The sequence below is a fragment of the Panthera uncia genome, chromosome B1 (genome assembly GCF_023721935.1).
Source record: "Panthera uncia isolate 11264 chromosome B1, Puncia_PCG_1.0, whole genome shotgun sequence".
Classification (NCBI taxonomy): domain Eukaryota; kingdom Metazoa; phylum Chordata; class Mammalia; order Carnivora; family Felidae; genus Panthera; species Panthera uncia.
Window position 1 is genome coordinate 138,721,696 of NC_064811.1, and position 72,089 is coordinate 138,793,784.

Here is a 72,089-nt window from a genome sequence, read left to right on the forward strand (position 1 = left end):
TAATCCTGCGATTCCCTCCCTCTCTGCCCCTTGCTCACTTGCACCCTCTAAATACATACATACATACATACATATATAGATGTATGTTTGGAAATTAAGACCCAAAGAAACAGATAAACCTGAGTACTCTTAGGCAAGGTTTGATAAAGAGTGGATAGTCGTGTAGATATGTGATAAGTTGAAGTGTGAGCTAAGTGTAGTAAACTGGGGCAGATTTTAGGAACGGCTGTTTGTTCAGATCTTTCTTATGGTCCCTTTGACAGGAGATAAGGATGCTCCTTTCCTCCAGATATGGGAAGGGCGCCTCTCACATAAAGTTTTTATCACCTGTTTCATGGGATGTGGGAAGAAAGAAATGCAGAATGACCTTCCTGCTTCTACTATTTTCTCAACTTCTTCAGCTTAAAATATTTGATGTGCCATATGTTGGCATATAATGTACTAAACCCTATCACTATCCATGTGAAAATCTGAGGAAGAGAACTCCAAGAAGAGGGAAGAGCAGGTGCCAAGACTCTGTAGGAGGAAAATGTGTGGGTTTTTTAGGCAATGAAACATAGGGAGGGAACGGGAAGAGAAGAAGGTAAGGATAGATGGATAGGCCACACTACAAAAGCCTTGGAAGGAATTGGTGCCATATTTGGTTTTCTTCTGTGTTGGAAATCTATCCAAAATGCCTCTCACCATTTATGACTGCTAAAACTCAATGTAATCTTTGCTCAAGAAGAGCATCTTTTCTTTTTTAAATTTTTTTTTAAAGTAATCTCTACACCCCACATAGGGCTCAAATTCACAACTTCGAAATCAAGAGTTGCACACTCCACCGACCGAGCCAGCCAGGCACCCCGAGAAGAGCATCTTTTTTATAACCATATTCCAGGCCATTCCTTTGGTCACACTGATGCCTAACAAGCCCCATAAACCGGTTGTAGTTTTAGTCTTTGTTTCAAGTTGTTTTTATTATCTAAAATTATTTCTAAACTATCTATTATGGAAACTTCAGACATAAACAAAAGAAGAAAGAATAGATTAACAGACCTTAAGTTTCAACAATGATCAACAAATTATTTTAACTGCACAAGCAATACATGTTGTCTGTAAATAATACAAAACAACTCAAAGAAGGAAGAGCACTTACAATTCTACGATGTAGAAATAACCACTGATAACTACAGTACGTTACATCTCCTTCCAATTTTGTTTTCTTTTTTCTTTTTGGCATGTATCTATGTAGGATGGCGTTTTGTTTCTTTCTTGTTTTTGTTGTCAAGATGGGGTGGTGCTATGCATGCTATTTTGGAGGCTTAGGCAGCCTTTAAGCCATTTCTTCTACTCTCCCCTCACCCTTTCCATGGAATTCCACAATTTACCTGAGCTCATGATGCATTTATTTTATTTCCTATTTTTAAAGATTTTATTTTTTTAAATTGAGCTCCATACCCAACGTGGGGCTCAAACTTACAACCCTGAGATCAAGAGTCACACACTCAACCAACTGAGCCAGCCAGGTGTCCCCAGGTAGGCTTTCTTAGTTATATAGTTAGAAGACGGTGACTTACCACAGGTGTTGCATACAGCTTGAGGGGAAGTTAAGCCGACATCCTTGATATTTATCATTTGGCAGAAAATTTCAGTTCACTGATAACAAATGTTTTATTTATTTTTCCCAATTTTTTAATGTTTATTTATTTTTGAAAGAGAGAGAGAGCGTGAGCAGGGGGAGGGGCAGAGAGAGGGAGACACAGAATCCAAAGCAGGCTCCAGGCTCTGAGCTGTCAGCACAGAGCCCGATGAGGGGCGCGAACTCACTAAGTGCGAGATCATGACCTGAGCTGAAGTTGGAAGGTTAACCGACTGAGCTGCCCAGGCGCCCCTCTGTTTTTCGTTTTGTTTTGCTTTTTGTTTTTTGTTTTTTTTAAGTAAGCTCTACACCCAGCTTGGGGCTTGAACTTACCACCTGAAGATGAAGAGTCGTGTGCTCTACTGATGTACTGAGTCAGCCAGCCACCTCTCTTTCTCCATTTTACTAGCAGTGAAATTGAGCCACAGAATGGTTAATGACTTAACTGTCTCCTGAGAGCTAAGAGGCAGAGGCCGACTTAGAATTCAGACCTCACACTCTTAACCACTATCTTTTTTTTTTTTTTTTTAATTTTTTTTTTTTTTCAACGTTTATTTATTTTTGGGACAGAGAGAGACAGAGCATGAACGGGGGAGGGACAGAGAGAGAGGGAGACACAGAATCGGAAACAGGCTCCAGGCTCTGAGCCATCAGCCCAGAGCCTGACGCGGGGCTCGAACTCACGGACCGTGAGATCGTGACCTGGCTGAAGTCGGACGCTTAACCGACTGCGCCACCCAGGCGCCCCTTAACCACTATCTTAATGCAGTTTCCAACAATGTAGACTGGTTCACCAATACGAAAATTACTCTCAGCATAACACAGTTCAGCTATGCTGGACATGTGCAAAGACTGTATAAACATTAGACATGTTAACATAAATGCAACATGGGGTGCCTGGCTGGCTCAGACTGTAGAGTGCGACTCTTGATCTCAGGATTGTAAATCTGAGCCCCATGTTGAGTATAGAGATTACTTAAAAATAAAAATCTTTAGAAAGCATATTTGCTGTTAAGTCATTAGCTGAAGTTAGACCATAAAGTCATGTTGGCGCTCTTATTTATGAATTAATGTATCCTATCTCATATGCTATTTGAATAACACTATTTAGTAATGCTGTATTTATATTGAAAACATTAGGCTTCTGTCTGTGTTTTAAAGAGGCTGACTAGCATCTGATCAACTCTCAGTGTGAGAGGAAGGAAAAACCATTGGTGTGGGAATAAAAAAAACGTATTACCTTTCACTGATCAACCATAATGGGACTATGAGAGCAGGGCGAATTTTGCTAACACAGATCTTCATGACAATTTGAGGGATAGTTTATACAACTACACCTAGCAATTATCTGTGCTTCCTTTGTTTTTTCTTTTAAGTTTTTATTTATTTTGAGAGAGAGAGAGAGTGCATGCACAGGAGAGGGCAGAGAGAAGGAGAGAGAGAGAGAGAGAGAGAGAGAGAGAGAGAGAGAATCCCAAGAGGGCACTACAATGTCAGCACAGAGCCTGATGCAAGGCTTAAATTCACGAACCATGAGATCATGACCTGAGATGAAACCAAGAGTTGCTCAACTGACTGAGCCAACCAGGTGCCCCTCTGTGCTTCATCTTTAATGTGTAGGTAGCATTGGGGGCACCCAGGTGGCTCAGTCAGTTGAGCATCCGACTTTGTCTCAGGTCTCATCTCACCGTTCATGGGTTTGAGCCCTGCATCGGGCTCTGTACATACAGCTCAGAGCCTGGAGCCTGCTTCAGATTCTGTGTCTCCTTCTCTCTCTGTCCCTCCCCCATGTGCTCTCTCTCTCTCTCAAAAATAAATAAACATTAAAAGAAAAATTATTAAAAGTTAATGGTCTCCAAAAGGGTAGAGGAGAAAGCCACCTCTTTAGTAATTCCGCCTTGAGATTTTCCTTCCCCCTTATTTTGTCAAAATGAAATGAAATGAAAAAAAAAAGAGAGAGAGAGAGACTAAAAAAGAATCAGAGAAACAGAGCATGGACTCAGCAGAAAACAAAGAGAAGAGGTTGATCACCTTTGTCGATTTTATTTTTAAGGTGACATTTTAAAGAAAATAACACCCCATTGTCCTCTGCTGCAATTGGGAGGAAACATTGATATGTTAACTATCCTCTTGGCCTTTTTTGTTGAGGTGTGATCGGATGATGAGCAAAGTATTTTCAAACATGAGATTGTAATTTCAGCCCTACGGCTTCCTTAAATCCATTTAACTTGCTATATGGCTTCTGTGTTACATTTTACCAAGAGCAATCATGTTATATGATAAATGTGCAAAACAGATTTTTCGAGAAGTAAACAAATACAGACTCCCTCGAAGTTCCTTCAAACTCTCTTTTCAGCTCTTTGTCCTGCTGCCTGCACTCTTTCTCTCTTTACATCTTCCATTTTCCTTTTTACTTTGCACTTTATTCTTTTCCTTTTCAAATTACTAGATTGCAATAAACATTTTTCCTTCACACACACACACACACACACACACACACACACACACAAACACACGTGCACCTCTCTCCCAACTGCATCTGCTACTGATTGCCTTCTTCCAAAAAGGACAAAGGGTCAGTTAGAGGAGCCATTCCTCAGTTTGCTTGTAGAGATTTGGCAGACCGGCTGAAATCAGCAGAAGTGACTGTCATTACAATGTTGCAGACAATTAAGTGATTGGATCCTTCTGTGCTGGCTTACAAGTTTTGAAAAAGAAATTAACCTCACAGTGGAATTCTGATTTCAGTAAGAAAGGGTGCCGAAGTAAAAGGACACACCTATAATTATTCATCTAGTTTACCTCTTGCCAAGTTAGTATACCAGTCTTTTATAGAGAATTTGTACTCATGCTATAACCGATTTTTGTGCTTGTATTATAAGGAAACTGGATCTTTTCAAGTATTCACAAGAAAGTAGTAGCCTAACCTAAATAATTAGATTTCTTTATCATTATTTTTTAATGTTTATTTTTGAGAGAGAGAGAGAGTGCGTGAGCGGGAGGTAGGCAGATAGAGAGGGAGACAGAGGATCCAAAGCAGGCTCCATGCTGAGAGTGGAGAGCCTGATGCAGGACTTGAACTCATGAGCCATGAGATCATGACCTGAGCCAAAATCAGATGCTTAACCCACTGAGTCACCCAGGCACCCCTAAATTTCTTTAAGTACATGCATGCATACCTACATAGTCCATAACTCTGTAACTGTTATATTTCTGAAAAATAACATTTGACCAGAAGTTCAGCAGAGTCAGAAATCCGATATGATTCCTTCATTTGAAGACCAGAACATGAATGAAACTTAGAATTCAAATAAAGCTTTATTAAAAACACAAAATTGTTTTTGCTTAAATACTAAGGGAAACGGGGCGCTGGGTGGTTCAGTCAGTTAAGTGTCCAACTTCAGCTCGGGTCATGATCTCGCGGTTCATGAGTTTGAGTCTCGGGTCGGCTCTGTGTTGACAGCTCAGAGCCTGGAGCCTGCTTTGGATTCTGTGTCTCCCCCTCACTCTCTGCTCCTCCTGGGCTTGTGCTCTGTCTCTCTCTGTGTCTCAAGAAAATAAATAAATGTTAAAACAATTTTTTTAAATACTAAGGGAAACTTCACAAAGGTTAACGTATGATCAGGATTGTTTTACTCCTGCATCTGTGGAGAGGTAGCTAGCAACTCAGAACAGAAACTCTGGGGTCACTGAATGTTTTCAAGCCATAGGTGTGTTTACCAGCTTGTAACCTTGAAAAACCGTCTCATTTCTCTCTACCTAAGTTGCTCAATTTATAAAACAAGCAGAAGACGGTTGTTGTGAAGATTGAATTAGTTAATTCAAGTGAAGAGACTACAATGCTTGGCATATAGCAGGTGATACAGAAAGGATCTTTCACATTAAATTTGCTTCTAGAGGCACCTGGGTGGCTTAGGCAGTTGAGTGTCTGACTTTGGCTCAAGTCGTGATCTCACAGTTTGTGAGTTCAAGTCCTGGATGGGGTTCACTGCTGTCAGCACGGAGCCCTCTTCAGATCCTCTGTCCCTCCTTTCTCTCTGTCCCTCCCCATCTCGTGCTTTCTCTCTCTCAAACAAACAAACAAACAAACAAACAAACTTGCTTCTAACAAGAACCATAACTGGTGCATATTTGTTCTACCATTAACTTGCTTTGGCTTTCAGCAAGCCATTGAATGCCAGTTTTCTCGTTTATATAAAGAAAGCAGATTGGACTTCATTTCTTTCTTTTCTTCTTCTTCTTCTTCTTCTTCTTCTTCTTCTTCTTCTTTTTGGACTTCATCTCCAACATTCCTCCTAGATACAGTTCTAGGACCTTTGTCAGACTTCAAAAGCACATAAACTGGTTTAAATATTGTTGTGTGTGATATTGACTCAACAAATCTAGAAAAGTCGCAGTAATTGAGTAATTGATTACAAACATTTCTAGTTCAGGGGAACTACTTTAGGGAATGCAGAAGTAACAACATAATAATACATAATAAAATGCCCGTACCATTCCTGCCGGGTCGAGAGGCATAACAGAGAACTGTACCCCACATCGTTATCAAAGAACCCCTGTGGGCACTCACTGTAGAAAGAAGAGAGTTGGAAACTATTCTTGACTAGTTATCAGGAAGACAGCCACGCAAAGAAAGTGTGGCAGTGTTAGACAACTGGGCTGAGCATCCTGGGATGACATTCATTAGACTGGATTCTCTGCGAAGGAGAAATGATGTTTTAACAGAATGCTACTAGGGAGTGAAATAAGAGTCAGGGTTGAAAGGACAAAATACTTGGAAATTGATCAACATTTTCTGCACTTTGTCAACCACACATCAGTTAGTATGATACCACCCTACTGTTCTATCTGAGTCATGGATGCTTTGGGCTGACATTTTTATTTCTCACAAATTGGAACAAAATCTCTACATATATTAAGTGTTCATTTCATATTTATTAATAAATTAATGAGCCCTCTTAAATTTTCAGCCAAAGGGAATTAAAATAGAGCCAAAAGCTGGGATTTCAGAGAACTTAAGATTCTATAAATTTAAAGTTAAAATACCTCACATTTTATTTTTAAAAAATTTTTTAATGTTTTTATTTATTTTTGAGCACAGAGAGAGAAAGGGAGAGAGAGAGCATGAGCTGGGGAGGGGCAGAGGAAGAGGGAGACACAGAATCAGAAGCAGGCCTCAGGCTACGAGCTGTCAGCACAGCAGTGCTCAAACACACGAACTTGGAAATCATGACCTGAGCTGAAGTTGGCTCAACCAACTGAGCCACCCAGGCGCCCCACCCCATGTTTTAAATGAAGACTCTGACAAAATAATGTGGCCCGAACCATATGACTTACTGATAGGAACTGGGACTAAAGCTTCAAGTTGCCTGACTCCCACGGTCATGCTATTTCCATTACACCAAACTACCTTCACTCGTGGTGATGAACAAAATGATCACAAACCAAGTTTCTAATCTGTCAGCTTAATGTTGAACTCTAGACTGTTCAAGCTTTATGGTTCAAAAAAAATTTCAAAGTTCCATAATCTCCAAGTCTTAAATACACCTTAAAGAACTCCAGCACAAGGTTTACTAGGTTTTACCTCATATATAATACATCCAATAAACAGTAATTGTTGCTTACGAGTCACCTGGATTTATTATGAAAATTCCTGAGACATTTCTGATAAAAATAATCATGTAAGTAAGGTTAAAAGTAGGAGTAGAGAATATATAAACCGAAAATGTCTCACTTCTTATTATTTAAAAAATTTTTTTTCAATGTTTATTTTTGAGAGACAGAGAGTGAGCGGTGGAGGGGCAGAGAGAGGGGGAGACACAGAATCCGAAGCAGGCTCCAGGCTCCGAGCTGTGAGCACAGAGCCCGCGGGGCTCAGATCCACGAACTGTGAGATCATGCCCTGAACCGAAGTCAGATGCTTAACCTACTGAGCCACCCAAGCGTCCCATTATTTATCTTTTTTTTAAAGAGAGAAATATTACTAAGTGGAATCTCTTCTATGTCAATTAAACAATTTTTACCTGATTTAGTTTTTGTTAGAAAAATATGTAAAGATCACCAATATCCCTTTTAATGGTACCACAGTAACAAACGTCATCTTGATGTTATTTGGTCAATCACTTTAACCCAGTAAATAAGAATCACCATAATGTAGGGGGGCCATCTGGATATTCCAGATATGTCGCCACCTTTATTACTTTTGTACATGATATAATTAAGAGCCTACTCCATCTGCGACCATGTTATTTTTTCTTCAGGTTTGCCAGGCTCATGAGGGTTAGGAAGATATCTGCACTCTCAAAAGTGTGTGTGGTTTTTTGGCCTTTTTTTTTTTTTTTTTTTTGGACTTATGGTTTCTTGTGAAAATATATATTTTGGCTCAGATATTAGCTCGATGCAGCATTTATGATCAGTAATGTTTTTTCAACCAGCACATATGCCCAAGAAGACCCTGGGAAAATGTTTGAGGGAGCATTGTACTGAATACATGTTTTACCACACTCAATATTCTAATTTTATACATTTGATATTTTCAACATATCTAATTCACCATTTCCTCTAAACAGGGAGAATGCTTGGGGCGCCTGGGTGGCTTGGTCGGTTAAGCGTCTGACTTCGGCTCAGGTCATGATCTCACGGTCCGTGAGTCTGAGCCCCATGTCGGGCTCTGTGCTGACAGCTCAGAGCCTGGAGCCTGTTTCAGATTCTGTGTCTCCCTCTCTGTCTGCTCCTACCCTGTTCATGCTCTGTCTCTCTCTGTCTCAAAAATAAATAAATGTTAAAAAAAAAAATTTTTTTTAAATAAACAGGGAGAATGCCAATTTTGGTCACTCAACTTTTCAAAATGAATAATTTTTTATTTATTATGATTTTGTTTTTCTATAATTTTGGTTGTTAACTCCTCTTCGGTGTTAATTTGGGGCCCAACAATGACAGTAAATAATTAAGAGATGCCCAGGAGAGCTTGTGTAGGAAATGAAAACAAAAAGCCTGGGATTGGGGGGCCTGGGTGGCTCAGTTGGTTGAGCATCTAACTCTTGTTCGGCTCAGGTTGTGATTTTGTATTTGGTGAGACTGAGCCCCGAGTTGGGCTCTAGGCTGTGTGGAGCCTGCTTAGGATTCTCTCTTTCCATCTCTCTCTCTCTCTCTCTCTCTCTGCTCCTCCCCCACTCATGCTCATGTTTGCGCCACTCTCTCTCAAAATAAGTAAATAAACTTAAAAAAAAAAGGGTGAAAGAACAAGTCTCTCCATTCAAGGAGTTTTTATTTCTACAGAAGTTCATATGTCCTCAAGAAACTGTCAGATCAGGATGAATGTACTATGGCCCACAAGGGAGACATTAACTGCTACAGTGGTGAAAAGGCTATGATAACAAAGGAAACTTTCCATATCCCCAGAAGAGAACTGAAATCACTTTCAGTTGGCAAGAATCAGAAAATGCTTATAGAGGAGACCTAATGTATTTATTTTTAAAATTAAATTAAATTAGATAAAATTTAATAAACATTAAATTCCAGAGTGGGAACTATGTCTAAGTCCTCATTTTACCCCCAATATCTAGAACCAGAGCCCAGAACATGGTAGTCATTTAATTACTCAACACATATTCGTTGAGCTGACCCTGAATAATTGAATTAAACCCGAAACAACTAGTAGGACTTCAATTAAATAAAATTGGGACACAGAGCAGTTCTTTCCAAAGAAAAGAAACATACAGCATGAGCAAAATAAGAAAAGAGGAAAATGGTAGCAGGGAGTAATCCATCCTAATTTGGATGAATTGAAGTTTTCACAGAAGAGGTTATTTGAAAGTTTAATGATTTTATGTGAGACACATAAGTTTTAGTATCACGGTTAAAGTTGGAGTCCAAAATCAGGGAGGTGTACCCAAGAAGGTGGTGAGGGAGTGCAGCAATCAGGGTGGACTCTTTGTTTCAGACTTCTGGCTTAATGGAGGCTGAATGAAACTGGGCAAAGACAGAATTTTTAGATTAGAGAGAGCACATTTGTAGGGAGAGAGAAGGAAAGATTCAGATACAAGTGGGAAAGAAGAAAAGTTAGATGGGGCGGGAACTCCTAGGACAAATGAGGGCACAGGATCAAAACTGAAGAAGAGGTCCAGGGCTGGATAGACATAAGCCTCATCTTGGCTTTGCTATTAGCCATTTAATTTAACTTGAGGCAAGTCACTTAATCCTCTGAGTTTGTTCTCTCACCTGTAAAATAGAGATGAACCTTAAATCATCAGCATATGGTATGTAAATAAAACAACTTTTGTTAAATACCTGACATACATAGTATGCCATTATAAGAATAAGTGTTCTTTGTGGAATCATAGACGACGTATCTACTCATAGAGTATATGAACATATATAAGTGTTTTGGTTTCCTGGGACTTCTATAACAAAGTACCACAAACTGGATGGCTTAAAACAACAGAAATTTATTATCTCAACATTCAGGAGGCCTTGGCATTCCTTGGCTTAGAGCAGCATAAATCCCATCTCTGCCTCTGTTGCAACATGGCCTTCTCCCTGTATGTCCTTGTGTGTTCTTGTGTCTCTTCTCCTTTTTCTTATAAGAACACCAGTCATATTGGATTTCGAGCCCACCCTATTCCAGTATGATCTCAGCCTTAACTAATTACATGTGCAAAGACCCTATTTTCAAACAAGGTCACGTTCTGAGGTTCCAGGTTGACATGAATTTTGAGGTGACGCTATTCAATCCAGTACAAGAAGTATATTCCTAACTTACCCTTACTTTCATAATGGTTTCAACAGACTATTATTATAAGTAGGATCTGGGCCTTAGAGGGGAGGAAAGCAAAATGGCTGAAGGCTCAGTTCATGAAATTTGAATTCCATCCCTTCCTCTTCCAGGTTATACAGCTTTGGAAGCCACACCCTCTTTAGTTGCTAGTTTTCTCATCTGGTAAACCTGAACTAATACTTCTGAGTGTTTGGGGAGGATTATGTGAAGTAAAATAGGCAATGCCTTTAGCCTGGTACCTGGCCCAGAGGGACAGTGCTTGGCTCACTCAAAAGAGCCCGACTTGTGCTCTAGGGTGAAGTGGAGGTTTTTGTTCACATAAACAAAGAGGATCCATCTTTTTTCATCTAGTTGCCGACTAAAAGCACTGCTTGCAGAGCCACTTGCATTGTTGTGATTAATCATTTTGCTACTGAGATTTCCCCATGTCTTGTTGTTCAAGACCAACGTGAATGATTTACCACCATTGGTCACTTGCATTCCATAGAAATGCTGGACCATATGTCATCGTCCTTCAGTGTCTAGTATTTCAGTTTGCCTATCAACCTTTTTAAAATTTTTTAAAAAAATGTTTATTTATTATGTTTGGGAGAGAGAGACAGACAGAGCATGAGTGGAGGAGGGGCAGAGAGAGAGGGAGACATAGAATCCAAAGCAGGCTCCAGACTCTGAGCTGTCAGTACAGAGTCTGATGTGGGGCTCAAACTCACGAACCAGGAGATCATGACCTGAGCCAAAGTCAGACGCTTAACCGGCTGAGCCACCCAGGCGTCCCTGCCCATTGGCTTTATAATATTTTATTGCTGTCCTCCAAATAACAGCTGCTTAATATAACCACCACCATCATCTTCTACTTCCTTAAGTTGTTTTGGAAAGAATACTATTTAAGTATATAAACAAATAGCGTCTTAAGTTTTGTAAATGTAATATATTCTCTTGTTAAACTTTTATAACTCTTACAGGTAGAAAAGCTGATCTTTTATATCATTTTTTTTTAAATGAGAAAATTGAGGGCCCCTGGGTAGCTCAGTAGGTTAGACAGCTGACTCTTGATTTTGGCTCAGGTCATGATCTCGTGGTTTGTGGGATCAGCCCTGCTTGGGGTTCTTTCTCTCTCCCCCTCTCTCTACCCCAGCTCTCTCTCAAAATAAAGAAACTTTAAAACAATTTAAAAAATAAATGAAATGAGAAAATTGATGTTGAAAGTAGTTACATGATAAATACAACACTTTGTTGTATCCTGATTGATGAAGATGTCACATAACTATATCCTCCACAGGTATATATCTTGGCTTATATTGGCCATATTCTAGGAGTTGGTTGTTTATCATCTGATAATGACATACAAAAAATTTTAGTCAATATATTCAGTCTGTGGTAGTCACTATTTTATCCTAAAGAAAAGTCACTATTATACCTTTGAATATACTTAAAACATGGCATGAAGTTATATTGTCAAAATCTATATTGGTTTCCTGTTGGTTTGCTTGATTTAACACTCAATTTTGTTAGTTTGCTGTCTTCCAATATACTATACTGAGAAGCTTGAAGAACTAACGATTTGAACAAGCCCTTTGCTACTCATGACGCACTTTTATTTTTTACTTTTTTAAACATTTATTTTTTTTAATTTTTAAAAATATTTATTTTGGGGGGGGGGGGGGAGAACAAGTGGGGGAGGGGCAGAGAGAGAGGGAAACAGAATCCCAAGCAGGCTCTGCACTGCAAAGTTAGACAACATGGGTCTCGAATTCACAAACTGTGAATGATCTGAGCTGAAGTCAGACACTCAACCCACTGAACCACCTAGGCACCCTTGAGTTTATTTATTTTCAGGTAATCTCTACACCCAGCAAGGGGCTTGAACTTACAACCCTAAGATCAAGAATCACATACTCTTCTGATTGAGCCAGTTAGGGACCCCGATGCACTTTTTTTCTTTTAAGTTTATTTATTTTGAGAAAGAGAGAGTGCAAGCAAGGAAGGGGCAGAGAGAGGCAGAGACAGAATCCCAAGCAGGCACCTCATTGTCAGCGCAGAGCCTGATGTAGGGCTGGAACTCATGAACTGTAAGATCATGACCTGAGCCGAGATCAAGAGTCAGACGCTTAACTGACTGAGCCACCCAGGCACCCCTAAAGATTTATTTTTCTTTCTTTAATGTTTATTTATTTTTGAGAGAGAGAGAGAGAGCATGCAAGTGTGGGAGGGGCAGAGAGAGAGAGACAGAGGATCCAAGTGGCCCAATGTGGGGCTCCAATCAGGAACTCTGAGATCATGACCTGAGGACGAAGTCAGGCTCAACTAACTGAGCCACCCAGGCATCACTTGATACATTTTTATATCATGAATCCAAACTCCTTAATTTCACTGATTTTGTGGAGCAACGTACAAATACAGCCCAGTAATGTAGTACTATGTTTCCAATCACCAAATGGGCAAATAATCTTTGGTCTGAAGAACTACTGTATACTATTGCCTGTTATAAAGTGCATGCATAATTAGGCAGGCAGGGAATTTTCCAGACTGACTTGTAAAACTAAGACAAATTATGCATTAATATCAAATCTCGGAGAGCCCAAGGTTGTGTACCAACTGCCTAAACCCAGAGAAGTAAAATGCAGCAGAATGCCCCGTAGTTCGTTTGTAACAAGTTGTATATGCTCTAGATTTGGTATTTTGGCTCTACTTGTATTCCAGAGTGTATCTATACTTTCCTTTTGGTTCACTTCACAGACAGTACAGTGATTTCCATTTATAAGAGCTACATATGACAAGGAAGTGCTTAACAAGGTCTCAGTGCACATGTGCAAGAGACAACACTAAACTGTTTCTGTCTTCTGAATTCAGTGGGAGATTTAGTGAGAACTTTTTTCTCCGTGTTTCATTTCTGTGTCTGTGCTATGTTAGCCTGGTATTCCACCACATATAATTTTTTTTTTTTTTTTTAACAGAGCACAGATTTCATGAGTTTGTGGCTTTTAAAAAAAAAATCCTGGATGGTATCGCAGATGAAAGTGATCCCCATTTCTTTTTAAATATCACTTTGCAAAATAAAAATGCAAACATTTTTATTTTGAAACATTCTAAAACCCCAGGAATGTTTGGTGATAGAAACCTATATGGATTAAGCAATTTAGAGATTTGGAGTAAATAGGCACCACTCGGCGGTGGGTTTGGTAAAGAGAAGGCATTTCAGCACATGTTCTGCCACAAAGTATTTGGGAGTCTTAAGTCCGAGCTTCAGAATTCCTTCTGAAAAGGACAAAAGAGAGACTTCCTGTCATTTTGATTGGTTTCTGCATGTGGGACCAATATGGGCAATGCAAAGTTTAAACAGATGCAAATGGTGAGGGGTGGCGGCAAAGCCTTGCCTTGTTTTACATATTTCTCCACATCCAGATCCAAGTCAGTCTCTCCTAGGAACTTCCACGGCAGACTTCCACTAAATTACAGCACGCTTGAATGGTTTATTTCACCAATATTTGCTTATGGAAATAAAGGGGAGTGACGGGGGAGGGGGAAGGAGAGGAGTGGAGGAGGGGTTTGAGACCGAGGGAGGCTCGACCACAGCACCAGTAACCTTGTCTGATGTGATCATTAACCTTTCTGGAAAATGCAGCTGGCAGTTCTCTGAGGCTCGTCATTAGAATGTGAGGAAAGCCACACAGATATTGCCCAGACTATTCAAAGATTGTTTGGTTTACACTGAGAGCTATTGCTCCGCTTCCGTGCGGCAGAAAAATGAGGTTGCAACAATTCTTTTGTGTATTTTTTATTTTTGTGATGAGTCTTCTTCTTATCAACGGGCAGAGACCAGGTAGGACTTTGGTACATTTGTACCGAGTAACTTGTTTATGCTTCTTTGGGTTCGTGGGTCTGAGCATGATTACGTCCCGTTGAAAATCACTTAGGTGTGCTTAGAGGTATTGGGGGTAAATGGGTTGGTTGGCTTTCGGAAGTATGTCATCTATCCTTTTAGATCTATTATTTGTATATTTTTAAAAGTTGATGGATTTTAAAATGATGATAAATATTTTGCCACTGTTTTTCTAAATTCAGGGAAAATTGATTCCTAAGTTATTTTAGATATGTTGTCCTTACAAGTAAAAAGAAATAGAACCGTTTGTTCTATTGATGACAGAGGTTAACAAACTTACAGATTTTTGGGTAAAATACAAACTCCAAAGCAGTTTATTGGAAGAACATATTGCTGACTAGAGTGGGGCATTGTTAACAACTTGATTTAACAACATGAACACCATGTGACAAAATACAGATAAAATCTTATAACAGGTTATTATAGCTTTTATTTTTGGTTATATAATTCGTTGTCTCGCTTAAAAAATAAAAGTTTTAGTATTGTGCTTATAAAGCCAAAAAAGTGAAAAATATTTATGGTCAAGGTAATATTAATTTACTTGACACATTTTTCAAAGATAGTATCTGTTGTGGTTTTAACCAACAGGAATTTAGTAAGTAGAGTTATTCTAATGTGCTTTTACTTCAAAACCAAATATCTAAGATTTCAAAGCACTGACATGTGTAAAAAAAAAAAAAAGTTTTCTTATTCAGGAAAGAGCAAACCCAAATTTAAATAGAAAGGTGGTAATATCCATTCCAAATATGTTAGATTGTTTGGGTGGCAATGTACTTCTCCATTTAGAGCAGACAATGGTGCATAACTGGTTAAAAATTCAGTCTCTGCCTTTTAGTTAAACAGAAGTTTGATCACTGAGGTTATTTCGGATGACGTCCCCTGGTTTGCCCTTTTACATAAATAAGAGAAAATTTCCAAATCAGCAATTCAGAAAGCAGTTGACCCATTCTTCCAATTTATAGCAATTGCTAATCAAACTGTTCTGAACCACAGAATACCTTGGACAATGTTCTTGTAAAATACCTGTGATTAACTCACTACATAAGATGAAAGATCCAAAAGCATTTAGGAAGAAGTCCTGTAGAAGGAGGAGGTTATGACTGCTACATCCTGCTATTAACATGAACTGTTAGGAAAATGCTTTTGGTTTTTGCATCACGTTAATTTGTACGTCACAATCACATCGGAACAAGTAGCAAATACTCACAATTTAGTTTGGATCCAAAATATTCCCTTACATTCTCCAGATTAAATAACAGTTCATTTTCTGAAAAATGCTCCTATTTCCTTTTTTTTTTTTCCCCCTCAGCTAATTTGGCGTTGAGAAGAAAATTGCACAGACACAACTGCCTTCAGAGGAGATGTATGCCACTCCATTCACGGGTGCCCTTCCCCTGAGGTATTTCTGATAGGAAAGTGTTTTACTGAATTTAGGCAATGTTCCAGATGAGATATATCAAAGAAAGTTTATTTATATTTTGTAATATGTGATAATACTTTTAAGGTGATATCAGTTCGAGGGATGCATACTAACAAATGAAACAGTGAATAATATTGTAGGAAAATCTTGATAATTTTTGATTCTGAGAGATAGTTGTATGGGTATTAATACTACTGTTTGTGTTTAACACTTTCATAATTAAAAAATCACATACCAGGAGAACATAATTTTGAGAGTATCTTTAAACATGTGTTTTGAAAAACACTGAATAGCTCTGTATGTTCTCCAGAACAAGCACATTTCCCACCAAGACCACTGAATCCTTGAAAGCATTTGGACATATTTGTCCAACGACACCATGCAAATGACATCCTATCCTTGATACTCTAATAATGTATTAAAATAGTTTATTTTTCTTGACAATATATCTTTTAATGCATAAAATCAATTTAATATTAATAGCATGGCAGTTTTCCAGCCTTACTCATAGAATTGGTCTTGATAGTTGTTGCATCTTTAAGGATAAATTTTGAATAGAATTTTGCTCCTCTCCCCTCTTTTTTTTTTCCACATTCACTGAAAGGCCAGTGATATTCTACCACCACCACCATTAACACTGCTTGAATCAATTAACTTCAAACACTGCCCAAGTTTGTATTTCTTCATACTAGAAAATAAATGACTTGGCGTTGTAATTATTTTAAGCTCTTTAATTCTTGTAAAACATCTCATCCTTGAAAAAAATGCCGTAGAAATATCCCTCAGCTGGTTAACATACACAGGCAATTGTTAAATTAGCTTATTCAGTTGGTCTGTAGACTGTAGTGTTTATGGCACTATTCATTCATTCAGAGGAAAGAATGGTTGCCATGCCTATTGTTTAATACATGCTTTTCAGACCTGGTGAACGTCCTGTAGTAACACAGTAAATGAAGGAAGAGCAATTCAGTAATCACTTGTCAAGCAGACTAAGACAAAAAGCCAAATTCTCTACACCTGTATCTGTAACAAATGAACCTTTGCTATCAAAATATGAAAAATAGCTTTGGTGGAGAAATCCAGAAAGATACAGTAAGAAATTCCCGAGAAGCCAATTAATAGGGACTAAAACATGCTTTAAAAGGATTTTCTATGCTAACAATCCTTTGGCGTGTGTCACTAATGCATTTCAGTCTCATATACAAATAGTGGTAAAATCTGTGCTTAGGAGTGGAGAAGTTCAAGACTTTCCCAGCACTCCCCCACAAATAACAAAGAGGAGAGGAGGAGGTTCACAGTAGCAAGAGAATTCCTGCATATATAGGGAAAGATACCTTGCATAACGCAAATAAAAGCCCTCAGTTAGCCACAGGTTGTATCAGCTTTCTCCACAAACCACCTGCCATAAAAGCTAGGGTTGCAAGTAAACAAGATAGAGTAATGAAATTTGAATTCTCAAAGTTAAGGAAAATTTTGATCTATAAACCAAATTTATAAACCAAAGGGAAATTTAAATACAAGCCACGTAAACCATTTACTAACAGCAATCCTTTACAAAATTTGGCTGATAGCTGTAAAGAACTGCTTAGGTTACGGCATCCATTTTGTCCGTGTTTAGACTAGTCCTACATTCCAGTTACATGTTCTTTGAAGAATGTATAAAACTCCCATTTTTTAATCCAGAGATAGCGTAAAAGCCAATGCAGGATAAATATTAAGATAATTTTTCAAGATCTTGCTTAATGAGTACTATAATAATGGGGTGCCTGGGCGGCTCAGTCGGTTGAGCGTCCGAATTCGGCTCAGGTCATGATCTCACGGTTTGTGGGTTCGAGCCCTGCGTTGGGCTCTGTGCTGACAGATCGGAGCATGGAGCCTGCTTCGGATTCTGTGTCTCATTCTCTCTCTGCCCCTCCCCAACTTGTGCCCTGTCTCTCTGTCTCTTAAAAATAAACAAAAATGTAAAAAAAAACAAAACAAACAAAAAAAGCAAAACTTTAAAAAATGAGTGCTATTATAACAAAGGCTACCTTCAAATATGAAAGCATTGTTCTCATTGTCCTAAAGTTTGCATATTTTTTAGTATGTCCTGCAACACAACTTGAGAACCAAGTAAATCACTGTAGACTTAAGTAGCAGAACTTTAAGGCAGAACCTCCCTTTTATTTATCCCCCTCTGTTTTCTGCATGTGTTGTTTGTTTATTATTTCTTTATTTACTTACTATTTTTTATATTTTGTGTAAGCTCTATGCCCAACGTGGGGCTTGAATTCACGACCCCGAGATCAAGAGTTGCCTGCTCTACTGACTGAGCCAGCCAGGCGTCCCTGTTTTCTGTATGTTTTAGATAAAAATCACACATTTGATTTGATTCAGTTAGGGACATATAAGACTGTAAAAGGATAGGTAAAGTAAGCAGTTAACTTTGGAAATTTTCCAGATTAACCTTTTAAAGTAGTTTAGACTTTTAGCTCCTATAATCGGAATGCACTATTATTATCTTTACTTTGTCAATTTCACCAGCTCCTGGAGTCCTCTCAGTGATCCTCAGTGACATTTCATAACTTGCACAATTGAGTAATTAAATTTTTTTAATGTTTTATTATTTAATTTTTTTTTTAAGTTTATTTATTTTTGGGACAGAGAGAGACAGAGCATGAATGGGGGAGGGTCAGAGAGAGAAGGAGATACAGAATCTGAAACAGGCTCCAGGCTCCGAGCTGTCAGCACAGAGCCCGACACGGGGTTTGAACTCACGGACCGCAAGATCATGACCTGAGCCGAAGTCGGCTGCTCAACCCACTGAGCCACCCAGGCGCCCCTATTATTTAATTTTTGAGAGAGAGAGACAAACAGACCATGAGCAGGGGAGGGACAGAGAGAGACACACACACACAGAATCCGAAGCAGGTTCCAGGCTCTGAGCTGTCAGCACAGGGCCCGATGCGGGGGTCGAACCCACAAACTGAGATCATGACCTGAGCCAAAGTCAGATGCTTAACCGACTGAGCCACCTAGGCACCCCCAATTGAGTTAATTAAATAGAAAAATCTGTGCTGGGGGCGCCTGGGTGGCGCAGTCGGTTAAGCGTCCGACTTCAGCCAGGTCACGATCTCGTGGTCTGTGAGTTCGAGCCCCGCGTCAGGCTCAGAGCCTGGAGCCTGTTTCCGATTCTGTGTCTCCCTCTCTCTGCCCCTCCCCCGTTCATGCTCTGTCTCTCTCTGTCCCAAAAATAAATAAAAAACGTTGGAAAAAAAAAATTAAAAAAAAAAAAAAAAGAAAAATCTGTGCTGTGTAAAATTCATTCTCTTGAGAATTATTTTTTCTTGCTGAAGTATGTTGGCATCACATTCAGTCCTAAGTGAATCAGAGTTGAGGAAAACAAGAGAAAGGGTGTCAGGAAATCAGCTTTGCAGGTTAATGTGAGAGCTTTAGAGTGGAAAATGAGGTAGGTAAGACCTTTAGATTCTAATGATTTTCCTCTTCCAAGCATAAAATCTACATACATACATACTCTAGCTTTTTTTTTTTAAGTAATCCCTGGGAGCCTGGTTGGCTCAGTCAGTTAAGCAACTTGGTTTCAGCTCAGGTTGTGATCTCATGGTTCCTGAGTTCGAGCCCCACATCCGCCTATGTTCTGGCAGCATGGAACCTGTTTGGGTTTCTCTCTTTCTCTCTCTCTCTCTCTGTTCCTCCCCCACTCAGTATGTCTCTCTTTCTGTCTCTCTCTCTCAAAATAAATAAATAAACTTTTAAAAAAATAATAATAATCTCTAGCCCAACATGGGGCTCAAACTCACAACCCCAAGATCAAGAGTTAGATGCTCCACTGAGCCAGCGAAGTGCTCCTATCTAGCTTCTTAGTAATAATTGTGACATGTGTTCATGGTGTAAAATCTTTTCCTAACAGTATGAAAAAATGTAAAGTCAGAGGTGAGTCTCCCAGTCATTTCTCAGAGGCAATGGCTATGAAAAGGTTTTGGTAAAGGTACATTTTAAAAATATTTATTTATTTATTTTGAGAGAGAGAGAAAACGCAAGCAGGGGAGGGACAAAGAGAGAGAGGGAGAGAGAGAATCCCAAACAGAGAGGGAGAAAGAGAATCTGCGCTGACAGCACAGAGCCTGACGGGGGTCTTGATCTCATGAACTGTGAGATCATGACCTGAGCCGAGATCAACAGTCAGACACTTAACCGACTGAGCCACCCAGGCACCCTGGTAAAGGTACATTCTAATACATTATTTTAAGTTGAGACAAGCTAATACTCTCGTATCACTCTTGGTGACCATTCAAAATGTTAAGTACTTCTAGTTCTCTATTTTCTGCCTTATTCTTACCCCCTCAAAGTTACGGGCTTCTGACTCCTTTGACCAAATCTCTAGCCGTGCCTGCCAACTCTTTCTGCAATTGTCCTGTTTATTGTCTTGGCCCTCCTCACTCCATGCTGCCTCTTGGGCTGAACTGAAAGCCAACTCTCTTCAGCACAGAATCTCTACTTTTGTGGAGCACTTTATCTACAATGTTAGCAAGACTTGCTGGGAAAAGCTTCCTTTTTTTAAGTTTTCAACTTTATTTTCTTAGTAATGCATACACCCAACTTGGGGCTTAAACTCACGACCCCAAGATCAGGAGTCACTCTTCCAACTGAGCCAGCCAGGCGCCCCTGGGAAAAACTCTTCAGCTTACTCTTAGGTACCTCTGACTCCCGTTCAGCTCTATTTAAACCTCTAGTTTCCTTGAACTTCTTAACCTTTTCCAACTAACAACAAGAGATTTCTCTTCCCAGAGAAAATCAGACTCTGCCCTCAAGCTACAAACATTTACATCTGCTATACTTCTATCTTCCCTTTGGAGTCTTTTATTAAGAGGTTCCTCTCCTGGGTATGCTTAATCTCTCTACATCTCAAGAAACTGATCTAACCGTTACTCGCTTTCTACAGATTGTTCAATATATCAAAGCTGATCTATTTCACCTTTTAAAATGAGGAAAACAGGTGCACCACTGACTCCATGGTGGTCTTTAGTGACTAGCCCATGTTCTTCTCTACATAGCCAAATTTCTTAAAAAGGTGGCTATTTCCTTTCCTCCCATCTACTTCAATACAGTGCTCCCACTACATTCAGGGAAAGATCCCCAGTGACTTTCTTTTCAATCCAGTGAACACATTTTGGTTCTGGTCTCAGCTATCTTGCTATAGGTCAAATAGTGAATGGATTTTCCCTGGTTTCAATGCTCCTTTTTGATTATTAATCTCTGAAACAAATCACTATTCCTTTCAGGACGTGTATGGGGTGTCCAGTTGCCTACTTGGAATCACCTTAGCTGTTCTAAGTCACTTCAAGTTCATGTCTGCAGTGCATTTGCAAATCTCTAGCATGGCTTCTGCACAGCTTATCACTGTAACTCAGTTCTCTGTTCCAATATCGTGGTTGTCATCAAGAAGAACTTCCCTGATCCTTTATTTTAAAGAGCAATACCAAAGTAAACTCTTATTATAAAAAAGCAGTACCTCATTCTACCCAAGATAACTTCTATTTCCCTTTTCCTGGTTTGTTTCACTCCGTAACACCTAGTGCCATCTGACATAACATATATTTACCTTGTTATTGTTTAGTTAGTATCTGCCTCTCTTCATTAGAATGTAATTTCCATAAAAAACAGGGACTTTGTTTTGATCACAGCTATATGCCCAGTGATTCTAATAAGCACCACAGAAATATCTGATGAATGAATGCATACTTAAAAGTAAACTCTTCAATTCTTCCCACTCAGGTATTTCTCCTGTGTACTGAGAATTTGGAGAATTGTAGAGCTATCATATATTAGATGTTTGTTATGTATCAAGCACTGTGCTATGAAATACACAATTTACTGTCTCACTGTAGATTTTTGAGCTGGTGCCCTATATTCAGTTCTATTTGGTTTCCCAGGTCAGTCATTTCTACCTTGAAATATTTTTAAAAATCTGCTCCCTCCTTTTCATCTCTGTTACCATTATCTTAGTACCTGTTACGTCTATCCAGCATGACTTCAACTCCTTAACTAATCACTGCTCCAGTTCTGATTCTGGAACATCCATTTTTTCTTTTATCACCTGATCTTTCTAAAGTGTAAATCCCATCATGTCACATCTTGATTAAAATTCTTAACTATCCCTGTAGCCTTCAGGATGGTGAGAACTCCCATAGTTTAACAAACAACACTTTACAAAATATACCTCTCCAGCATCATCTGTCATCTCCTCTCTCCTTCCCTCTTCTAAAGGGGATAAGAAAGAATCAAGACTGGCTTGCATGGATTCAAGCTCTGGCCACAAGCTCGTTCAGTGGTCATTGGTAAGTCACTTGTCCCCTCTAAGCCTCCCTCCACTTCCAGACATTTAAGATGGAGCTAGTAATGGTATTAACTTTGCCCTACCATACCTCGCACATGGTAACTGCTAAATCGACAGTAGCTAGAGTTACTATTATTATTATTTTAATGTTTATTTATTTTTGAGAAAGAGAGAGCGCGCAAGGGAGGGAGGGGCAGAGAGACAGGGAGACAGAAGATCCGAAGCAGGCTCTGTGCTAACAGAGAGCCTGATGCAAATCTCCAGCTCACAAACCAAACTGAGAGATCATGACCTGAACTGTTCAGATGCATAATTGACTGAGCCACCCAGGTGCCCCTAGAATTATTATTATTAATGTTACTTTAAAATTAGTCTATTCTTGGGGCACCTGGGTGGCTCAGTCGGTTGAGCCTCCGACTTCAGCTCAGGTCACGATCTCACGGTCCGTGAGTTCGAGCCCTGCGTCGGGCTCTGGGCTGATGGCTCAGAGCCTGGAGCCTGCTTCTGATTCTGTGTCTCCCTCTCTCTCTGCCCCTCCCCCGTTCATGCTCTGTCTCTCTCTGTCTCAAAAATAAATAAACAAAAAAAATTTTTTTTAAATAAAAAAAAAATAAAATTAGTCTATTCTTCACCTCTTGGTGAACTCTCAAGGTATACGTTTGCCTGCAATGGCCTTTCTTTACTCTTTTACTCGCTAATTTTTTTTTAAGATTTATTTATTTAAATAATCTCTACCCTCAATGTGGGGCTCAAACTCACAGCCCTGAGATCAAGATTTGCATGCTCTACTAAGCCAGCCAGGCACCCCTTTTCTTCACTATTCATCCTTCAAGAAACCTTTCCTGAGTGTAATACAAATTGTATTAGATGTCTACATTTTGCTCTCAACCTATTTGAGTAATTCTGTCCAAGTACTTGACTCACTGCACCTCGTTAACTGGCAGACCCCTCCCTTCCTTCCTCCACATGGTGTAAATTCCCTGAAGGCAGAATGTGGGTGTTCTGATGTTGTTAAATTAACATTTGTTAAAGTGGAGCACCTAGTACAGAACAATGAGCCAGGTAAGCCTTAGTTCAAAAGCTGACCTAAGATAAATTGAAATAGAGATGTTTATCACTCCTGGGTCCTGGAGGAAGTACACAGCCTGCCAGAGGGGCCACATGGAGCGGGGCGGGGCGGGGCGGGGGTCAAGGGAGAATGCAGACCTAGAGCACATGCCTTATTATGGACTGTGGGTGGAGTGCTTTTGGGTTCCTGGGCTGGGGTCTCATTGATCAATTCAAACCAAAAAAGCAGGGGGGGTTGGATGGGGGATGGAGGTGGAGGGTGGCCCCACGAGGTTCTTATCTAAGGGGTACTTAAGATAATACAGGCCCTGGGAGGCAAGGGAGATTTGATCACAAGGGCTGTTGGGGAAGTGATATCAGAAGCTTGTATTTGCTTGTGACTCTGTGGCTGCTATCCATATGAGCCTGCAGGAGGGGCTTAAGTGTCCCTGCAAGGCCCCTTCAGGCCACTTGGCCACACAAAATGGATGCCAAGAAGCAGTACCAGGGAGTGGCTCGGTTAACCTCTCAACAGTGGGTTGTATTGATCTTTGTAACATTAGCTGATGAAAAAAGTGTCCCGAATACAGCAGGCACTCCATAAATGTTGCTAAGAGAAATGAAATGAAACTTTTAGTTATTATCTTAGCATTTAAGACTTACCTATAATGAGACCCCAACACACATTTTCAGGAAATAACTGAACAGTAACTGCCAGACTGAATTCTGATTTTCTGTCTCTGTGCTGGAAGTGTTTCTACTCCTAGGAATTGTTTCCCTCATCTCATTAAGTTCAAAACCTTCCCCCTCCCAAAGGAATCTCTTCCAAATTCCATTTTCTTTTTTTTTTCTTTTAATTTTTTTTTAACGTTTGTTTATTTTTTTGAGACAGAGAGAGACAGAGCATGAACAGGGGAGGGTCAGAGAGATAGGGAGACACAGAATCCAGAACAGTCTCCAGGCTCTGAGCTGTCGGCACAGAGCCTGATGTGGGGCTGGAACTCACAGACCGCCAGATCACGACCTGAGCCGGGGTTGAACGCTCAACCAACTGAGCCACCCAGAGGCCCCACAAATTCCATTTTCTTTAAAATGAGGCCCACACCCTCATCCACTTAGCTTAAAATTACCTTCCACTCTCTCAACAATTACAGCATTTTTATAAGTATTATTTTTAAAGCTATCATATTCCTCTGTATTTTGCCAGATTTTTATCAGTATTGGAATGTCAGCTCCTTGAAAGGCAAGATCTGGCCCCTAAACCTTAGAGTATAAACCTTTATAATGTGTGAATGGCCCTAAATGTAGGGGATTTCTGCATGGATGATGACATATGTAGGATCTCTTACTTGAAACTAAATGAAAATCTTAAAAAAAAATTTTTTTAAACCTAATGAAATATAGAAAATTACTGTTTTCTCAGTTAATTATAGTCCATTGTCCAGAAACCATGCTCCGAGAAAATCCCTAATGTTGCTTAGTGATAAAATAAAACTTTTCTGTAAAAATCATGCCTTAATGATAATATATTAAAAAAATATAATACATATTGAACATATAAATCTAGAAACTGTAGTTATGTTATAGATGATGTATTATAATAAATATTCCCCTACCAAAATGTGTATATGATAGACTAAAGCCTAATTTCAGAGTTTTTTTTTCCACTTTGGGAACCGATTTATTGTTACAAAGTGTATAATAGTTATTTCTGCAGATATGTACTTAAAGTACTCTATCATGTTCAGACATCTAAAATATCTTTGTAACACATCTTTTGCCTTAATTTGTTCTCAGAGATGTATTCAATTAGTGATCTACTGATACCTGGTGAACTTTATTATTACATACCAGTAACATTTGAAAAATATTATTCTTGGATAACAGCAAGTGAGTATTTGTTGCTATTTGGGTGACGAGAAGAATAAAATCACTTACTGTTAACTGTTAACTATTGCAATACATTTCATCCTTGGATGTATTTTTTTTTTACTTTTTTTTTTTTTTTTTTATAGTGGTGCATTGAGGCGCCTGGATGGCTCAGTTGGTTAAGTGTCCGACTCTTGATTTTGGCTCAGGTCATGATCTCATGGTTTGTGAGTTCAAGCCATTTGAGCCCAGTTGCTACAGAGGTTATGGTTTGACTTCCTGCTTTGGTTGCTGTAGAGTTTGTGGTTCAGAGTTCTATTTTAACATATGGCCATTGTCCATTTGTGTGTTCAGTCTCTCGGTTCCAAACTTATTTCATCTCCAGTTCACACCACCCAAGTGTATTACTGTCTGCCTTGCACCAGCCTCCTCATATCTACTTTTGCTTCTCTTTTATCCATTCTTCATATTATCGCTTCATATCACTCAAGATCCTTTAGCAATTTTTTTAAATAGTATTTTTTAATATTTATTTGAGAGAGAGAGAGAGAGAGAGAGAGCAAGTAGGGGTGGGGCAAAGACAGAGGGAGAAAGAATCTTAAGCAGGCTCCATGCTCACCACCCCATAAAAATGGACTCATACATCTTAGCAAGTACTCCCCGTTTCTCCCCAGCTTTCTAATCCCACACAGCTACTAACCTGTTTTTTCTTCTTTTTTTAAAAAAATTTTTTAACGTTTATTTAGTTTTGAGAGACAGAGATAGAGCGTGGGGGATGCAGGGAGAGAGGGATACACAGAATCTGAAGCAGGCTCCAGGCTCTGAGCTGTCAGCACAGAGCCCAACACAGAGCCTGACACGGGGCTTGAACTCACGAACTGTGAGATCATGACCTGAGCCAAAGTTGGATGCTTAACCGACTGAGCCACCCAGGCACCCCTAACCTACTTTCATCTTACAGATTTGCTTAGTCTGGACATTTTATATACTTTTATATATATAATTTTTTCTTTTGTGATTGGCTTATTTCATTTAGCCTAATGTTTTCAAGACCCATCCATATAGTATCAGGTATCAGTACTCCATTCTTTTTTAATGATTAAATAAAATTCCATTCTATAGAAAAATCACATTTTGTTTATTTTCACTATGTGGTTATTAGGAATAATTCTGTTCTGAACATTTGTTTATAATTTTTTTTTAAGTTTGTTTATTTAGTTTGAGACAGAGCACAAGCAGGGGAGAAGCAGAGAGAGGGACGGGGAGAGAGAATCTCAAACAGGCTCTCTACTGTTAGTACAGAGCCTGCTTCAGATCCTCTGTCTCTTTCTCTCCCCCTCCCCTGCTCATGCTTTCTCTCTCTCAAAAATTAATAAACATTAAAATTGTTGTTGTTGTTTGAGAGGCACCTGGGTGGCTCAGTCAGTTAAGCATCCAACTCTTGATTTTGACTCAGGTCATGATCTCATGGTTCATGAGTCTGAGCCCCATGTTTGAGCCCCATGTTGGGCTCTGCACTTTTAATGCAGATTGGGATTCTCTGTCTCCCTCTTTCTCTGCCCCTCCGCTGTTCAAAACTATATAAAACAAGGGTGCCTGGGTGGCTCAGTGGATTAAGCGTCCAGCTCTTGGTTTCAAATCAGGTCATGATCTCATGGATGGGGAGTTCAAGCCCCATACGGGGCTCTGTGCTGACAGCACAGAACCTGCTTGGGATTCTGTCTCCCTCTCTCTCTCTTCCCCTTCCCTGCTCGCTCTCTATCTCATTCTTCCAAAAATAAATAAATAAGCATTTAAAAATAAATAAAACATTAAAAAAATTTTGTTTGAACATATGCTTTCGATTCTCTAGAGTATATACTTAAGAGTGAAATTGCTGGTTATATGGTTATTCTATGTTTAACTTATTGAAGAACTGCCAAACTGTTTTCCATAGCGGCTGCAGCATTTTGCATTTTACATTCCTACCAGGAGTATATAAGTGTTCCAATTTCTCTGCATCCTCACCAACACTTTTTATTATAACCTTCCTAGAGGTTGGTACGGTAGTCCCCCCTCGTCCACGATTTTGTTGCCCGTGGTTTCAGTTACTTGTAGTCAGCTGTGTTTCAGAAGCAGATGATCCTCCTTCTGACCTATCCTCAGGTCAACAGTTGCGTAACACGATATCCTAATGCCTACATCATTCACCACACTTCATCTCATCACGTAGACATTTTATCATCCCACGTTGCCACAAGAAAGGGTGAGTATAGTATAATTAGATATTTTGAGAGAAAGACCACATTCACATAACTTTTATTACAGCTTATTATTATAATTGTTCTCTTTTGTTACTAGTTCTTGTTAATCTCTTACTGTGCCTAATTTATAAACTAAATTTTATCACAGATATGTGTGAATAGGAAAAAACATCGTATATATAGGATTTGGTACTCACTGGGGGGTCTTGGAATGTATTCTTTGGGATAAGAGGAGAGTACTGTATCTATCTCATGGTGATTTTGGTTTGCATTTCCCTAATGACTAATGATGTTGAGAATCTTTTCATGTGCTTACTGGCCACTTGTCTATCTTTGGAGAAATGTCTCTTTAAATCCATCACCCGTTTTTCAATTGGCTTGTATTTTTTATTGTTGAGTTGTAGGAATTCTTTATATTTTGAATACAAGGCCCATATTAGAGATGTGATTTGCAATTATTTTCTTCCGTTCTATGGGTTGTCTTTTCACTTTCTGGGTGTTCTCCTTGAACACAAAAATTGTTAGTTTTGTTACAATCCAGTTTGTCTATTTTTCCTTTGGTTGCTTGTACTTCAGGCATCAAATTGGCTAATCCAAGTTTACAAATATAATTTACACATATATTTTCTGTAAAAGTTATCTAGTTTTACACTTACATTTATGGCTCTGATCCCTTTATTTTTTTTTAAATTCTTATTTTTATTTATTTAAGTAAACTCTACCCCAACGTGGGGCTCAAACTCACTGTTCCAAGATCAAGAGTTGCATGCTTTATGGACTGGCCCAGCCATGTGTCTCTTATGGTGCATTTTGAGTTAAATTTTATTCATAGTGTGAGGACAGGAGTTCCAGCCTCCTTTTTGTGTAGCTATCCAAATCTAGCACCATTTGTTGAAAACACTGTTCTTTTCCCCTATTTAATTATGTGGACACTGTTGTTGAAAATTAATTGTCCATAAATGCCAAGGTTTATTTTTGGACTCTGAGTTCTATTTCATTGATCTAAATGCCATTTCTTGTGCTAATACTGTACTGTCCTGATTATTGTAGTATTATGGCAAGTTTTTAAAAGGCATGTGTGAGCCCTCCAAATTTGTAGTTCTTTAAGATTTTTGGTCATGCTGATTCCCTTGAATTTCTATATGAATTTTAAGATCTGCTTGTCAATTTCTGCAAAGAGCTAGCTGGAATTTGGAATTTGCATAGGGACTGTGTTGAATCTGTTAATCAATATGAGAAATATTGCCATTTGACAATGAAGTTTTCCAATGCAAGAACATGGGGCGTATTTCCATTTAGTCAGGTTTTTTTCAGCAATGTTTTGTAGTTTTTAGAATATAGTTTTACACTTACTTAGTTTAATTTATTCCTAAGTATTTTATTCTTTTGATGCTATTGTGAATGGAATTTTAATTTTATTTTTGAATTGTTCATTGCTAATGTATAGAAATACAATTTAATTTTTGTGTATTGATCCTATCTCTTGTAAACTTAGTGAAATTATTAATTCTCATAGGTTTTTTTTTTCATTCATTCTCATAGTTTTTAGTAGATCTGCTATGTATAAGCTCATGTCATCAGCAAATAGATACTTTTACTTCTTTCTTTCTTTTTCATTTTTTTTTCTTAAGGTTTTATTTTTTTTTCATTTTTATTTTTTAACGCTTTATTTATTTTTGAGACAGAGAGAGACAGAGCATGAACGGGGGAGGGTCAGAGAGAAGGAGACACAGAATCCGAAACAGGCTCCAGGCTCTGAGCTGTCAGCACAGAGCCCGATGCGGGGCTCGAACTCACAGACCATGAGATCATGACCTGAGCCGAAGTCGGCTGCCCAACGGACTGAGCCACCCAGGCGCCCCTTAAGGTTTTATTTTTAAGTAATCTCTACACCCAACATGGGGCTTGAACTCACAACTCCGAGATCAAGAGTCACAGGCTCTACCGACTGAAGCCATCCAGGCCATCCAGGCGCCCCTACTTCTTCTTTGCTAATCTGGATGTCTTTTATTTCTTTTCCTTGCCTAATTGCCCTAATTAGAATCTCTAGTACAATGTTGTATAGAAGTGGTGAGAACAGACATCTTTGTCTTAATCCTGATTGTAGATGGAAAGCATTCATTCTTTTACCATTAAGTATGTTAACTGTGGGTCTTTGTATATGTCCTTTATTAGGTTGAAGAAGTTCCCTTTTATTCTTAGTTTGCTGAGAGTTTTTATGGTGAAGGAGGACTGTATTTGTTGAGATTATTGTGCATTTTTGTCCTTTATTCTATTGAAATCATGTGTCATATTAAATATTAAATGTTTGGAAGAAAACATATTAAATGTTTGGTAAAATTCACCAGCAAAGCCATCTGGCCTAGGGCTTTTCTTTGTGGGAAATTTTTAAAACATTGCTGATGTAATTTTTATTTGTTATAAGCCTATTCAGGTCTTTTATTTCTGGGGTGCCTGGCTGGCTCAGTCAGTAGAGCCTGTGACTCTTGATTTTGGGGTTGTAAGCTCGAGCCCCATGTTGGGTATAGAGCTTACTTAAAAATTTTTTTTTTAATTTCTTCTTGAGCAATTTTGGTAGTTTGTATCTTTCTAGGAATTTGTCCGTTTCATCTAAGATATCTAATTTTTTGGCACACAGTCGTTCAGAATATTTCCTTATAATCTTTTAAAACATTTTCTGTAATGTCAATCAATAGTAATGCTTTCTATTTCATTTCTGAGTTTAGGATTTTCAGTCTTTATTCTTGGTTAGTCTAGGTAAGGTGTATCAATTTTGTTGATCTTTTCAAGGGACAAACTTTGGGTATGTTCTTTTTCTTTATAGTTTTTCATTTATTTCTGCTCTCATCCTTACTTTTTTCTTTATTCTGCTTGCTTTACATTTCATTTGCTCTTTTTTCTAGTGTGTTAAGGTGATGAGATTTTTTTTTTTTTTTTTGACAGAAAGGGAGGGCACAAGTGAGTGAGGGGCAGAAAGAGAGGGAGGGGGAGAGAGAGAGAGAAGTAGAGCTCACCCGAAGCAGGGCTTGTGTTCGCCTGAAGTGGGGCTTGAACTCACCCAAAGCGGGGCTCGTGTTCACCCAATGCGGGACGCGGAACTGTGAGATCATGACCTGAGCCAAAGTCAGATGCTTAACTAACTGAGCCACCCAAGTGCTCTGTCTTCTCTTTTCATACAGATGTTTAGTTATAAATTTCCCTCTAAGCATTACTTTAGCTACATCCCATGTTTTCACGTTCATCTCAAAGTATTTTCTTATTTCCTTTGTGATTTCTACTTTAATGGTTGTTTAGCAATGTGTTGTTTATTTCCACATATTTGTGAATTTTTCGTATTTATTTGCTATTGATTTCTAACTTCATCCTGTTGCTGAATCATCTATTTCTCCTAATTGTGTCAGTTTTTGCTTCATGTATTTTGGGGGCTCTGTTTTTTGGTGCATGTATCTTCATAATTCTTGTCTTCCTCAATTGACCCTTTTATCATTATAAAATGTCTTTGTCTCTAACAACATTTTTTGTCTTACGGTTTATTTTGTCTGACATTAGATATCTACTGCAGCTGTCTTATGGTTGCTGTTTGCCTATCTTTTTCTATCCTTTCACTTTCAACCTATTTGTGACTTTGAATCTGTGTGTCTCTGACACAGAGCATAGAGTTGGATCATGTTTGTTTGTTTTAAATTCAAGTTAGTTAACATATAATGTAGTATTGGTTTCAGGAATAGAGTTTAGTCATTCATCACTTTACATATAACACCCAGGGCTCACCCAACAAACACCCTCCTTAATGCCCATCACCCCTCCAGCAACCCTCAGTTTGCCTCCCTCTTTGTTTTTATCTTATTTTTGCTTCCCTTCCCCTATGTTTATCTGTTTTGTTTCTGTTTGTTTGCTTGTTTTTTTATTCAGGCTGACAAGATCTGCCTTTTAGATGGCTTGTTTAGTAGATCCACATTTTTTTTAAGTGGGCTTCAATGCCCAACATGGGACTTGAACTCAGGACCCTGAGGTCAAGAGTTGCATGCTTTACCGCCTAAGCCAGCCAGTTGCCCCAGATTCACATTTAATGTTATTGACATGATTGGATGTACAGTTGACACTTGAACAACATAGAGGTTAGTAGCACTGACCCCATGGGCAGTCAAAAATTCATGTATAACTTTTGACTCCCCCAAAACTTAACTAATAGCCTACTGTTGATGGGAAGCCTTACTGATAACATAAACAGATGATTAATGTATATTTTTCATGTTATATGTATCATCTAATGTATTTTTTTACAGTAAAATGAGGTAGAGGGAAAGATGTTACAAAGAAAATCATAAGGAAGACAAAATACATTTATAGCACCATATCAAAAAAGAATCTGTGTATAAGTGGACCTGTGCAATTAAAATCTGTGTTGTTCAAGGATCAACTATATATCTATTTTACTTTCTTAGTGGTTGCCCTAGGACTTAAATAATATATATCTGAATTTATCAGAATCTACTTCAGATTATACTATTTTAAGTCCAGTGAGATATAGAAATACCTAGATAGCTATATTCTCTCTTTCCTCTTTTAATTTCAGCATAGTTATACATATTACATCTACATACATTACACATACAACTTTGTTAAAATTATTACTTTCTACAATTTTAGGTCTTTTAAGCCTGAGAGAAGAAAGGAGAGAAAATATCTATTTATAGAGTTGCTGTTATATTAGCCTTCTTATTTACCATTTCCAGTTCTTGTCATTAGTAGATTTTTCTGGGGTCTTCGTCTGTTCAGGCTGCTATAACAAAATACCATAGACTAGGGGCTTGTAAACAACAGAAATTTATTACTCACAGTCGTGGAGGCTGGTTCATAGATGCCCATCTTCTCACATAATGTAAGGGGCTAAGGAGCCATCTGGGTTCTACTTTATAAGGGCGCCCACTAATCCCAATCATGAAGGCTCTACCCTTGTGGCTTACCTCCCAAAGGCTCTACCTCCATTACATTGGCAGTTAGGTTTCAACATATGAATTTTGGGGGCACACAAACATTCCCTTTAGAGCAGTTGAATTAGTATTGGCCCATTTGCTCTATTCCCTCAGACAATTTCTAGAGACTTTAAATTTCCAGGGACTTCTCTTTTTTTTTTTAAATTAAAAAAAACGTTTTTTAAATGTTTATTTATTTTTGAGAGAGAGACAGAGAGCAAGCAGGTAAGGGCAGAGAGAGAGACACACACACACAGAGTCTGAAGCAGGCTCCAGGCCCTGAGCTGTCAGCACAGAGCCTGACTCGGGGCTCGAACTCACAAACCGTGAGATCACGACCCGAGCCAAAGTCAGACACTCAACCTACTGAGCCACCCAGGTGCCCCTAGAGACTTTTCGTTTTAAAGAAAATTTTCACCAGCTAAGGTTGGTTCACTGGGAAGAAGAGCTCCTTATATTATTGTTTAAGAACCCTCAAGGTTATGCATTTCTTTTCTTTTAACTAAGCTCTACATCCAGCGTGAGGCTTGGATTCACCACCCCCGAAATCAGTAGTTGCTGGATTTACTGACTGAGCCAGCCAAGCACTTCTGATCTATGCATATTTTAAACATGGACACCTAGTGGTTAATTGCTCTCTAGAAAAGCTACACCACTGGGGCACCTGGGTGGCTCAGTTGGTTCAGCTCAGGTCATGATCTCAGTTGGTGGGTTCAAGCCCCACATCGGGCTCTGTGCTGACAGCTCAGAGCCTGGAGCCTGTTTTGGATTCTGTCTCTCTCTCTCTCTCTCTCTTTCTCTCACTCTCACTCTCTCTCTCAAAAATAAATAAACATTTAAAAAAATGGAGGGGGGCACGGGGGTGGCTCAGTTGGTTAAGCATCTCACTTTGGCTCAGGCCATGATCTCGTGGTGTGAGTTCGAGCCCTGCACTGGGGTCTGTGCTGACAGCTCGGAGCCTGGAGCCTGCTTCGGAATCTGTTGTCTCCCTCTCTCTCTGCCCCTCTCCTGCTTGCACTCTGTCTCTGTATCTGTCTCTCTGTCTCTCTCTCGCAAAAATAAATAAGCATTAAAAAGAATTTTAAAAAAAGAAAAAGAAAAGCTACACCACCTTACATTTTCAACAGCAGGTTGTGAGAATGCTTATTCCCCACACTTTTGCCAACACTGGGTGTTATTAATGTTTTTAATCTTTGCTAATCTGATAAGCAAAATACCCATTTTATTTTTATGTTCAAAATTTAGGCAGTCTGCGGTGATTTCTAGAAGAAGCACACCTGCCTCTTTTCACTGCTGAATTATTTTTGCCATCCCATCATGACTGTCAGGAAAGGGAAATGTTAAGTAGATGGAAGCTTCGGGGCGCCTGGGTGGCTCAGTCGGTTAAGCATCCGACTTCGGCTCATGTCACGATCTCAGGGTCCGTGAGTTCGAGCCCCGCGTCAGGCTCTGGGCTGATGGCTCAGAGCCTGGAGCCTGTTTCCGATTCTGTGTCTCCCTCTCTCTCTCTGCCCCTCCCCCGTTCATGTTCTGTCTCTCTCTGTCTCAAAAATAAATAAACGTTAAAAAAAAAAAAAGTAAAAAAAAAAAAAAAGTAGATGGAAGCTTCCAAAAATGAAGCAAAGGGCTGCCTTCATGTCTTCGGGAGGGAGACAAAACAAATTGCTTAGGAAACCTTGATACCAGTGATTTGTCTTGTAAAAGATCCATTTTCTCTTAAAAAAAAAAAAGTTAATATGTTGCTCTACCATATAGTTAAAACTTATTGCTAAGTACTAATTATTAAATAGTTTCACAACATTAAAGGATTCCTAGGGACCATTTTATTTGTTAAAATACCTCAAATTAAGATATTGGTTCTGGGGGCGCCTGGCTGGTTCAGTTGGTGGAGCGTGTGACTCTTGGTCTTGGGGTTGTGAGTTCAAGCCCCAGGTGGGGCGTGGAGCCTACTTGATAAAAGATATTGGCTCTGGTATGTTTTTGTTGACCTCCAAATTAAACTATCTTAGCTGGTATAAATCTCAGGAATCAAAATCCAAAATATTAAGGAAAATAAACTATCTTAGCTGGTACAAATATCAGGAATCAAAATCCAAAATTATTAAGAAAATTGAGCAAATAGGTGAAAAATAATTTAGTGAAAAAAATCTCTTTAATAACATGAATTCAGGCCTTTGAAGAAATATGGGTGCTATTTTCATATTGAAAGGTAAGAAAATACAAAGTTGCTTTCAGCACTGAAAAACCTTGGTAAGTTTTTAAAACTCATTATCTATTAAAAAAATTAAGCATGGGTAAATTAGTCTGCTGGATAGCATTTCTTTTTTTTTTTTTTTTAATTTTTTTTTCAACGTTGTTTATTTTTGGGACAGAGAGAGACAGAGCATGAACGGGGGAGGGGCAGAGAGAGAGGGAGACACAGAATCGGAAACAGGCTCCAGGCTCCGAGCCATCAGCCCAGAGCCCGACGCGGGGCTCGAACTCACAGACCGCGAGATCGTGACCTGGCTGAAGTCGGACGCTTAACCGACTGCGCCACCCAGGCGCCCCTGGATAGCATTTCTTTTTATAATGTGTTTCTTTCTTGTTTGTCTCCCCGATATAGATCTTAAGCTAACTTCACCTGGTCTGCCAGAAGAGGAGTGAATAAAAGATACCCACCCACACCATAGTGTGATTGCTTAGAAGTTCCTGTACAAAAAAGAATCATTTGAAAGCACCTGCGATGGTTTCTTAGTTTTACAGGATTCTCTTTTTCCTGGTTTCTCTTTAGAGGGGAAAATAACATAAATTCAAAAACAATTCCAATCCGAAGCACAGTTATTTGCTTATATAACAAAATCTCTCATCTTTTTCTGTATATTACTATTCTTAGATGAGTTAAAAAGAAATATACTTTTTAATGTCTTAGAACTCTGTAATAATAAAAAGTACAAGAATTAAAATTTTTCTTTCATAGTCCTATAATTCTCCAAAATTAAAATAAGTGTTTATATGTTTGAGTGATTTTTTCCAAAAATGCTAAATCTGAAATAAAATGCATTGGTCATTTGGCTTTACAGAATAGGGATAAATTAATTGCTTCATCGATTCTTTATAGAGAGAGACTAAGAAAGAAGCTACCGACTGCTACCAATTTTAAATTATAGGCTTTAATGTTTATGAAAGTATTTTTTTATTTTAAATAATATTCATAAAGTCGTAAAGAAAGTTTTAAAAACTAACTGAAATGATCATTTCTGAATCTATTTCTTATTATGTAATTATAAGAAGCCAATGTTTGATTTCCTTTGAAGTTCTGTTAGATCTTTCCAAGTTGTTAGATACACTCTTAATTTGTATTCATTGAAAAGATCACTCAATGCCATAAGGTTTTTATTTTATTGTAAGTTAATTCCAGGTATGAAATTTACAAATTCTTTTCTTGATTAGAAATTTTGCTTTGTAAACATTATAGAGTAGGAGAAGCCATAAGCCATTAACCCTTATTTTGCTAAAATAAATTTGGGATTGGTATACTCTAAAGAATTTGAGACAGAAATTCTGAAATCACAGAGTTTGTCTCCCTTTCACAGTTTATTAATGGCATCTTTTGGGATGAAAAGTGTTTATAGAAAGAACTGTAATTAACTTTAAACACTAAAGATGTTTTATGAAATGTGTTACCTCATTTAAATTGGATATTTTGGGGAAATTCTTTTTTTAAAAAAATTTCTTTTGGGGGAGCCTGGGTGGCTCAGTCAGTTAAGGGTCCAACTTCAGCTCAGGTCATAATCTTGCTGTCTGTGAGTTCCAGCCCTGCGTGAGACTTTGTACTGACAGCTCAGAGCCTAGAGCCTGCTTCAGATTCTGTGTCTCCCTCTCTTTTTGTTCCTCCCTTGCTCACACTCTGTTTCTCTCTCTCTCAAAAATAAACATTAAAAAAAATTTTTTTAATAAATACAAAATTTTTAAAAATTCTTTTCAATTAATTAATCTCTACCCCCAACGTGGGGCTGGAACTCACAACCCAAAGATCAAGAGTCACATGTGCCACCAACTTAGCCAGCCAAGCGCCCCTAATTTTGGGGAAATTATAAATGCTTTTCTGGATAAATCGTAATTCCTTTACACAAGTGCATTTTGATAGAACATAAGCTATTATCAGTTATATTTATTTTTAAAACATATACTTGTTCATATACTTTGTGCAAATAAAGAAAAGCAATACTTTATACAGTTAAAATACGTCTCATTGAATACAAGCCAATACTATTTCAAGTACAGACTGACATTCACAAAGTTAAAAACCAACCATACCATTGTAATGTAATTAAATGGTTGTAGATAACTGCTCATACAACTGCAGTGAGTTTTCAATAAAACAATCGAGTGTCTACTTGTCCTTATTCTGTATAAGAAATGTTCAAAGTGTTGAGCACAGCATGGTAGAAATCGTTCTGATACTTTTCTTTATTTCCATTGTTTGTTCCTTGATATATACCTTGCCACTACAGTTTTTTACTTAATTCAGGATTATCAAAGTAAGGGCAGAGATTCTCAATGTCTACAAAAGCCCAGCAATAAAATCTGAAAAAAATCAGGTATGCTGAAAGTGGCATACAAGAACGAATCCATGACAATGGAACCAAATTTATTCACCGGTGAGATGGAAGGGGAAACAGGAATGTCAAAGATGTATACCGGTTTTTTTGTTGTTTCTAGAGAAAGTGAGAGGTAGTGTGCACGTGGTTATGAGTGGGGGAGGGGCAGAGGGAGCACGAATCTTAAGCAGTCTCCACGCCCAGCACAGAGCCTGATGGGGGAAGTTGGGGGGAGGGGAATCTCAATCTTGATCTCAAAACTGGAAACACGACCTGAGCCAAAGTTAAGAGCCGCTTAACCAACTGAGCCACCCAGGTGCCCCAAAGATGTAGGCTTTAACTTTCCCTATGATTTCGTGTTTTATTATTTTTCCATTAAAAGTTTTTTTGTAATTTCTAATCTTTTCAGAACCTGAAGGAAAACGGATTTTACATAGTTTAATCAAGATGGTTAAGGGTTGGGGTGTTTGGGTGGCTCAGGCAGTTAAGTGGCCAACTTCAGCTCAGGTCATTATCTCACAGTTGACCAGTTCAAGCCCTACATTGGACTCTGCTTCGGATCCTCAGTCTCCTTCCTCTGCCCCTCCCCCACTCGCTCCATCATGCTCTCTCAAAAATAAATAAACGTTAAAAAAAAAAACAAAGATAGTTAAGGGGATCAGAAGTAATGGTGCCAGCCCAATTTGGAGCCATGAAGTAAGTCAATGAAGGGAGCAGATGGAGAGTGATGAACCAAATAAGAATTGGAAATGCTGATCCCTCTCTCTCGGTTCAGTTCCTTCCAAACTCTGAAGTCAGTGCAGTCTTTGGTCTCATTTCTGCACTATTTTTACTCCTTCAAAGGGCCAGGACTAGAGTATGTGGACACAAAATTTAAGGGTGTGCTCAAAACCTCACTGATCAAGATAAGTAACATTTTAGCACCATTTTTGAAAAAAAAGAACAAAATTAACACCACCAAAAATGCATAATGAACAAAATATCAAACTTTTAGATGAAGACAGAACTGACTGAGCCCTGTTAGAGCCTGAGGCAAAGGGAAAAAATTAGTAAATTTAATCTGGTAACAAGAACCTTGTTTTAGCACATTGGAGCCTGAGTTCCAGGCTTTGTTTCTTCTCCTCATTCTCCCTTCCCAAAATGACTTCACTCGCTAAACTCTAGATCTGTATCCCATTTTCTGTTCTTGGCTTCCACTGTGCCAGAATGTTCATGGAAAGAACACTGGATTCTAGCCCTGGTTTCTTTTCACATTTAAGCTCTCATTCTTCTATAAAATCATAATTGGATTCCAAGGAGTCTTGGTAAGTGGTAGTGAGGTTGCTGATTTCAGGCTCCAGTCCCCGTCAACTGCTTTGCAGAAGAATTCTCAACCTCATCTGGAAGTTTGCTATTTAATTGTACACTACTAATCCATAAGAACTATCTATGTGGGGGCGCCTGGGTGGTTCAGCTGGTTAAGTATCTTACTTCGGCTCAGGTCATGATCTCATGGTCCGTGAGTTCAAGCCCCACGTTGGGCTCTGTGCTGACAGCTCAGAGCCTGGAGCCTGCTTTGGATTCTGTGTCTCCCTCTCTCTCTGCCCCTCCCCTACTCATGCTCTGTCTCTGTCTCTCAAAAAATGAATAAATGTTAAAAAAAAAAAACAAAAAAAACTACCTATTCCATCTCCCGACTACATATTAAGAAGTATTACAAACTCAATTTTTGGAAGTTTTCAAAATATCTAGTATCAACTGTTTTGTGTCACTTGCTATGGAGTAGTAAGTAACTATAGAAAATTCTCTAAAGTTTTTTAACTTGGTAATGGATAAAAGTAAAAAATATTTTGGTATGTATACATTTCTCAATTTTTCTATTCTTTTTTAAAGATTTGTATTTCTTAAGTAATCACTATACTTAATTGAGGGTGAGGCTTGAACCCACAACCCCAAGATCATGAAACCCATGCTCCACCAACTGAGCCAGCTAGGTGCCCCACACTTTTTCTATTTTTAATGTAACGTCTCCTGGGAGAATGTGTTAATATGTCAGTTTCCACACTGTTTTCTCTTCCAGTGAGGTGTTAACAAAATTTTTGTGTTTCATAACTCAAATAGTTATGCTTAACTAAATATGACTTGTATACACTGAGCTGTAAGTATCATGAAAATTTCAAATACTGTAAGTAAGCCAAAACCAAAATGCTTCTAATTCTTTAACTTTTGGTAAGAGACAGAGTGCAAGCAGAGAAGAGGGACAGATGGAGACAGAGAAAATCTTAAGGAGGCTCTGCCGTGTTTTCATGGAGCCTGACACAGGGCTCAGTCTCACAATCCTGGAATCATGACCTGAGCTGAAATCAAGAGTCAGATGCTCAATGGCTGCTTAACCGACTGAGCCACCCAGGCACCCTCCCCCTTTCTTGTAAGATCTTTTAATAATATTAGCTTTGAAAAATAAAAAAGTTCCAAACTTGCAATTTGACAAAACACCAACATGTTTTCTGTTAAGATACTCTTTCCTGTAATGAGATTGTGGGTGATGGTTATTGTCCATACTGTAATTTTTGGAGTTCTTTCTGTTTTTTGAGTGTCTGAGCCTCTTTAAAAATCATTATTGGGGCACCTGGGTGGCTCAGTCGGTTAAGATTCCAACTCGGTTTTGGCTCCAATCACGATCTCACGGTTTGCGGGTTTGAGCCCCACTTTGGGCTCTGTGCTGATGGTGCAAATCCTGCTTGGGATTCTCTCTCTTTGCCCTCTCCCCCGAGTCTCTCTCTCTCTCAAAAATAAATGAACATTTTTAAAAATTATTCTTTAGGTTCTGTGTTTGTTTAATTTAAAAAGTGCACTTGTTATAAAGGAAGGGAGAGGAGGGAGGGAGGAAAGGGGCTCAGCCTTTTGCAAAGTAGTTTCCCCATAATCCTGTTGGATTAAGCATTAGTTTGCCCATTTTTAGATGAGGAAACTGAAACTCTGAACATAAGAATAAACTAAAATCACACAGCTAGTAAACTGACACAGTTGGAATATAAATCCAAGTGCTTTCCAAAAGGTACTAGGATATAAGAGGAATTTTAAATTATTACAGACACATCTTTTATAATAAAATATGGCATAAAGAATCATTTCCTGACCTGTAGCTGAAAAATGGATCAAATTTTCTGGTGTGTAGATTTATGTCTCCTCTTGGAGGCAGACCGCTGGAGTGATCACCACTCCTGCACCTTGGCCAGAGACTTCTGTATCTTTGTTGAATTAAGTATGTGTGCCTCATACTGAATTCAACAAAGTTTGGATTCATTCCCTCTCAACTTTCCTTCTCTACTTTCAAGGAAACTTGGAAATTATTCTGCTTGCTTTAACTATTTTTTAAAGAGAAAAACAGCATAAAGTAAAAATAAAATTCTTCCTTTTATGTTTAAGCAGAATATTTGAAACTATTCTAAACATAGTTGTATAAAGGGGCTTGGCTTTTCTCTTTAAAAAATTATTTTCAAATGAAGAAAAACTTACAGATTTTATTTTTTTTAACAAGCTTTACAAGAGATACAAAACAAAATGGAACACTTATACCTGTTACTTCTAAATCTCACTTCTGCTCTCAGGGAAACAGAAATAGGCATTATCAAGTGAATTTATAGATAGTGCGTATGTGCTTTGACACCACGTTTTCCATGCCAGGCACTAGAGCTTTCACTCCTAAAAACTCAATACTCTAAGAGGTTAAGTTGTACTATGTCATGAGCATACTGCGAAGGCACACACACGTTATTTCTTTCCACAGTGTCAGCATTATTCAGTCATAAAGCAAAGTTAACATAATTATAAAGCAGGTTCAGGATTTCAAACTCAGTGACATTTCACTACATGATTAGCTTGGCTTCTTACAGGGCACACAAAGAAGAACATAAGGCAAACCACACAACAAACGAGATAACACAGAGGGAAGAAAGTTAATGAACCAGACGGGAAGTCAGTCTGTAGGCACGCAGTATGTGGGTCTGGTCCGGGTCAGCTCTCAGCACTTACTGCTTATTATGTTCAAGCAGTGAAGGAGCTCAGTTCTGTTCAGAAATCAGTGGGGCACAGCCTTTGGCGACAGCTGCCTTTTTTCGAGTGGTCAGACATAGAGGGGTCACTGTCTGAAGAGTCTGACAGTTTGTTGCAAAAATCCTCCCTCTTTAAGGGGATTTAATCAGTCTTGAGCCCTTGCAGACCTCCTCTGCGTCTGCTTATCAGTTCTGGGGTGTCGTCAGCTGGTGCTAGTCTTAGCAATATCTGGTAGCTGCAGTACCCTTAACTGCTTGCGTCATTGCTTGACACACAGGCCCCTACTTGCCATGAGTGACTCCATCTTGCTCTCCACATACTGTTACTTCCCCATCCCCATTTTTTGTTTACTGGATGAGAAACGGGTACAAAAGGATAACCCGCCAATTGCTTCCTGGCCTTTTGGCTAAGATCAAGTGTAAAGATCACCTGCCAAAGGTTACCCAAAGTAGCACTTGGATTTGAATTCCTGGGAGCCCGGTCCCAAAACCAGACCTTAACTGTCACTCTTTTCCCTCTATGCGTGCAGAAGCACATAAGTACATGTGTGTGCACCTACACACATAACCATACATATGTGTTTCCTCCTACATATTAAAAGCTTGTCATGTGCCCTCGAGGCCTTTACCTATGTGCATGAAGGATAGGGAGAGGAGGAGCAATTTAGCATCTTGCTAAAACAAGATGGAGGAGCCAGAGGACTACACAGCATCTCAGAGAGTAACAGGCATGAAAAATATTCCTTGGCTGAGAAACTAGATCCCTGATAAGCTAGGAAGAGCTTCAGTTCTTACACAGGGGGACTAAAGGTGAAGGCCAGATTGCCTCTGAACTAGTCTTATAGGATGTGAAATGATAATAATTCTTAAAAGCAATGAGTTCAAAAGAATCCAAAGCCTAACAATCGACCCCTTAGTTAGCATATAGCAGGTTGGCTGGCCCCATCTGGTTGGATTATGCTGTTCCCTACGAAGCATGGCCAGCCTTTCAGGATTCAGTGTATACAGATGGGGTTTCCTGTCATAAATGGTTTTTATGTCATGAACTGTGATAGGAAAGGACTCAAATTTTGTATCTCACAGCATTTAAATTAAAACCATACACTCACTCCACAGTAAAAGAACAAAGAAAAAGAGGGGAAGCAGCTGCTACCAGCAAAGGTTTAGGAACCACGTAACAGTATGTGGTGAGGATTCTCTAAATCACACCTGTATTTTATTCCCACCACTTGCCACTTCTTGGATCTCTTAAAGCCACTGAATTGCAGCCAATCATCCTTCCAAAATTCAAATTTTATTATATCATGTTAAGGCTTTAAAATGCTTTACCGGCAGGGGCAGCTGGCTGGCTCAGTGGGTAGACCATGTGCCCCCTGATCTCTGGGTCCTGAGTTCAGGCCTCACATTGTATGTAGGGATTACATTAAAAAAAAAAAAGCTTCACTGGCGTTTCTTTGCACTTGATAAAGATCAAAATCCTCAATTTTGCCTGAAAAGTATTGCAGCAGCAACTCTGGCCCATCTTACCAGCTTCACAAAGTCCACTTCCCATCTTTTCTATTTCATACACCTCCCTGCTTCCCCTTGAGGTGCCAGCCAAGGGCACATGATCCTTCATTTACCAAGTTCTTTAGAGTTACGAGCCTCCTCACTTGGCTCTTCCTTCACCGGTGAAGACTTCTACGGTGAGGACTTATTTAGAAGACTTATCCACAATGAACTCAAATTCATTCCTCAAATTTTACCTTACATATCACTGCCTCAGGAGAGACCTCGGGTAAGCCTGAGTTGAGGTGGGAAATAATTCTACAGGGTGGGACTGACCCACCCACTCCCCCACTGAGATGCAAATTGATCCATTAAGGTGACTGTTTCTCTTTCCTTTCAAGGCTTACTACCTCCTGACCTAGGATTCTAGACTACGTGAACCAGGTCCACAGCAGAGCTCTCATTCCCTTAGTGTCAGAGACGACAAGTGGGGGTGGTGGTGAAGCTTTTAAAACCAACCTGCAGCCTTACTTTGATCCTCAAATTGCTCATAAAAATACAAATAGCAAGAATATGTAAAAGGTTGCCACTGGGAATCAAAAGAACACTTAATGACAATAATGGCTTGATTACTGAAGGAGACGCCCTTATCTGTGTTCAAGGTCTCTTCCCCCCTCTCCCAAGCCACCCTGGGTCATTGAACATGCGCAGGCCCTCACCAACCCACTTCCGGAGGTACCGCCAATCACTGCAGGGGCTAAGGGTGCGCCTCTGGCGAGGAGCCAGACCTTGCAAGCTCTTTGGGGTTTCGGGCCTACGCTGCACCAGGCTCTGGGGCCACAGCGATCTCCGGCCAGGGAAGGGCTGAGCGGTGCCAGGTAAGCTGGGTGGGCTGTCGTGAGGCTCAGCTGAGCAGGGGCTCCCTCAGCATCTAGTGGGCGCCAGACCTTGGGGCCGCACGTGTACAAGACTGGGTCTCCTCAGACCGTGGCGACGATCTCGTGAAAACTGCAGCTGCCTGGTCTCAGACCTGTAGCATCAGAATAGGAGTGGTGGGCCTGCTTTCATTAAGTTTTAAGAGATTTTGATGTGAATGAGAATTGAGGAGTTGCTGGGTTATCTCCAAAGAGCTGCTGTCTGCGTTTGGTGGAAGAGAGGACGGAGGAGAGGTGGCAAGTTAAGTGAATGGAGCGGTAGCCATCGTTTGAGAATCCACTACTTTCCATTGCCCACACCTTCTGGTCAATTGAAACATCCATTAACCTTCACAAAGATCTTACAGTTAAGAACTATCATTACAACTTTACAGATGAGCCAGCTTAGGCTGAGGCATGTCAAGAATCATTCAGTGTGAGGGCACCAGGTGGCTCAATCCGTTGAGCATCTGACTGGCTCCGGTCATGATCTCGGGGTTGGGGAATTTGAGCCCCACATTTGGCTCACTGCTGGAAGCCTGTCAGCACAGAGCCTGCCTCAGATCCTCTTTCTCCCTCTGTCTGCCCCTCCCCCATTTGTGCTTTCCCAATAAATAAATATTAAAAAAAAAAGAATCATTCAGTATGACAGCAGTTGAAACTGAGAGCTAGGCGTCTACCACAGGTTCCATTTATTCATTACTTTTTGAGCACCCATTATATGCCCAAGGACTTGAATAAGCTGGAGATACATTCCCACCAAGAAGCTTACAGTCTGGCAGAGGAGTTGGACCCTCACTTAAGGAATTACAAAAATAACTGTAAAATCAAATCACAACTATGAGGTATAATTCGATGGGGAGCTAGGTGAAGAGGCTAGGACCGGATCTTGATGGGTCTTTGAAGCTTTAAATTTTCCTTAAAGCAGTGGTTCACAAACTATGGTCCCTAGACCAGCAATATCATCTGGGAACTTAGAAATACAACACACCCACTGAATCACCAACTGTGAATTTGGCCCAGTATTTTTACCAAGATGTATAGGTGTTCATGGTGCGTTCTAAGGTTTGAGAGCTACTTTCTTCTTCTTCTTTTTTTTTTTTTTTTAATGTTTTATTTATTTTTGAGACAGAGAGAGACAGAGCGTGAGCAGGGGAGGGTCAGAGAGAGAGTGAGACACAGAATCCAAAGCAGGCTCCAGGCTCTGAGTGGTCAGCACAGAGCCCGAAGTGGGGCTGGAGCCTACAGACCGTGAGATCGTGACTTGAGCAGAAGTCGCTGGGACGCCTAACCGACTGAGCCACCCAGGCGCCCCAGAGCTACTTTCTTAAAGTAATAAAGGACTAATGGAATGGTAAGTGGTAAATAAAAGGATTATATTTGTGTTTGAAAAGATCAATGTAGCTACAGAATTAAAGGAATTGATAGGAGGCACCGTTATGTTTTGGAGTAGAAAAGGGGTTCATACTATAATGGGGGGAGAGAAATGGGTAGTTGACCTAGAGTGGTAGCAGTGCCTACAAAGCTGCTTCCGTTAACTTTACAGTCTGTTAGTGGCTTTATTCTGAAAAGTAGGGAAGACTGATCTGTGTGTGCACTTGGAAAAGTGGGGCACAATGATACTTGGAGTGAATACCTATTATGTTCCTTGCACTGTACTGAGTTTTTTTTTTTTTTTTTAATGCTTATTTATTTTTTAAAGAGAGAGAGAGAGAAACAGAGCGTGAGTGGGGGGTGGGGGTCAGAGAGAGGAGACACGAATTGGAAGCAGGCTTTAGGCTTTGAGGTGTCAGCACAGAGCCTGACGCGGGGCTCGAACCCACAAACCATGAGATCATGACCTGAGCCGAAGTCGGATGCTTAACCAACTGAGCCACCCAGGCGTCCCCTGAGTCCTTTTCTTGTACATACTTTCTTAAAAGTATTCTATTTTTTTTTCTTGATTTTAGTTTGTCCATTATGCTTTGCAATTTACTGTTACATTGGGCAAGATTCTTAAAACTTTCTTTAGGCCCTCAGTTTTCTAATCTGTGATCATTCTGTGCAGTCTTACCCCCAAAGCTATGCTCTCATCTTTCTTGGCTTACTCAGAAGTACCATTTTGAAAGTATTAAGTGACCATTGGAAGTCACTAAAGCCTTAGTAGCTATAATAACACCTAGAGTCAGCAGGTAGGCAGAGTGGCTTGGAAGAGACTGTATGTTTTATTTTATGTAGTTCTGTGTTGTTGGAATTTATTACAAATTCACTGTATTTTAACAAAATTAAAGATGTATTTGAAAATTCTGAAACTCCTTCCCTGCACCTTCAAAATTAATGTAAGAAAATGTCCTACATCACGTTATTACTGTGAGCCTGGTAGAAGTTAATGCCTTTACCAGTCACAGGGGACTTAGCAACCATACAAGACATAGCAACTTTTAGGTTAAATATCAGTACTTTTTATATGTAAGTGCATACACACACAAAACACACACACACACACATACATAGCTCAGCGATACTGTGGGATTGGTTCCAGACCACTGCAGTAAAGTAAGTCAAATGAATTTTGTTTCTCAGTGCATACAAAAAGTTATGTTTGCACTCTACTGTGGTCTATTAAGTGTGCAATAGCCTTTGTCTAAAAAGAAAAAATCAATGTACATACTTTAATTAAAAAATAATTTAATGCTAAAGATGCTAAGCATCATCTGAGTTTTCACTGAGTTGTTATCTTTTTTGCTGATGGAGGATCTTGCTTCTATTGATGGCTGCTGACCGATCAGGGTGGTGGTTGCCGAAGGTTGGGGTGGCTGTGGCAGTTTCTTAAAATGAGATGATGAAGATAGCCACTTCAATTGATTCTTCCTTTCGTGAATAATTTCTCTATTGCAGACGATGCCGTTTGATAGCATTTTAGCCACAGTAGAACCTCTTTCAAAATTGGGAGTCTATTCTCTCAAATCTTGCTGTTCCTTTATCATGTAATATTCTCAATCCTTGTTATGTAATATTCTCAATCCTTGTTATCATGTCAACAAACGTCACAACACCCTTTAAAAAAATTTTTTTTTTGGTAATGTTTATTTATTTTTGAGAGAGAGAGACAGCAGGAGCAGGGAAGGGGCAGAGAGAGGGAGACACAGAATCCGAAGCAGACTCCTGGCTCTGAGCTGTCCACACAGAGCCCAACACCAGGTTCCACTCACAAACTTTGAGGTCATGACCTGAGCCTCTTAACCAACTGAGCAACCCAGGTGCCCCTAAACATCACAACATCTTTACCAGGAGGACATTCCATCTCAAGAAGCCACTCTTGTCCTCATCCATAAGCAGCAGTGAACTCTTCATCTGTTCAAGTTTGATTATGAGATTCCAGCATTTCCATCCCATCCTCAGGATCCACTTCTGACTCTAGTTCTTTTGCTATTCTCACCACACCTGCAGTTATTTCCGTCACTGAAGCCTTAAACCTACATGTGTTAAATGGCAGGCACTGTGATATGTGCCTTAATTTTGTTTTCTTTAATAATTGTGATATGAGATAGTATTATCCTCACTTTATGAAAAGAAAACTGAAGCTCAGAAAAATTAACTTGACCAAGGACAGGTAACTAGTTAAGTGGCAGTGTTGGATGAAAACCCAGTTCTGTCAGGTGTTGCTACCTCTCAATTTGTGTTATATGTTTTTCTGTTACAGTGCTGGAATCAATAAACTCCTCTTTTCCCCTTAAAAAATTTTGGAATAGGGGCGCCCGAGTGGCTCAGTCGGTTAAGCGTCTGACTGCGGCTCAGGTCATGATCTCACGGTTCATGGGTTTGAGCCCACATCGGGCTCTGTGCTGACAGCTCAGAGCCTGGAGTCTGCTTCAGATTCTGTGTCTCCCTCTCTGTCCCTCCCCCTGCTCACACTCTGTCTTTCTCTCAAAAATAAATAAATGTTAAAAAAATTTTTTTTCAAGAATTTGGAATACGTTATCAAATTTGGAAAAAATGCGACTATATCAAATATGAAAAATATAAGGTGTAGAGGGATGCGTAGGATGCCACGGGAGTATGAAGAAGGGACAATACAGCTTAGTCATTGAGTCTCATGCCAATTAATGCAATGTTGTATGAGTGTACTCAATTACTATAGACTCATCTTTTACAGCTCTAATTCAGGATAATAGCTCCTGATTTATAGAGTTGCTTGGAGAGCTTAATTGCACCAGTGACTACATGAAAGATCCTTAGCTTAGTGCCTGACACATAATAAATTATCCTAGAGAACATTTATCTTGGCCTGAGTCTCCCAGAGGAGCAGAACTTAGTCCCGAGGAAAGAAAGGAAAAGGTGATCTAAGCAGTGAGTAGGTTGTGCAGGAAGGAGGACATAACATCTGTGTTTTAAAAAAATAAAGGCCAACTGCTTTAAGGGACCACAGCCAGGTGAAGATCAAGATAATGTATCAAGGGTTCAGAATGGTAAGCTAAGGGTGGAGTACTTTCTCCTGACTTCTGGAGAGTTACTGACAGGTTTAACTGAGAGGAACAACTTGAATCGGTTTAAAAAGTGAAGGTATGAGAGATAAGTTAAATTATATCAAGAAGCAGTAGGGGCACCTAGGTGGCTCAGTTGGTTAAGCATCCAACTTTGGCCCAGGTTATGATCTCGCAGTTAGTTAGGGCCCCGCATTGGGCTCTGTGCTAACAACTCAGCTTGGAGCCTGCTTCAAATTCTGTGTCTCCCTCTCCCTCTGCCCCTCCCCTACTCATTCTCTCTCTCTCATAAGTAAATAAACTTTAAAAAAAATAATAAAAGCAGTAGGCAAAATGTAGAACTTGGGATAGTCCACAGGACTAAAGGTAGAGACAGAAGACAGTATTCTAGATTGAGCGATATTTAAGAGTACTAATAAGCAAGTGTAATGTGTGGTCAGTGTTTGGATCCAGATTAAAATCTAAAATAGAAAGCTGGGGCACCTGGCTAGCTCAGTTGGTGGAGCATGCAACTCTTAATCTCCAGGTTGTAGGTTTGACCTCCACATTGGGTGTGGAGATTACTTAAAAAAATAAAATCTTTAAAAAAAAAAAAGAAATAGAAAGCTTATTTGCCAAGAACAATAGGCATGGTGGCTGCCATTTATGTGATATTCTTATTTAAAAAAAGGTTGAGGGGCGCCTGGGTGGCTCAGTCGGGTAAGCGTCGGAGTTCAGCTCAGGTCATGATCTCGAGGTTCCAGAGTTCAAACCCTGTGTCAGGCTCTGTGCTGACAGCTCAGAGCCTGGAGCCTGCTTCAGATCCTGTTTCTTCCTCTCTCTCTCTGCCCCTTTCCCACTTGCGCTCTGTCTCTCTCTCAAAAATAAATAAAAATATTTAAAAAAAATAAAAATAAAAAAAGTTGTAATCCTCATCTTTCAGGTCAAAGAAAGGGATTCTTCAAAAAAGTTGCATGGGTTTTCCTAAAGTTACACACTAAGTAGCTGAACCAGGATTCAAACCGAATGGCCTTTTAATGTTAGTCCTTACATTATGAAACATTCCCTCCCATAGCATGTGGCTGTGATGGCTTTTGCTTGTGCAGGCCCAAGACGCTGTGTCAATCCTTGACATTGGGAATAATTTAGAAATGGAGGCTCTCTAGAATTACTGCATTTTTCCTATTTTGCTTATAGGAAGAGTAAGTCTGTGTAGTAAACGAAGTTGCTAGGTGACCATGACAAAGCTAATTTCAAATGTCAAAACCCTGCCCATAATTACTGTTCTTACTGTCTTTGGGTCATGAGGGAGAGAGGAAGAGCAAAAGTTGAGAAAGTGTTTGTTAGTGGGAGAAAGAGAGAATATTGTATTGATGGTAAAATGGCTTACAAACTTGGAGGAGTTTTATTAGTTTAAAATTGGGTGTGGTGGGTACCTTAAAAACCAGCCCAGAAATTTTCTCCCTAACTTTTTCATTTTGATGATTTCAAACCTATAGAAAACTTGAAAGGATGTGCAATATACATAGGTAAACCTTTTGCCTGGATGCACTAGTTTTTAACCTTTTGCTACACATTTAAAATTATTGAACCTTCTGGGGCGCCTGGGTGGCTCAGTCGGTTAAGCGTCCGACTTCGGCTCAGGTCACGATCTAGTGGTATGTGAGTTCGAGCCCCGCGTCGGGCTCTGTGCTGACAGCTCAGAGCCTGGAGCCTGTTTCAGATTCTGTGTCTCCCTCTCTCTCTGACCTTCCCCCCTTCATGCTCTGTCTCTCTCTGTCTCATAAATAAATAAATGTTTAAATAAATAAATAAATAAATAAATAAATAAATAAAAATAAAATTATTGAACCTTCTGAAAGTGCGTCGCAGCCATCAAGATGGCCTCCCCCACCATGTGTCAATATATATTGCCTAAGGACAAGGACATTTGGCTTCTCACCTATGATAAATTAATATGATAAGCACAATACTGATAGAATATGATACGTAGTCCATATTGAAAGTTTCCCATTTGTCCCAAAAGGGTTCTTTTGCTTGTTTATCTTTTATTTATTTTTTTGAGTTTATTTATTTATTTTGAGAGATGGGGAGAGAGAATTCCAAGCAAGCCACACACTGTCAGCATGGAGCACAACGTGGGTCTCTAACCCAGGAACCCTGAGATCATGACCCAAGCCAAAGTCAAGAGTTGGATGCTTAACAGACTGAGCTACCCAGGCGCCCCTAGTTGTTTTATCTTTAATTTTGCGATCCCAGATTCAGTCAGGAATTGCATGTTGTAGTTGGCTGTCGTATTTGTTTAGTCTTAAATCTGAAACTTCTTTTGTGTTTGTTTTTCATGGCATTTACATTTTGAATAACACATACCGATTGTCTTGTAGAATGTTCCGCGATTTAAGTTAGAGTACTTGTTTTTCATGATTGGATTGAGATGGAGTATTTTTTGGAAGGATATTTTTTATAGGTTTTATTGTTGTTTTTGAAATGTAGGAGATAAATGAATCTATAACTACGGATTCCTGTTTTTTCCCAAACCTCCACCTAGTAATTCCAGTCAGAGCTGGAATTACTAACAGATGTTAAAATTTTAGCATTTATTAATGAGTCTTAGGTGAATGTTTTCATACATTGGTGATTGTGGTTTCATATTTTTAACTTAATGTCTTTTCTCACCCATAGGAAAGATTCCTAGGCTTGGACCTAAAGCTGCTTTCTTGAACAGGAAAGTCATTAAGCCTGTCTTTACATCATTGAGTGGGAAGAACAGCAGCCCATCTAATACATTCTAGTATGCAATAGACTGCAGCCTGTTGGGTACTCTTGGCAATAGACTCTAAAGCTAAAGGGAGGGGGATAAACACATTTATACAGGAGATCATCAACATGCCAATCCAGTGAAACTGAAAGCTGGTTAGTTTTCAAGGTCTGTGGGAGGATATCCACTGCTCACTGGGTCCTGAGTGCTTTACTAAAGGACTTATAACCTTACCCACCACCTTTGTTCACAGCTCAATGGAGTTTGTGACAGCCCTAGAAGACCTCCAAACAGGGGCTAGCTGCCCCATCTGTCTGGACTACTTGAAAGACCCAGTGACCATCAACTGTGGGCATAACTTCTGTCTCTCTTGCATCAGTATCTCCTGGAAGGATCTAAATGATACTTTCCCCTGTCCCTTTTGCCGTCATTGCTTTCCAGAAAGGAAGTTCACAAGCAATCCCCAGCTGGGCAATTTGATTGAAATTGCTAAGCTACTACAGGTAAGAAGAAGCAAGAGGAAGAGGAAAGAAGAGAAGCTTATATGTGAAAAGCATAATCAGGTTTTGACCTTTTTCTGTCAGAAGGACCTAGAAGTTTTATGTCCACAGTGTAGTTTCTCCACTGATCACCGGAATCACTACATTTGGCCCATAGAGAAGGCTGCTCCTCATCATAGGAAAAGATTAGAGAATTGCATTGAACCATGGAAGGAGAGAATTGAACAAGTGGAAAAGGTGATAATGATGCAAACCAGAAAATCATTGGAACTGAAGAAGAAGGTGGAATATAGGAGGGAAGAAATAAAGTCTGAATTTGAGCAACTTTTGTTGTTTCTCAAAAATGAGCAAGAGACTGTTCTTCGGCAATTACAAGATGACGAAGTGGACATTTTAACAAAACTAAATGAAAACCTGACAACATTTTCAAATCATCTTTCCACATTAAAATATCTACTAAAGGAGATTGAGGGCAAATACATGAAGTCAGGGCTGGAATTTCTAACAGATGTTAAAAGTATCTACCATAGATATAAAACCTTAAAGTCCCCTGAACCTTTTTCATTCCAATTAAAGGAATATGGTTACCATCTTCCTCCACAATATTCTGGCCTAAACAAAATTATCAAGCGATTTCAAGTAGATCTAATTCTAGATCCTGAAACAGCACATCGTAGGCTTATTATCTCGGAAGATAGAAAAACTGTGCAATATGGAAATAAGATGCATAGCTTACCTCATAACCCAAGGAGGTTTTATCTCTGCCCGGCTGTTCTGGGTTCTGGGGGCTACAATTCTGGCAGGCAGTATTGGGAGGTGGATGTGAAAGATAAGCCTGAATGGATTGTTGGTGTCTGCAGAGACTCTCTTCCCAGAAGGAGAAAGAATCAGAATCAACCAATTTTAGTGCAGGATGGATTATGGGGTATTGGGCGATGTAGTCAGAGTAATTATATTGCGTTGGGTCCTAAAAAAATTAATCTGCTGCCAAAAGTAATACCCAGAAAGATTGGCATTTTTTTAGACTGTGAATTGTGTGAGATTTCTTTTTACAACTTGAGTGATAGATCTCTTCTCTATATTTTTAACTATTATTTTACAGAAACACTCTGGCCTTATTTCTACACTGGAACAGACTCAAAACCTCTTAAAATCTGTACAGTAACAGATTCTGAATGATGAACTATTGTAAAATTCTTAATTGTTTTTTTTTCTATTGAGGCAGTGCACAGAACTAAGCCAATTAATCTAGTCTCAACAATTCTGTTGTTTTTTGTTGTTGGTTTTTTGTTTGCTTTGTTTTGTTGCAGTTTTAGTTTTTCCTTTAAACAACCAGAATGGTTTTTATCTCTGTTTCAGCAGCTTCTAGAAAATATAGTTATAGGGGCACCTGGCTGGCTCAGTGTGTAGAACATGGCAACTCTTGATCCCAGGATCAAGTCTGAGCCCCACGTTAGGGGTAGAGTTTACTTTTTTTAAATATGGTTATGGGACACCTGGGTGGCTCATTCAATTGGGCATCTGACTCTTGATTTTGGCTCAGGTCATGATTTCGCAGTTTGTGGAATCGAACCCCACATTGGGCTCTGAGCCGACAGCATGGAGCCTGCTTGGCTGCTTGGGATTCTCTCTCTCTCTCTCTCTCTCTCTCTCTCTCTGTCTCGATAAATAAACAAACAAACAAACAAACAGGGAAAAGTCTGGTTATGCCTACTTTACAGATAAATTGTGGGATCAAATTGGAGAATGGTTTGGAAATTCTAATAAAATACCTATAAAATATGTTACTTTAGAAGTCTAGTAATTGTCATTAAAAGTCCAATAAATTTTTTTGTGTTGCCTACATGTTTTGCCATAAAAAAATACATAAGCCTTTATGAAAAGCATCCGTTACCATGCCAGGACCATGTGCTCTATAAAGGTAGCCACTTTGAACTTTCATCTGTTTACCTCAGTATTTCTTTGTAACATGTTTTGTTGTGTGTGTGTGTGTGTGTTAGTCTTGACTTAGTACTATGGAAAATGAGGTGATGCCCCCACCATATACATATCTCATATACCTCATATACTTATTAAATTACATATACACACAATAAATCATTTCCCTCTTTCCATTTGGACAATGTACCCTGTAGCTCTGTTCAACTACCATCCTTTACTTCATTTTGGAAACTGACCTCTTTTCTCAGAATCCCTTTTATTTAGTTCTATGTTTTCTTTCTTAGGCTTTTTCTAGTCTGGAGATTACACCTTTAAGTAGATAATATATGTAAAATTTGGAGCTTGTATCAACAACAACAAAAAATACTGCTGAGCCTTTGGATTTGTGTTGAATCTAGATCAAGTTGGATAAAATTCACATCTTCACAATATTGAGGCTTCTAATCCATGAACTAATTTATTTGGCTCTTTTACTTCTCTCTGCAACGTTTGTAGTTTTAAGCATATATGACTTAAAAAAAATTGTTTTTTTTTACATTTATTAATTGTTGAGAGATGGAGAAAGACAGAGCACTAGTCAGGGAGGGATAGAGAGAGGGAGACACAGAATCCCAAAGCAGGGTCCAGACTCTGAATGGTCAGCACAGAGCCTGATGCGGGGCTCAAACTCAAACCGTGAGATCCTGACCAGAGCTGAAGTCAGACGCTTAACCGACTGAGCCACCCAGGCACCCCATACCGTATATGACTTTTAACATCTTTTTGTCAGATTTATCCCTAAATAGAGTCCATTGGGTTTTCTACAAAGATGATTTTGTCATATTCAAAGAAACATTTTTATTTCTTCCTTGACAGTCTAGGTCCTTTTCCTTTTTCTTGCCTGATTGCACTGAGTAAGACCTCAAGCAGAATGGTAATTCTTAATATTTCGTGATTGGTATTACCCATCATTTTACTGCTCATATTTCCTCACTTGATTTTTATACTTTTTTTAAAACCTAACTTTGATACTTCCTAGTATTTACATAAAATAATTTCAATTCAGTATTAAATAGTAAAAATACTGTCAATTCAGTATTATCTAATCATTTACCCACTGGTAGATGTTTACTTAGGTCATATCTTTTGAAATAATTTAGTTTATGTAGATACTTTTAACAAAATAGAGGATACACCATAATGGAAACTAAAACACTCATGTATCCATGACCCAATTTAATACAACATTAGCATCACCTATGAGGTTCCCCCTGTGCCCCTTCTCAACCCCAGCCTCTTCACTTCCTGGTCCTATCTAGTTCCCTCCACTATTCTTAGTTTGATATTCCATTGTTTTCTGGACTTTTCCTGTGTATGTATCTCTAAACAAAATGTTTAGTTCCACATGTTTTTTCAATTAACATAGTTAATTATAACAGTTAACATACAGTGTTAGGTTTCAGATGATTCAGTAATTCCATACATTACTCAGTGCTCATCATGATAGGTGTATTCTTTAGTCTTTAGTTCCAAATGTTTTTGAATTTTTCATAAAGTTGATGCATCATGTTGAATTTCTTAAAAAAATTTTTTTTTTTTTAACGTTTAGTACTCAGAGACAGAGCATGAGCACGGGAGGGGCAGAGAGAGAGGGAGACACAGAATCCAAAGCAAGCCCCAGGCTCTGAGCTGTCAGCACAGAGCCTGACGCGGGGCTCGAACACATAAACCGTGAGATCATGAGCTGAGCTGAAATTGGACGCTTAACTGACTGAGCCACCCAGGCCCCCTGATCATGTTGAATTTTTTTCATTCAACATTATGTTCTTGAGATTCACATTTTTTGCTTAAAGTTGAACTTCATTCTACTTCTGACGGACATTCAGTTTGAAACTTTCACAAACAGCTGCTATGGAAAATAATTTGACATTATCCAATAAAGATGAAGGTTTAGCAAGTCCCTCCCCGGAGAAACCAGATGCATAATTTCCAAAGTGCTGTGCCGATTTATACTCACACTACAGTGTATAAATGTTTTCATTGCTCTGCTTCAACAGTACTACATTTATTTATTTATTTTCACTAATTGTAAATGTTAAATATCTCCAGTTTTAATTCCCATGATCTCTAATAATAGACCATATTTTTATAGCTTAATAATCGCTTCTGTTTATCCTATAAAATACCTGGTGTTACCCCTCCACTCCCATTTTTCTATTAGTCTGTCTCATTGATTTATAAGAGTTCTTTATATTTTCTGTGTTTTAGTCCTGTAGCATTTATGTTCACTGTATGTTCTTCAAAGTTTATCTCACTCTTACTGTGGTGTCTTGAACAGAAGGTAAGTTTGATATATTTGATTTTATCATTCTTTCCTTTTGAGGTTTGGATTCTTTAAGAAATCCCCTATTCCAGGAGGCAAACCAGAAGAGGCTCTTAAGTACAAACTTGCTGGAAGGGTTGGGGGGATGGACTAAATGAGTGATGGGCATTAAGGAGGGTCCTTGGTGGGATGAGCACTGGGTGTCCTATGTAAGAGAGGAATCACTGGGTTCTACTCCTGAAGCCAACACTACACTGTATCTTAACTAACTTGAATATAAATAAATTTAAAAAATGTTTCTACTCCAGAAACATTAAAATATTCTATGTGTGCTTTTAATCATCTACTTAGAAGCTGATTCTGTGTTTGGGAATAGGATGGGGCTTGCCTATATATTTAGTTGTACATACTGTATGAATGACCAATACATTCATTCATAATGTATGAATGACCAATGGACACACACCATTTATTGAGAGGTCTGTCATTTACCCAGCCGATTTGCAATGCCACCTGTATCTGACATCTAATATGATCTACTGGTCTATTGGTCTGTCCTTGGATCAATACCATACGTCTTACAGCTCTCTCATTCTTGATATCTGGTGACAATTTTCATCATCTGTTCAGGCTTACCTTGACAACTCGTGGCCTCTTTCATATAAATTTTAGAGTCAGCTTGCCAAATTAAACATTGTAACTTGGAGATTTTATTTGAAATTGCATTGACACTAAACATCAAGTTGGAGAGAATTGACACCTATATTGAGTTGCCCAATCCATGTATGCCTTTACATCAATTTAACTCTTCTTTAAAAGCCATACAATACCCACCAGTGGGGTGCCTTAGGTAAAACTGAACATTCTAACTCACATGACTTCCATAGGGCACACTTGACATCAAGATTACTCAGAAGAATAATGAATATTAATAAGCAGGTTTGCAGCAAGTAGCTTCATTTATTTCCATGGGAGCCCTCACTGTAGTCAACATAGCTGCCTCAGGGCACTTTTGGGTTCTCTGTGACATCGTTCAGGTGGGAGTAAAGACATTGGGAAAATGAGGGGCCTGCACTGGTTTAAAAGCTTCATGTTCCAGGAGGCCATTACATTTTGTAAGTTACCTGACAAGTGGGATTCATGGACTGGAAGTGACCTTCCGAAATATCACTGAAGAGTTGATAAGTCTCTGGAGGAAGCACATGTACAAGATACAGCAAAAGGGTTTTGAGGTTGTTTGAACTTGATAGGTTTGGGAACCAGTTTCCTTACCTTTAAAACTGAAAAATAATCTACCTTATAGGATTGATTAAAGACAATGCTCCTAGCTGCCAGCCTCAATAATACCAAGACTACAGGCTTAGTCAGCCCTTGCTCATATGAATTAAACTTAATGCAGCTAAGCATTTTGTACGTTAACAATAGCTCATGTAGGGGCACCTGGGTGGCTCAGTTGGTTAAGTATCTGACTCGATTTTGGCTCAGGTGATGATCTCATGGTTTGTACGTTTGAGCCCCATGTCAGGCTCCATGCTGACAGCACAGAACTTGCTGGGATTCTCTCCCTCTCTGCCCCTCCCCTGCTCACTCTCTCTCAAGATAAATAAATAAATAAAAAGAATAGCTCATTTGATTTCTTCTAGGGAGGGGGTTTTAACTCAGACATTTTTAAATATAATTTTTGTGGGTTTTTTTTTTTTTTTTTTTTTTTTTTGGTTTATTTTGAGAGAAAGAGAGAGTGTGTGCAAACAAAGAAGGGACAGAGAGGGAGAGAGAGAGAGTCCCAAGCAAGCTCCGTGCTGTCAGCACAGAGCCCAACGCAGGGCTCAGTCTCAGTAACTGTGACATTATGACCTGAGCTGAAATCAAAAGTTGGGTGCTTAATCTAGTTTTAATGTTTCAATTATTCATTGTTTACAAGATTGCTTTACAACCATTGTTGTCAGCTTCTTAGGGGGCAACCACTCTCAACTCTTGTTCTTTGGGTGTTTATACTTACTAAATAACAAGCTGATAGTAATTCTTATGGATTTTTCCATTTTTGGTAGTTTCATTTAACGTCCTACTTTGGAAGATGAGAATTTACGGCGGTTTTCACTCTGTGGTCTTCTCCTAATAGAATTTTTTATTTTCGTATAGACTATTTTCTGATGTTTATGGTATTTTGGCTATGTCAATACCATTCACCTCTGAGCCATGTATTATGCAATGATCGCATTTTGTTTTTCCACAACTTTGTTTTTCTGTAGTTAATAGTTGTTTTATATTTCTCATTTCCTTTGTTTCCCATGTCCTTATCCTTAGTTCATCCCCCAACTGCCCCTGCAGTTGTCTAAATTTCCCAATGTAAACATATTTAGCTTTCTATCACTTTGATCTTGCCAACTACTCTCAAGGAGCCCTGTAACCTGCTCCAATGCAGGCAGGTTCACGAAGCCAGCTGCTCATATAGCATCTTGGGGATGCCCTCGGGATCTCTTGAGTTGCTTTTTCTGTTTCCATATGATTTTCCATGAGGAGCTTGGTTTCTTGTTTCATTGGAGAGGTCCTTCAATAGCTTCCTAATAGTGGTGCTTCGGAAATACATTTTTTGAGACTTTCAAGTCTGAAAGTATCTATAGTGTATCCTGATATTTAACCAAAAGTTTCTCAGTTTCTAATTTTGAAATAATCTACCGTTACATACTTTTAGCATTTTTTTGTTGTGAAATATATTGTTATGATGTATGAAATGTGTTTTAAAATACACTGGCAGGAACAGTGTTTCTGTATAAGCATGATTTTTAATCAATACTGTATACAGAATTCGCCAGTTTCCTTAATCAAGAATTCACATCTAGGGATGGTCGGCTGGCAATCTAATGGGAAACTCAAACTCCAAATGCTACAACATTGCTTCAGTTATCTTTTTTTTTTTTAACTATTTTTTAATTTTATTTTTTGAGAGACAGAGAGAGATAGAGCTCAAGTAGGGGAGGAGCAGAGAGAGGAGGCAGACACAGAATCCAAAGCAGGATCCAGGCTCTGAACTGTCGGCACAGAGCCCGATGCGTGGCTCGAACCCACGAACACAAGATCATGACCTGAGCCAAAGTTGGACACTCAACCGAGTCACCCAGGCACCCCAGCTTCAATTATCTTAATGTCCCTTAAGTTCTAAGGCTGTACTTAAACGAATGGATTATAGTGGACATAAAGGATGGAGTGATATTGGTGAAATTAGTGGTTTTGAACATATATGTGTATATATATGAATTGACTGAAATATTTGAGTCACTCACTCCATACTGTTGCATTTATAGGACACTAAGGTCTAGGAAACCCTGTAGCTTCTACCTGATAAAAACGAGCCTTGTCCTCACAATAAGTATAATGTTAGATGAATTCTTGCCTTTATGGAATTGTGTTTGCTTCAAGTGAACCTTTGGTGCAAGATCAGAACACTTAAGCAGATGGAGTGCTGAGTTTACCAGCAAGGCCATATGAACGCCCAGTGTGTACCTGCTAAGTAAATAACTATTTCAAAAAGTGTCTACAGGTGGGACAAAATTTTGATTGATACTTGCTTTTATTATTATTAGCCTTTACACACCCAGCACTATTGACAGTTATACTGTTATCTGTTGAGAAGAGTAATAATTGTGCAAAACCAAATTGGCTTAGCTCCTTTCATAACATGTGTGGTAGATAATAAATCTGTGTAAATAATGTAGATGTATTCCTTTATATGTTTAAAGGAAAAGAGTAATATACTCAAGTGTCTACCATTCAATTTAAAAAATATACCTGTAACTTAAAAGCCCCTCCTCAATTGCATTCTCTCTCCTCCCTGGAACCAAGGCTAATCACTACCCTGAATTTTGTATCGAAGCACTTGTTTGCTTTTCTTTGTAGTTTTTATCTTACATATCTGTAATAAATTGTTTAATTTTGTCTGATTTGAGCTTTATAAATAGAACATACAGTAGAGATTTCTATATGACTTGCTGTTTTCTCTGAACATTGTTAAGATTCATCCATACTAGGACTCTTGGCTGGCTTAGTCAGTAGAGAGTGCCACTCTTTATCTTGGGGTTGTAAGTTCGAGTATCACCTTTGGTGTAGAGATATCTTAAAAATACATACAGATACATGCAACTTTGTCTTTTTTTTTTTTTTTTTTTTTTTTTTTTTTTTTTTTTTTTAGAGAGAGCGTGCAAGCAGGGGAGAGGCGCAAAGGGAGACAGAGAAAGAATCTCAAGCAGGCTTCACCCTCACCACGGAGCCCAAAGAGGGCTCAATCCCACAACCCTGGGATCATGACCTGAGCTGAAATCGAGTGGGTGACTCAACCAATTGAGCCACCCAGGCTCCCCTGTTGCTTTTTCTTCATTGCTGCATGGTATTTATTGTATGATTGTAACACAATTTGTCCATTCTGTAATTTCTACAGTTAATAAGATCTATATGACATTTTCCTTTACCAGAAAGGAAGTATTTTTCTTTCTTTTTTGAAATGGGTGTATTTTATTTTATTTATTTTATTTTTGAGAGAGAGTGAGTGCATGTGTACATGTTGGGGAGGGGCAGAGGAAGAGGGAGAGAATCTTAATGAGGCTCCACACTCGAGTCGGGAGTTTGATCTCACCCCCAACCGTGCAATCATGACCTGAGCCAGTTCCCTTCAACCAACTGAGCCACCCAGGCACCCCAAGGAACATCTTTTTCTAATTGTCAACTACAACCAAGCTAATTAGCAAGGAATTTCTTAATTGAAAAAATAAGTAGTAATTGCTGTACAGGAAAACAAAACAGGGTACTGTGATAGACGGTGTTGGGGTGGGGATAGCAATTTTAAACAGGGTTGTTGAGAAGGCCCTATTGAGAAACTGGCCTGTGAGGCAAACATTGAAGAAGTTGTGCAGAAATCTGCTATAGAATGTGTCAGGCAGAAGGAATAACAGGTGCAAAGTCATAAGGAAAGATGGGATCTAGTCTGTAGGAATAGCAAGGAGTTCAGTAAATAGTTGGGAGAGTAACAGGAAGTAAGATCCCGAAGCAGCAGGGGCACAAATAGTATGCTGTCTGGGATATGACTCTAAGGGCCACTGAACGAGAAGGGAAGTCATTGAGCAGAAAAGTGGCACATTCATATTTCAGAAGGATCACTCTGGGGCGTCTGGGTGGCTCAGTCTGTTAAGGGTCTGACTCTTGGTTTCAGCTCAGGTCATGGTCTCCAGTTTGTGGGTTCGAGCCCCGCACCAGGTTCAGCACTCTTGGTGTGAAGTCTGCTTGGGATTCCCTCTCTCCCTCTCTCTCTCTGCCTCTCCCATAATCACTCTCTCTCTTTGTCAAAATAAATAAATTAATTAAAAAAATAAAGAAATAAATAAAAGGATCACTCTGGCTGCTGTGTTGAGGATAGACTGAGGGAGCAAGGTTAGAATCAAGACAACAGATTAGGAGGATACTGGAATGCAGAAGAGAGATAACGGTGCTTGAACCAGAAAGGTAGTGATGGAGGTGGTAAGAAGTGGTCATATATCAGGTTTGTCATAGAGGTTCTTCTTTGTGAGTAAAACATTGCTTTCTCATTCCAAGCAGAAAGACGAAAAAACAAAACTGCTTTGCAGTTCAGTGCTTTTCTTTTCAGTGGTACATCCCACAAGTGGTAGCTTCTGAGATACAGTGAAGCCTTTTCCCGTTAACAACAATTGCAGTGGGCCATCAGGGGAATCCTTCAGCCTAAAGCCAGTCACAGCTGAGCCATTCCCCCTTGTCTCTATAGCCAAGCTCGGTGGCTTCCTTAGCCAAGAAAACCAGCCACAGTTCAAAGACATAGCATCACTTCTGTGAGAAAATACTTTTCTGATTGAAAAATTAGTAGTGTGCTTCCAGGATCCCTGCCCTGCCCCGCACCTGTCAGTTTCGGGTTACTTAACATTCCTCCACCCAGGTTGTGCCCCCCAAATCATCTCTCTAATATTCTTTTCCTCGTGTCCCCTACATCATCAGGCTTATTCCCAATTGTCCCCTTTTTAAACCTTCCCCATCACCCAAAGAAAGGCAGTGGACTAGTGGAAAGACCATGCATTTGAAATCCCGAACTAAATTGGTCTGTTTGTGCCAGTTAGCGCTCAGTGCCTTTCGATTTTATCTTTTCAAAAAATCTGCTTTGGGTTTGTTGATTTTCTCCATTATTCCTAATTTTCACTTTCATTGACTCCTTTCAGCTTTATTGATCTATTATTAAAAATAATAGGGGTGCCTGGGTGTCTCAGTCGGTTGAGCATCCAACTTCGGCTCAGGTCATGATCTTGGGGTTCGTGAGTTCGAGCCCTGCATCGCTCTGTGCAGATATCTGGGAGCCTGGAGCCTGCTTCCGATTCTGTGTCTCCCTCTCTCTCTGCCCCTCCCCTGCTCATGCTCTGTCTCTCTCACTCTCAAAAATGAATAAATGTTAAAAAAAAAGTTTTAAATAATAATTTTTATTATTCTGCTTGCTTTTGGTTTAGTTTGCTCTTTTATCTCTACCTTCTTAGGGCAAAGCTTGGGCTACTGGTTTTAGACCATTTTTTTCTAATATATACACTTAATATTGTAAATTTCCCTAAAATATTGCTTCAGCCACATACCACAAACATTAATACATTGTAATTTCATTTTCATTTACTTCAAAGTATTTTTTCAATTTCCATGAGACTTACTCTTTGACCCATGGATTATTTACAAGTATATTATTTAAATTTTGAAACGTGGGAATTCTCCAGTTATCTTTCTGTTATTGACTTCTATGTTTATTTTGTATGGTCCAAGAAAGAATGTAATTTGTGTGATTTCTACTCTTTAAAGTTGTTAAGGATTGTTATATTGCCCATGTTAGGGTTTAGCCTGGTAAATATTTCATTGACACTTGTGTATCATGCTTTCTGTGGGCTTAAATGAGAATTAAAAACAATTTTTTTAAGTTTTATTTTTTTAAGTAATCTCTACACACAACGTGGAGCTTGAACTCACAACCTCAATATTAAGAGTTACATGCTCTTCTGACCTTGCCAGCCAGGTACTCAAGCTGAGCATTTTTTTATGATTCCGTTTTATCTCCTCTATTAACTTATTATTATTTTATACCTTGAAAAAAACATTTTAGTGGTTCTCCTGTGGCTTACAGTATACATTTTTATTTATTTTTATTATTTTATTATTTTTATTTTTATTTAAAAAATTTTTTAATGTTTATTCATTTTTTTTTAATGTTTATTTATTTTTGAGACAGAGAGAGACACAGCATGAACGGGGGAGGGGCAGAGAGAGAGGGAGACACAGAATCGGAAGCAGGCTCCAGGCTCTGGGCCATCAGCCCAGAGCCCGACGCGGGGCTTAAACTCACTTATTTTCATGTGAGAAAATAAAGAACTGTGAGAGAATAAGTTTTTATTGTTTCAGCCATCCTGTCTGTAGTATTTTGTTACACTAGCCCAAACAGACTAATACATAGATAATTATAGAAAAAGAGGGATGGAAACCGACTGCCTTGTGATAGTTGAAAAACATAAACAAACCATGCACTTACATGTACCTTCTTCATAGCATATGGCAACAGATTTAGAATGGGGAGGGCAGGGGGCATATGCCGGAGGGCCCAAGTCCAGCTCATCCTGTATCAAGGCCTCAGTAGCTATGCTGGATGAGTGGGGTACTGCACCCATGTTTCAAGGCATATTGGGCAGGTGGGTATTGAAGGCTTAGTTTCAGGGCCTGTGAGAGCCTCTATTTCCAGGAGGTCTCAGCATGAAGCTTCCTTGACTCACAATGGGGTCATTTTTCAATAAACCCATCAAAAATGGAAAATATTGTAAGTAATACTACTGTAAAATAACCTACCAAACACCACAGCTTAGTCTAGTCTATGTTAAATATGCTCAGAACACTTACATTAGCCTACAGTTCGGCAAAGTCATCTATTTTATAGATGACAAAATCATCTCTTTTATAGATTACAAAGCCTATTTTATAATAAAATGTTGGATATCTCATTGCAGGGGCACCTGAGTGGCTCAGTCAGTTAAGCATCAGACTTCAGCTCAGGTCATGATCTCACGGCTCATGAGTTTGAGCCCTGAATTGGGTGAGCTCAAGCCCCTCTCTTTCTCTTTCTCTCTGTCCCTAGTGGGATTCTCTCTCTCTGCCCCTCACTCACTCATGCTCTCTATCTCACCAAATACAATTAAAAAAATGATAAAATAAAATAAATTTTTTAAAAAGTTCTTTAAAAAAAGAATATCTCCTTGAATACTGTACTGAAAGTGAAAACCAGAATTTTTTTTAATGTTTATTTATTTTAAGAGAGCATGAGCAGAGGAGGAGCAGGGAGGGAGGTAGAGAGAGAGAATCCCAAGTAGGCTCCGCACTGTTGGCTTGATCCCATGAATAGTGAGATCATGACCAGAGCCAAAATCAGGAGTCAGACGCTTAACCAACTGAGCCACCCAGGCGTGCCAAAAAACAGAATGGTTACAAATGTATTGCTTTCTTATCCTCATGGTCATGTGGCTGACTGGGAGCTGCAGCTTGTGGCTGCTGCCCAGCATCAGGAGAGAGTGTCAGACCACATGTTGCTGGCCCAGGAAAAGATCAAAATTCAAAATTTAAACTACAGTTTCTATTGACTGTGTATCGCTTTCACACCATCATAAAGCTAGATCGTCTGAATGTGCCTAACAGTGGTTTACAGCATATAACTAAGCATCCTGCATCGAGAGCCCAGGGGCAACTTATGGCTATCACGCTGCTCCAGAGTCTCCAGGAAGCATGAAAGGAGTTTCTGGGGGCACTAATAGGAATGCCTAATATATTCCTATGTAGACAGATTCTACAGCCTTCTTTGGAAGTAGCCTCCTTAAAGGTGGGCTGATTTGCAAGTAACAATAAAAATGGCCTTAAGCAAAATTTATAAATGAGGAATAAGTTGCCTCCAGAACCTAAAAAGGCCTAAAAGATGTTGGGCTTGTTTTCATGTTGTGCATTTTGAGAGGGTCAATAGCTACGTCTTGGCAACATCAGGGATAGAGGTGACCTCAGTTGCAAGTAACTTTCAGGAGATTAACCAAGGTTGTAGTCCAACAGATCTCAGGAGGAGTATGTCATAAGTGTAAATCATAACCTTAGAGAAAGTTGAATGTAGTAAAAATCTTGCCCTCAAATGTTGTATGTCAAGGCAAAGCTGTTGAGTAACCTAGAATTGCCGGATAGAGGTATATGAAATCCCTTTGGAGGTGAAAGTTATGGCTGGGAAGCTGTTGAAATAGACCCTGAACCTAATATATTGGCCAAATGTGTAACAGCTAGGTATTTACCAGTTGTCGATTGGATGGAATCAGCAATTATGACAACACTGGGTAGGACCACAGCATTAAGGTTGTAGTGAGATGCCATCCATTCTTTAAGTTAAGACAGGCAGTTTCCCCGTTAAACAGAGAAGCAGTAAGGATAACATCTACTCTACGTAGATCTTCAATAATGTATTTCAGTTCTTGAATGCCCAGTTTTAACTAACATTTAGTCATATTGTCTATTTTAACTATGGGTGGGGGCATTTATTAGGGTCCATTCTGTAAAGCCAATTTGTAAGTGCCAGTGATTTGATTTAATTTTAATTTATTACTCCCTGGATTATCTCATCTATGCCTCCTCTTGGGCATTTTAGGAAAATGTGTGCTGTGACCACAGGGAATTTAGGCCAGGCAACTGTTCTGACAGCTAAGATGAGACATACCTCTTTGATGTCTATTTTATGTTCAGTAACGTCACTAATGTTATAGGGGGTACCATGTCTGAATTTAGTGGGATCCCACTAAATCAGCATCTAAGTTAAGGAAGCACAAAATAGAATCTCACCCTTTTATTCTTTTTCTTCTGTAGATTCTTGTAGTAACTAACTCTTGATTTGTCAATTAGGTCAAATTATGAATGAACCTCTGTTCTAGTGTTTTGGTTCCTTTCCCTAAATCCAGTTTTTCCTTCCTTCTTTCTTTTTGACTTAGATTCTAGAGCCTTTCCTTGGGAGAGACAACATTAAAGGTGGGCTGATCTGCAAGTAAAAGCATAAATGCTCAAAGTGCATGATTGCTTTGGCAGCAGCACCAAAGAAAAAGTGGAGAAAATTCCCTGAAGGTGTCGCTCAACATCTCCCAAAGTCTGCTCAGAACACCCAATGTTAACACCAAGTTGTATAGTCAGAGTAGACCCTCAACCAAAATTTTGTTCACTGTTGGGACTGATGATGCCACACACAGCAGAAAGATTTGAAGAAGTTTATTACTCATATAATTAGGTTTAGGGGAGAACAGCATGATGGTTACCCGAGTAGGTCCAATATGACTTGAGGGTGCAATGGAAGGAGATTAGCTTAGGGGTTTCTTATGGTGGTTACTGGATGGCATTGATGTGAAGGTTCTGGCACTATGAGGGGCTTGCTTGGTTTGAACTTCTCACCTGCACCCAAGGATGGAGCACTTGGGCTTTCTCTTCAGCTTTCCCAGGTATAGGGAAAAGGAGGAGAGAGGAGTGAGTCCTAAAAGTCTGGATAGAGACACCATCTCTATCTTCCAAGGCTGTTCCCCATAAAAACATCCTTGAACGTATAATTTGGAGCAATCAGTTCCTAATTCCCATGCAGAAACAAGACAGACCCACTGAGTGTCATCTCCCTATAATTTTATCTTCTCTCCTGCCTGGAATATAAAAGGTACTTATGTATAGCACCACATAATAAATGTATACAAAATGTGGAATATATGTAAATATACATATACAAAAAATCTATTGGAGCTGTAAAATTACAATGTATACACTCTGATCTTAGAATTCCAGAAACAGTTAATCTCCACATCTCTGTTAGTTCCCACATCTCTGTTGCTATTGAAACAAAGTGGAAAAAAAAAAGAGAGAGAGAGAGAGAGAGAAAACAAAATTAAAAAATGTGTTGAAGTCATAAAAGTATTTAAAAAAAAAACGTTGGTACCAGATTTACTAATACTTGTCCAATATTCTAAGTACTGTCCATAAATTACAGAAAGAGAATGAAGCCCACTCTTAATTCATCCTTCAAGATCCCTTACCGCACAGATGGTAAGAGGTTTAGGGTCCCGCCCCACACAGAAGTAAGGCTTTAGTACTTGAGAAAACGCATCGGTGAACGAATGGATGTGAGACCTGTCGTTCAAACTGTAAAAGGAAATCTCCCCCAACTCATAGTCCAGATAAACGCCCACCCCTCTGGGCTTTTCCTTCAACACAAGAGTGACAGGAACAGCCCCTTGTGCCACATAGGCACCATCCTGCAGCTGAACTGTCCAGCGTCTGTTCTGTCCTGACAGGGGCCGCTGTCCCTTCCAGGAGAGGGGGTCCTCACAGACCCCCACGGCCCACTCGCTCTTGTCACCCAGCTGCACCTCCCAGTAGTGTCGGCCCCCGTCGAAGCCCTCGGAACCCAGGACGACGGGATCCGTCAGAAGTCTCTTTGGATGCTGAGGGACGCTTGGCCTTTCCCTCACGAATGTCACAGACGTCCTATCCTCAGACACAAGCAGATGAGGATGTGCTGTTTCAGGATCCAGGGTAACTTCTCGTCGGAACCTCTGTATGATCTTCTGCAGAGCCAAGTACTGCGGGGGGAGACTGCAGCCTTCTCTCCTTAACTGGAAAGAGTAGAGAGCTGGGGGCTCCTGGTGCTCACACCGGGCACGGACACCCCCGAGGTCCGTCAGCAGTTTCACCTCTGACATCACACTCCTCTCGGCCACCTCCTTCAGGAGACCTCGGAGGGTGGAAACGTGGTCTGAAAACGCCGTTATGTTTGCACAGAGTTTCTGCTGAATGTCCTTCTCCTCTTCGGCCAGCCTCGACAGAACTGCCTCTTGCTGCCGGGCTACAGACCGGTTCAGGTGCTCAAACTCAGAGGCTAACTTCTGTCTGTGGCATTGCACCTGCTCTCCCAGCTCTAAGAGTCTCCTGTCTTGGGTGGCTACCAGCTGCTGCACAACTGCCAGCTGCCTCTTCAGGGGCTCCACGTAACTGCCGAGCCTTTGCCTGTGCTGGGAGGCGGCCTCCTCCGCGGGCCTCACCCGGTGGCCCCGGTGGTCAGGGGGCCGCACGCACGCGGGACACAACACCTGTAGGTCCTCCTCACAGAAGAGGGTCAGGACCCGGTTGTGCTTCTCGCACAGATGCCTCTCGTCCCGCCTCCCCCTCTTGCTCCTGCTGATGTGGAGGAGCTTGGCGACGTCGATCACCCTTCCCAGCTGGGCGTTGCTCCTCAAGTGCCTCTCTCGGCCTGGGTGGCGGCAGACGGGGCAAGGGAAGCTGTCGCTGAGATCAGCCCAGGATTGCCGGATGCAGCAGCGACAGAAGTTGTGCCCACATTCGGTGGTGACGGGGTCTCTCAGGTAGTCCAGACAGATGGGGCAGTTGGCTTGTGCCTGGAGTCCTGCCAGGGCTGACGACGCTGCCATTGGGCCGAGATAAACGTCTTTCTGGACCGACGAGGCTCTTCTGGAGGTGGTGCCCTGCGGGAGTCCTCCAGTGAGAGGCAGACACACCCTCAGATTTTACTGTCCTTTCCTGTCCTGGATGTCCTTTTGTCAAAGGAGGGCAGCCTTGCTGTCCTAGGAGGCCACTGGCCTCAGGTGCAGTCGTAGATGCCCAGAGCTCTGTTCACCACCTGCAGGTGATCACAGATGAGCTGGGCAGCCAGCTGTCCTCGGCAGCCCAGGGGATGTGAAGCCAAGGTCAGCAATTCTCTTGGGCAGAAGGCAGACACAACTTTAAAGTGCCGATTCGTCCCTAGAGATGAGAAAACATTGTTTCATGTAACAAAAATTACCATTTGTTTGGTGGCCTTGCCCACTGCCACATTGAGGCAGCCATCAATTCTTCTCTCCACCCCCAGGATTCCACCTACACCCACATCAACCACAGAGGGGCTGCATGGGACTGCAGAAAGTTAAAAGCTTTGAAAATTGAGCCTCCACCCAGGGTGGGATTTCCCCTTACTCATTATCTGGGGGATCTGGAGGAAGTACATAACATGCTCATCTCTAAGAGAATCAAGTAAATAAGGATAAATATCCCAATTTCAATCATTTCAATATCATCAAAGATACAATAAAGGAACCTGGTATATTTTGGTTTAAACCACAGATGTTTCTTAAACCACACCACTGAGCTCATAGTATGTCAAAACTTACTTTTCACTTAAGCTTCTCAGTTGCAGGATACAACAAACTGTGTACATAAGTGGTTTGGACTGGATTAGATTTACTCTGAGGACCCTGCCAAGTCAGAAAGCTGTGATTTTGACAAAATGCACAGAATGAAATTGGAGATCAGGAAATCAATGTGAGAAAATACTAAGAAACACACACATGTATACACAACGACCCTCCAAAGTCACTGATGAACTACCAACTAGTGATGATTGGTAGGAACAAGATCCCCAGAAGAGGGCATGGATTTTTTTCCTTAGAAGCAGCTACTGATTCTGGAATGCAGGTTATGCTTCAGACTGTGTCTCCCTCTCTCTCTGCCCCTCCCCTACTCTCTCTATCTCTCTGTCAAAATAAATAAGTAAATAAATAAATAAACATTGAAATGCAGGCTAACAGGCTGAAGCCAACCTTCAGGATTCCGGGGGAAATGTGGAGTTAAGGGCGCCCCATAGAGGATGTGTCCTGGCAAATACTCTAAACTTTAAATTGGTATCAGTGAAGTGTTATATACTAAAACAGTCATGAATGGCATACCCCTTAAAACATCCATTGATTTAATCATGTCCAGTGCTGATAGGTTTAAGACAATCTTTTCTTGATCGCCAGGGACCCCAAAATGAATTTCAAAGTGTTAAGGTATACAGTCTTGGTGATGTGTGCTATTATAAAAACATTCATACACAAATTGTGAGCCTGTAAGTTGGTACAACCACTTTAGAAAACTTTTGCAGGGACACCTGGGTGGTGCAGTTGGTTGAGCATTGGACTTTGGCTCAGGTCCTGATCTCACAGTTCATGAGTTTGAGCCCCACATTGGGCTCTGTGCTGACAGATCCTCTGTCCCCCTCTCTCTCTGCCCCTTCCCTGCTTGCACGCTCTCTCTCTCTCAAAAAATAAAACGTTAAAAAAAGAAAAAAATATAAAACTTTTGCATTATCAACTAACTTAGAACATATATGTATCTTAGGACCCAGTTACTCTACTCAGGCTGTGTAACCATCAGAAATACAAACCAGAAGATCTTCAAAATATGTGCACCAAAAGACATACATGAAGGTTCATGACAACATTTTTCGCAAGTCCAAACTTGAAATAATTCCAATCTGACTTTAGAATGCATGAGTGAATTGTGGTGTATTCATACAAATGGATCATTAATCAGCAATGGAAAGGCAGTAATGACTCTTCACCCTGAAAATTGGATGAATATCAGAGACATGTTGTGTGAAAAAAAGCCAGGTGCAAAATAATACAGACCCTGTGTAGGAAAAATGATTCCATGGTGTTAGCCCTCAGCACAGTGCAAATAACTGGGCAGGGGGGACAAGTTAGTAATTGGGAAGCACATTAGAAATGTTTCTGGGAGTTCTGATAATAATCCTTAATGTGGGTGTTACAGGCTTATGCAGTCTTCTGTGTGAATGTCTAATGAAAGCAAAAATTATAATAAAACCATAGACAATGAAAATTATGGAAACATATTTTCAATTTGTTTGGCTGGGGATGTCTTTCTATGGTTGAAAATCAGAAAATAGGGACGCCTGGGTGGCTCAGTCGGTTAAGCATCCGACCTCAGCTCAGGTCATGATCTCGCGGTCCGTGGGTTCGAGCCCCGCATCAGGCTCTGTGCTGACTGCTCAGAGCCTGGAGCCTGTTTCAGATTCTGTGTCTCCCTCTCTCTCTGACCCTCCCCCATTCATGTTCTCTGTCTCAAAAATAAATAAACGTTAAAAAAAAATTTTTTTTAATAAAAAAAAAGAAAATCAGAAAATAATATTTTTCAAACATATAAATAGCTCTTAAATCAAGTAATTCAAACAAACATAATGAATAATCTACATATAAAAATAGGTAAAGGAGATATGTGCAAATGGCCACTCATGAAATCAAAATAGATCATTTTAACAATCCATAGACATCAGCATAAAAAACAAGAGACTGTTCTTTGTGCCTCATGAGATTGGCAGAGATTTGAAAGATTGCAAATAGAGGGTAGTGGAGCCACGAGACCATGTAACCTTTGACAAGTCAGAGAGCATTTATGGAGAAGGAGAAAATATTCCTAGCAGCAGACCTGGCACATAGAAGGTGCCCAGGGCCACCTGGGTGACTCAATCAGTTGAGTGTCTGACTTTGGCTCATGTCATGATCTAATGGTTTGGGGATTTGAGCCCCACTTTGGGCTCTGTGCCGACAGCTCAGAGCCTGGAGCCTGCTTTGGATTCTATGTGTCTCTCTATCCCTCCTCTGCTCACACTCTCTGTCTCTCTCTCTCAAAATAAATAAACATTAAAAAAAAAAAAGGGTGCCCAATGGTAATTAATAATACTCTGATCTTTCCATACTCAGGAGCCTATTATCAAAGAATACGCCTTCTGTTGTCACCACTAACCGTCTACACCAAAGCTACACCTCATCCTTCTGGATATGTCCACACTCATGTCTGACTGCTGAGTCTATCAGCACCCACTAGACCCTCCACCCATCTGCTCTTCACGCACACGGATCTAATCAATACCTTGTCCTACAGGACTGCTGCTGCCACCTGGAGGGCCACATTCCTCCCTCAGCTCCAGCTTCTCCTAGCACCAAACTTCCTGTAGCTGTCACCTGCCCTCCCCTTTCTAGCAGGTTGAATTCCTTGTGGCCCCAGAACCTTTGTACACACAGATCCCTTAATTGTCGGCTGTGCTGCCACCAGCTCTCCATTCATTGGTCACTTCCTCTTGTGATCCAACCTTCCTGACTTGTTCATGGGTCATCTCTCCTAAGACAATGTCATAGAACAGTAAAGACAGCATCATGAATTTACCCTTTAACTATGTGACTTGTAAATTTAAACAGATTCTGGAGATCTGCATTCCCCACAGAACCATAACCTCCATGTTATCCCCACCATGACTGTATCTCCAAGTATCTCCTCAGTCCTTGGTTAAAGCTGTTGAATGACTAAAATTGGCCAGGGTTCCGGGTCTCCCTTAAAAACTGAATGACTTTGAAGTGGAAGAGTACTTATACTCTGGATATGAGGGTGATCTGGCTGCAACATTCATCACCCCCATTGATCGCCGGGGTTGATTTGGCTGATCGGGCTGGCTAGGTGGGGGTCCCCTTCCTCCTTCACCACTCCATGAGTGTCCCTCCTGAAGCTGCCCTCTCGGTCTAAGAGGATGACCTTCCCCAATAGAGGAGGACCGTTCTCCAGTCAAGGGTATACCAGTAGCTGCGCTCACCTGCTAGAACCTCCAAACGGGCACCCAAGAGTGATTATACTCTCTGAGCATCTGTAAGCAAGCAAATGGTTAGATTGAGGAAGATCAAGTTTATACAAGACCTGAATACCAGAGATCCTGGCCCCATAGCTCTCATCCCTCCACTCCCCACCTACACACAAACCACCCCTCACTGAGATCCTGGAAGGGATTCCACACGCGACTTCAGACCAGCACCTCTGGGAACTTTGTACACACAGATATTAGTCTCTGTTTTTTGACCTCTAGGATGGGATAGGACAGGACAGGAAGCGAGTATCTGTATTGTTAGCAAGCATTTAGGGGATGTAGGATGAGGCTCAATGAAAAACTGGAAACCCTAAGAAACGAGATGTGTTTTAAGAGAAGCCAAACGAGATTAGGTTCCCTTGCAAGGTGTGATTTCCGGCCTTGCACAGAGGAGGTCAGGGGACTCCAGCTCTTACCATTCTCCAGCCCC

The 72,089-nt window shown here is 39.9% G+C and overlaps 3 protein-coding genes across 4 annotated transcripts; 2 read left to right on the forward strand and 1 right to left on the reverse strand.

Annotated features, from left to right (window-relative positions):
- Positions 1 to 13,965: 13,965 nt before the first annotated feature.
- On the forward strand, positions 13,966 to 36,873 carry APELA (apelin receptor early endogenous ligand). Of its 2 annotated transcripts, XR_007457928.1 has the most exons (4): positions 13,966 to 14,217; positions 15,587 to 15,676; positions 21,965 to 22,035; positions 34,775 to 36,873. XR_007457928.1 is itself a non-coding variant. In XM_049631282.1 (3 exons), the coding sequence occupies exons 1-2, from the start codon at positions 14,142 to 14,144 to the stop codon at positions 15,673 to 15,675; spliced, it is 165 nt and encodes a 54-aa protein (XP_049487239.1). In that variant the 5' UTR covers positions 13,966 to 14,141; the 3' UTR covers position 15,676; positions 34,775 to 36,872. The 2 variants fall into 2 exon arrangements, 1 of the variants encoding a protein (XP_049487239.1); XM_049631282.1 differs by lacking the exon at positions 21,965 to 22,035 and having other exon boundaries at positions 34,775 to 36,872.
- Positions 36,874 to 50,316: 13,443 nt separating this feature from the next.
- LOC125923992 (tripartite motif-containing protein 60-like) lies at positions 50,317 to 52,721 on the forward strand. The gene has a single exon (XM_049632654.1). It carries the CDS (start codon positions 50,646 to 50,648, stop codon positions 52,065 to 52,067), a length of 1,422 nt encoding a protein of 473 aa, XP_049488611.1. The 5' UTR covers positions 50,317 to 50,645; the 3' UTR covers positions 52,068 to 52,721.
- A 13,488-nt stretch (positions 52,722 to 66,209) lies between these two features.
- Positions 66,210 to 67,622, reverse strand: LOC125922458 (tripartite motif-containing protein 75-like). Its single transcript, XM_049630063.1, has one exon. It carries the CDS (start codon positions 67,620 to 67,622, stop codon positions 66,210 to 66,212), a length of 1,413 nt encoding a protein of 470 aa, XP_049486020.1.
- Positions 67,623 to 72,089: the final 4,467 nt, after the last annotated feature.

Bases quoted from the DNA above. Each gene is read 5' to 3' on its own strand.
- APELA (XM_049631282.1), top strand. From the start codon at position 14,142: ATGAGGTTGCAACAATTCTTTTGTGTATTTTTTATTTTTGTGATGAGT. The intron at 14,218-15,586 runs GTAGGACTTTGG...TTTCCCCCTCAG, and splicing joins TATCAACGGGCAGAGACCAG to CTAATTTGGCGTTGAGAAGA.
- LOC125923992 (XM_049632654.1), top strand. From the start codon at position 50,646: ATGGAGTTTGTGACAGCCCTAGAAGACCTCCAAACAGGGGCTAGCTGC.
- LOC125922458 (XM_049630063.1), bottom strand. From the start codon at position 67,622: ATGGCAGCGTCGTCAGCCCTGGCAGGACTCCAGGCACAAGCCAACTGC.